Consider the following 72,018-nt stretch of genomic DNA (forward strand, 5'->3'; position numbering starts at 1 on the left):
AAACAGAGTGGTTCAGTCCAAATTCTCATCATTCCTTAGAGTCACAACAAATGGCCTCTGTCTTGACCCTTTGACACGAGACCTGTGCCAACATCAAACAGTATATTAAATAAAGCAAAACATAATGCATTACTTACTCTTAGATTTAGAACAAAACTTTAATGCAAGTCAATATTTTCTTCTTCCCCTCCATAAACAGTCTTACTCATTGGCCCTTTCTTAAAGATCAGAAACCTGGTGTACATGTAGACCATACTTAGAGCCACACCCAACATCAAATCACAGACAATCTTCTATTTTAAGCTGTACTCATTAGAACTCGCTGGAAGTTCTTTCTTATCTCTCCTCTGTCCTGTTTTCTCTGGTCAGCAGCAGTCACTAAGCGATATCATCTGCAGGTGCAGCCTGTTCCAGGTCTTCACTCTGTTCTGATGAGAATGACATGCATTAAGCCTTATTGTCATCTTTGGGAGGGTTCAGAATGTGATGCTTCTGCCTATGACCTGCTCTAAATTTTGATCATCTTGTGACATATCATTACAAGAAATGTGTATCTGCATAAAGAGTAACATAATTAAAATACTTTGTCAACACTTCCCTTAAACACCCACTCACTTAATCTTTCAATATATTTTCCCCAGCAAAGTTACCCACTTTTGTAGTGTGGAATCATATGCATATGATTCATACCTTTATATTTGTAAATTTAGTCATTCCACAGTAAGAGTTCATACCCCATCTTCCTTCCCCCACCACCAGAAGCACTACCATCCATGTTCCCTGCACTCTCTACAGAGCATTTTTGTAATGAGACATGATTATTGTATTGTCTGCATTGTCGCCAAGAGAACTCCTTAAAGATACACATTGAACTTCAGATTTTCACCAAGAAAAGAGAACTCAGAATTGGCTTTTAAAACATCTGGGACTTGTCACTTAAAGAAATGTACTAATTCTGTTTCATCTAAGAAAAACAAAACTAGAATTTATAAGAAAAGATTCTAGAGAAATAGAGTTCTGCTCCAAGCCTGGAAGAGCATTCTATGATTGGAGCTTCCTAACTGAATAGGCTGACTTGGGAAGCTGTGCAATCCCATGACCTAGAGTGCTTACTGAGAGGCTGAGTGATCACCACATAGGTGATGGGAGTTCCTAATGATGCAACCTAGAACAGTAACCAAACAAACTGACTGAGAATTTTACATCCATTACCTTAAACTGATTCTGCAGATTCATGCATAATTAAGATATAATGAAAATTCATAATACCAAGGACAAAGGAAAAATCTTAAGCACACACCAAGGAAAATGTTCATCAAAGAAGCAACAAGCACATTAACAATCTCTTATCTGAAAAACATATGAAAGAGTTAAATATCTTTACTAGGGGAAAATACCTTTAGAGTTTAAAAAAAAACTAGAGCAATTAGACAAAGAAAAAGTAATTTTCAGTGGTGGTGGCGTATGCCTTTAATCCCAGCACTCGGGAGGCAGAGGCAGGAGGATCTCTGTGAGTTCAAGGCCAGCCTGGTCTACCAAGTGAGTTCCAGGAAAGGTACAAAGCTACACAGAGAAACCCTGTCTCAAAAAACCAAAAAGAGAAAAAAAAGAAAAAGTAATTTTCATTGTGTGTTGTGGTTGTAGGTTTTTACAGAGATGGAATTTATGGTTTCCTGGTCCTAAGAGAAAGAAGTCTAAGGTACAGTCTTCAGAGTAAAAGTTTAGCAAAAACAGAAGCAAAAGGATATGAGATGCAACTGAAAACCAATAAGTTTAAAGAACAGTAGAAAATAAATAACTTTTAGTAGAGGAAAATAAAATACCAGAAAACAAAAAATTCCAACAAGTGAAAATTAAAAAGGTACTCCCCTCTACCTTTTTATGGGGAGAAACTAACAAAACTAAGGGGCATTCAAGCAGTCATATGGAAACTTAGTACTGTAGGAGATTCCTAAATTATATACATGTATGAAGGTGATTTAAATGGGATTGCCAAATAAGGAGAGATGGAGCCCCCCTGGACATCTCTCATCATCAAATGAAACTTCCAGTGCTGAAAATGTCTTACATCTAATCGAACTGTTGATCAAAGGGACTATGAGAATCCCTAAACAACCTAGGCTATTTCCAAAGCTATTGGTTGTTCTCCACAAATTGACAGTAAGGTCCTCTTACAGAAGACAATAAATACCTTCACAATTCACAGAACATGGAGAAGTTGAGCCTATGCCTACCTAGAGCCTTTGCCCCTATGGACTAGTGTTCATGGTAATAGAGGATGCTTTGCAAACTAGCAAAGGAGAAAGGTAAACACCAACCTGTTGTGGAATAGAACATTTGTTCAAATATGTAAGATGTATTCACATTTGTTTGTATTGCAGAATAATTGTTAACTATGTAAATATATGTTGCACTTGTTTTTGCTACATTTGTTTAACTGGGTGAAGATGTGTTGTTATTCCACCTTGCCTGCCTAAGGCAGCTGATCGGTCTAATAAAAGGTTTAATGGCCAATAGCTAGGCAGAGGAGGGATAAGTGGAGCTGGTGGGTAGAGAGAAAGGGGGAGCCAACCATCCCACTGGGGGCCAGCCAGCCAGGGTGGGGCAGCCAGACATAGAGGAAGCAGGAAAGCAGGATGGACAGTACACAGATGAGGTAAACGAGCCTCAGATGAATAGAAATGGGTTAATTTAAGTTAAAGGAAAAAAACTAGCTGGAAACAAGCCTAAGCTAAGGCTGAGCATTCATAATTAATAAGTTTCTGTGTCATGATTTGGGGGCTGCTACACTAACCCAGCTACAAACTCTTCCAGCTACAGTGATGACCTGCTTACAAGATGGGCTAGTGCAATAGTGGTACAGAGATTGTGGGAGTAAACAACCAATATCTGATTGGATTTAAGGCCCACTCCAAGAGGTAGAACTTAACCTTCACACTGCTTAGGCAGCAAGGGCTTGAGACCAGATAAGCCAGGAACCTAGGGGAAAATATTACTATTCCGCTAAAGGAATGTATTGATAAAATGACTACTAATGACTTTCTGCTATACTCATAGATCAGAGCCTTGCTCAACCATCATCAGAGAAGCTTCATCCTGCAGGAGATGGGAACAAATACAGAGCCCCACAGCCAGACAGTATACAGAGAGTGAAAGTCTTTGGAATACTCAGTCCTAAAAGGGATATCTCTATCAAATTCCTTCCCTCAGTGTTCAGGGAACCCTGTAGAAGAGGAGTCAAGAGGAGGTGGAAATATTTTTTCCCTCCCCTAACTCCTTAGAGATCCACCCCACTCCATTGGAGAGATCTAATTTTTCACTTGTGAGTGGTTATCAATTGGAGATAGCTTCTGGTTTAGGGATGGGCATGTGTCCACGTGTCCTCTCTGCACTGGGAGCCCAGCTTTCTCAGACCCATGTAGTTGGAATCTTCTTTCCTAGAAGACTTCATATAAGTGTCCTAAATAAACCCTAACACTTTTTTTGTTGGGGGGGGTTGTTGCCCCAGAGAGATCACCTATGCTTTCTTTCCCTGCTGCAGTGGGTAGATCCCTTTCCATTCTTCTATTTCCTGGATGCACTTGTTTAGGCTGTGTGCCCTGAGATGTGATTTCATGGTGTGCAATTACAAACATAACCATAGCCATCAGGGAGAGCAACCAGCTGCCTGCCAGCAGGACAGGGTCCCTGGATGGCTGCCTCAGTCATCGTGAAAATAACATTTTAGACCAACTGTGGACCTACCAGATACTTTATGTACCCTACTCAGAACATAACTATGGCTACACAGCTAGACCACAAGAGGATAGATGGAACTGAGGGTCATCCCTCACACTGGGAGGAAAGCTCACAGAACAATCCAGGGTAAATAGACCACTTGTGTACCAATCAAACCACCTCATCTTTTGATGGTTTGCAAAAGGACAAAACAACAGCACTGTCCTTGCATTAACTGTGGCTATGCAGGGTCTGCACCCACAGTCTGGATGTGGATGGTGTCAGTGGTAAGTGCACCCAGCCACTCATATATGACAATGATGTCAGCCAAACGATTATGTCATGATTTATCAAGGGTTTAGGCTCTTTCCTGGGTGGTGTGTCCTGGTCACTGTCCATCTGTCATGCATACACCTGTATCACACTTATCTCCTTTTGACAGTGGTGATTTCATTGGCTCTCTTTGTAGGACTGATGAGATCAGTAGATCACGTTTTGCTTGCCACAGTGACATCCACAGTATATGTGCTTAATGTGCTGTCCAATCTTAAGTTCAACTGGCTAGTGGCATGGACCTTATGACACTCATAGCCCACTGACTCTTCTGTTTGCTTTCCACTTCAGAACAGTGTAAGTGACAGATTATACTGCAGCAGTAGTCCAGACATGTACCCCAACCACAGTGGACCCATGTGTCTACCACACGTTTTCATGAATGGAGACTACCTTCTCTTGTAGTTGGAGGGTCAAAGACACTACACAGCATCAGGGCTTGTGGGGTAGTTTCATAGATAACCAGGAACCATCACAATAACGGGGAGGGGGGGGAAGAAAACTTAATGTAAACAGTCATTTGTAATAAGCTTTTCTGTTGTTATTTTATTTTCTCTGAGTTGCCATGGTTAGTCAAACGTTCACACTAAAGCTTAAGAGTGGGCTGGGGATGTAGCTCAGAATTCAGAAAGCCCATGTTTGTATCCACCATGATTAGGGGGCAGAGAGGCTAAAGGAAGGAATGAAATAGAAATGTGATTTCCCAGTGAGTAAAAGGGAAGATTTCCTTAAAGATTTAAAGAGGAAAATGTTGAGAAAAGAGGATATGTTCAGTACAAAACAAAATGAAGGATGAAAAATAAATCAGAATATGTTAGAAATTTTTTTTCTTTTCTTTTCCCCTTTTATTGAAACTAGGTTCTTTTCTCACAGGATATATTCTGATTACAGTTTCCACTTTCTCTGCTCCCCCCAGTCCCCTCCCAGCTCCCCTCCCCTCTGGACCCACTCCCTCTCTGAGTCTCCTTAGAAAAGAGCAGGCTTCTAAGAGACAACAGCTGAACATGACAAAATAAAGCACAGTAAGATAAAAGAAACCATCGTGTCAAAGCTGCACAAAGCAACCCAACAGACGGAAAAGAGCCTCGAGAGCAGGCACAAGAATCAGAGACTCACTCATTCACACACTCGAGAATCCCATAAAAATACAAAACTGAAAGCTTTATATATGTTTGTTTGTTTGTTTATGCAGAGAACCTGTTGCGGTCCCATGCAGGATCTGTGCTTGCTCCTTCAGTCTCTGTAGTTCATAGGAGCTTTGCTCAGTTGATTTAGTTGGACTTGTTCTCCTGGTGTCCTCTGTCCCTCCGGCTCTTACACTCTTTCTATTCTTCCATGGGGTTCCCTGAGTTCTGGGGGTGGGGTTGGATGGATGATTTGATGGAGACATCCCATTTAGAGCTGTACACTTTGTTCCTATCTATCTATCTATCTATCTATCTATCATCTATCTATCTATCTCTATCTCTGCATAATGTCTGGCTATGGGTCTCTGTATACAAATAAATCACACTTCAGTTTAAAAAAAAAAAGTTACCTAGCCAGGCAGCAGTGGCACACACCTTTAATCCCAGCACTCAGGAGGCAGAGGCAGGTGGATCTCTGAGAGTTCAAGACCAGTCTGGTCTCCAGAGCGAGATCCAGGACATGCACCAAAAACTACATGGAGAAACCCTGTCTCAACCTCCTTCCCCCCACCCCGAAAGTTACCTAACTAGAAACTAGCTTTTAAAAACTTACTACAAAGTATAGGTGAAATTAAGAAGTACTCCATAACTCAGGATGTGAAGTACACATATGTACCTGACTAATCACACCACTACACGTGATCAGGAAGGATGGAGACCACCTCTAGGAGAGTGGTGCTGGGGGAGCAGAAGGAGGGATGGGGGCGAGAACATCACAGAGCTCTGGCTGGTACTTTACCTGGCTAATGTGTCTACTAGCATCCCATACTACTGCTTCCAAACTAGTTTGACTCAGAGACACATTAACAAGTGAAACAATGTATCTCTGGCTCAGTGAGAGAGCATTGAGGAAACTTGTCAATTAGTGCAAACAGGGAGGCAGTGGCTCCAGGACTCTGTCCACCAGCAGCACAGACTTAACACATTAATAACATCCCAGCACACCCATACCCCATTGCCCTCTGCACACAGCTGAGAAGTGCTGCTCTGTACCGTTCTGTATACTTTCGTGTGCCTCTGCCTGGCTGAAAAGCTGGTCAGACGAGAATCATCCATACCCACCACAGTCCTCAGTAGAAAATTCTCAAAAGAAGTAGGTTAGATAGAAGCAGGATAGTAATAAGATGTCTTCCTAAGCATGATGAAGCTAGAAGTGTCCTTTGTACTTTAAGCCTTCCTCACAGAAGTGCCAGTTTTGCCTGAACTGATTGCGAAAAACCACCTTGCTGTGTTAACATGTCTTAGCACAAAAGGACACAGTGAAGCACTATTCTGAAAAGCCTGGAATGCAGAGACTTGGAGCTAGCTCTGCTACTTTAATACATGTTTAACTCATGTCTTAAGTTTCCATAAAGAAACCAAAAATGGTACATTATACTCATGATATGGGGAAATTTAATTAGAATGTATACTGACTTAATACTGGCTCAGTTCCTTTAGACTCTGGCTACCATACTATAATACTTTTGTTTACAATTCTTTTTCTTGATTTTCATTTCATCACCTATATCACCATAACATAGATGAATGGTATGCATTCTATACCTCAGAATATCTTCCAAGAAATGAAATAGAATGTGATAGCCACATATACAGATATATGTAGAACATTCACAGAGGTAGAAAGGGGATGGGACAAATGGAGACAGACAGAGGGACAGAGACACACAAAGTTTTACAAAATGCAGGAAATAAAACTGGAACACAACCTTACGGTTGTGTTCTATTCCTGTGTCACTTTGTGCTGTCACACGTTAACACAGTTAGGAAATAAAATGTACTGCAGAAACATACATAGCCCAGAGGAATGAGGAGCCATGAGCTCGGAGAATACTTTAGTTAAGTGTGGGAAGAAGCAAATAGGGGCTTGCTGTGAACCAGACCAGAGTAACTGAGGACAGTACCGAGGGTGTGGTGACAGTCCTCAGTTCCACACCATCAAATCACTGTTTGTTTCCATTTCTCCAGTGGTATTAAGCTTCTAAATCCAAGATTATTTTCTTTACTACAAACCCTTTGATCATTTCAGCCCTGACAAGTTACCCCTGCTGCTGGATTTGGAAAATGTTGAAATCATATTTTGTTCTACAACCATGCTGGGCTTCTGAAAACTAAGCTCAAGAGAAACATCAACAGGACTCTGCTTTGTGGTGAGCCATTCCAAAGGAGTGAGCTTAATCCAAGAGAGAACACAGAAGACAGCACATAGACTCCTCATGTTTCATACATAGAAGTTCAATTCTCTGCCAAACCAAGGGCACGAGTCAAATTTTATTTCTCTTCTAACTTAAAGTTGCTTCCTTGTACTTTTTATTTCAGGAGTTTTAGAAATGGTTTAGGGTGGAAATATTCCTCAGTTATAACTCTAGAATTATCTCTCTTTCCTCAATACCTACATCCAAGGAAGTAGTTTATACACAAGGGTAGGAAAAGCAGTTTCAGGAGATGGTGTTTTCTCTAAACAGGAGCAAGTGGGAGAAGACCACAGGACAAGAGCTTCTGTTCCTTCAAATACGGCCCCATGAAAGGCGAAAGGAGAAAGCCTGACCCGTGGGACTTTTGCAAAGAGAAAAAAATAACAAAGAAAATAAGGAGTAGGTACAACCTGGAATAAGAAACTCTGCTTTGCACGTTTCAGTGACTTGAGTAGGTCTGCGGCATCTCCACCTCCTATAACTTCTGATGCACTGAACAGAAAGAGACGACAGGAAAGCTCTATATTGGATCATTACATTGGGATGCTGAATTTTACATTACGTGGTAAAACTAAAATGTGATTGTTTAAAGAGCTGTGTGCTGGGGCTTTTCTGTTTTGTTGTTGTTGTTGTTGTTATTGTACTCTTAGTTTGTTTTGTTTTTTGCAATGTGTGTTATACTAGGAGTCTCTTCCTGTACAGAACTTTTATTCTGCTATTATATATCACAATTGTTCCCTGGCAAAAAGACATCTCAGTATATGACACTGTTCACATTCACACATTTGGGTTTCTTATTTTGATATAACTCTATTTTTTTTTTAACATGAGCTCTTAAGACTGCAGTGTCCAGAATGTTCTAGTGGGTCGTATTCTCATTTTCATTTGACTCTAGGAATTTTTGCATTTCCTCTCTGATTGTTCATTCAAAAGCATATTGTTCCCCCACACCTAAGGCTCAGGAAACATTGCAGAAGAGGGGACAGAATGTGTGTAAAATCGGAGTTCACTGTGAGACTGAGTCTCCTATTCATGTCTGAAGCTACACCCACAAAGTCTCACCAACATGAGTCTAAACATGAGCTGAACAATGATGACAACAACAGACAAGCTAAAGTAGACAGGAGAATGATCATGAAACCTCACTCTACACAAAGAAACTACAGGCAACGTAGGAACACTGTGAGTGGGAGAAAGTCTTCCCCTGGAAAGAGCAGACCAATTGATTGTCCATCAAATGGTCAGCCCGGAAAACATACATATAAGTAAAATTATACAAACTGAGTAGATTATATTTAGGAATATATACATATGCATGTATATATATACATATATATACATATACATATATGCATGTAACAACAGTTAATGAAAAAAGAGGCCATAAATTTGAACGAGAGCAAGGATTTATAATTGAAAGAGTTTGAAATGAAATAAGTAGGAAATGGTGCAATTGTACAATAATCTCAAAAAATGAGAAAAAAAATATTTTTTTAAGTTTATTGTTTGGTCTCCAAGTACTTTTGTAGTTTCTATAGTTTATCTTGTTGCTGATTTCTACTTCTCATATTTTATTATGTTATCTGAATACTTCTGTACTTGATACAGCTTGTTTTGTGGCCTATGATGTGATCAGCTTTGGAGAAGATTCCATATACCACTGACACCACATATTCCCTACCTGTTAAGTGAAATATTCTACACCCATCTGTTGGGTTAAGTTATCTACAGTGGTTTTTGCCCTGAGGTTTCTTTGTTTCTTTTTAGTTTGGAAGACCTATCAAAATATGGGTGTGGGGTTTTGATTGTGGTGTTGAGGGAGTTGAGTGTCTCTTTTGAGGAATTGAAGGTTTCATTAGTACATAGATATTCACAATTATTACATCTTCTCGATAAATTGTTTCCTTTATTCATATATCTCTTCTGATTAGTGCTGGTTTGGGCTATTCTTGTATGTTAATCCGGTTGGCTAGTCTGCGATTTCTTCTTGGTAAGTGGGAGCAGTTTACGTTTAATGTCATCATGGAAAGGGGTTTGCTCTTGCTAGGAATTGACTGCTTATGCTCCAGTGTGGTGGGTTGTTGGTGTTTCCTTCCTTCCTTCCCCTTATTTGCCATGTTGGAGTGTGTTTATTCTTTGCTGGCTCTTCTCAGTTCATCCGTTTCCATCATAGAGCGGACACTTCCATGTGTTCTTCTGGAGGAGACTGTCTTCTTCTTCCTTTCTATGTATATTCTTTTAAAATTTTCTGCAGTGATGGCTTGATTGTCATCATTGCTAGTTACTTTATTGAATTTGTTTGTCAAACCTGAGTCTTTTAGAGGAGTTTTTAAGGTTTTTGAAGTATGTTGTTAGGTTTTAATATGTCTAGCATAGACTTATGTTTTGAGGGTATAGAACCCAATTCTTGAAACTAATTTGAAAGATGCTAGAAACTTTAGGAGGTAGGACATTGTTGAAGGGATTTAGTCACTGAGGGCATATCCTTGAGGGCCATATCTTGCCCTAAATATAGCTCTCTCCCTCTCTCTCAAAAGAAGAAGAGGAGGAGAAGAAAGAGAAGGAAGAGGAAGAGGGGAAGGAGAAGGCAGAGGAGAAGAGAGAAGAATAACAGGAGGAGGAGAAAAGAGAGGAGGAGGAGAAAATTCCAAAACCACTATGCACTATGCCAGGAAGTACAGTCAGTTCAGTAGTACTATAGCTCCAACTTCAGAGCCCCACCCACTCCACTGACTAAGGACATTGCAACTCTGAGAGCCACAGAACTGCCCTTAACCAAGTGAAGCAAATATACCCCGGCAAAATTGGCTGCCACTGGCAGAAAAGCAGCTGAGCCCTGGTAAGGCGAGATCTAGTTTTGAAGTAGGTCCAAGCACATGAAGACATGTTAAGGAGGAGAGAGCAAACACAAGATGAGGTCAATGCCTCAGATATTAAAATCTACAAGTGAGAAAACACCATCACCCAGCACATATGGGAGATGGTGGCTAACAGAGTGGGCACCTTCCACTGTGGAAACCCTATGCTGAGAATGAGAAAGACCCCTATCCAACAGGGAAGACTATCTTGTTGCTTGTTCTGCTCAGGAATTCACAACAGCAAGGAAGAGAGAAGGCAGTCTGGCATAGCCCTATCTGCTCTAACCTGTTTGAACTTAGGAGATACGCATGACTGCTCCCCCACCAGCAGAGTTGGTTACAAACAATAACTCAGGGTAGGAGAGCTATCGCCCATCCCAACAGGGAAAGAATATTGACAGATGCTATAATAGTATTTCACTGTTTTAAAATCTTCACTTCTGTTTTTTAAAATCTTCATTTCACTTTCTTTAATTCATTCTTATGCATCTAATAATACAAGGTAGTGAGTCTGTAATAAAAGGTAGTGAGTTTCATGAGATTTTTCTCTCTTTTTTTTTTTCTTGGAGCTGAGGATCGAACCCAGGGACTTGCGCTTGCTAGACAAATGCTCTACCACTGAGCTAAACCCCCAACCCCGAGATTTTTCTCAAAGTATATAAAGTACACTGACCATGTTCATTCACCATTACCCTCTCCTGCCTGCCTCCTTTCCCTGTGCCACTGGAAAACATGGGCCTCCTTTTGCAGGTTCAGCCTCATATAGAAAATAATTTAAAAATGAACTCAGAAAGAAGGTCAAGGACAATTGCATTAGAGTTTAAGAGGAAAAAAAAAACAGCAAAACAGACAAACCATAAATCTTAGCAACTCCTCGAAAGAGGAAGAAAACCATGCTCTTTGAGCTAGAGACAAGTATAACAGGAGCAACATGGTGGGAGGTGTCTCTATACATTTGAGAATGCCCAGAGAGTCAAGACAAGCATGCTTAGGATTGGGCAGGTATCCAAAGAAGAGATGTATGAGAGTAAAGGGAAAGTCTACATTGTCTGAGTTAGAACTTAGGAAAGAGAAATACTTAGCAGTGAAGACTTGTTTAGCGCATCGAGAGAGGAGCCCCTGAGACGCCTGAGTATGTTATCTCACTAAGAGATAATTATTATTCCCACTTTCTTGACAAGTCTTCAGATGTATCAGCTTTCCTGAGCAGTGGTCTTCTGGCCATGGGATTAGCAGGCCCAAATGCATTCATTCTTAAGGGAAGGAACCTTATGTATTAGAAATCTTACGTTTTGGGCAATTAAGAATATGCTGTCTCCACTCAGTCTCAGAGAAACAACTCAGATCTCATTCTTTTATTGAGACCTCATGTAATAGAGCATCCTAGAGAGAATTTTTAAAAATCAAAACTATCTATAAAATAACCATATGTTACCAGGAGGCAATGGTTTTCCCCAAATGGGACTTAACAAAGCCCCATCTTCCTCCCCTTTATACCATGTGCTAAATCTCAGGGAAGGACATTTGTGTTTCTCTATCCCTCCTTTCAGAAAATTGCTGTACTATCAGGAAAATGGCACATGGGGTCCAAAGTTGCTTTGGCCAGAGGGGGGTCCATCTTCAGTGGCCCCCAAGCTTGCTAATGCCTGTCTACCTACCCAGCACTGGTAACTGGTACTCTTCTTTTTCTCAAGTAGTCTTCCTTATGTTTTCAGTGTGTGTGTGTGTGTGTGTGTAAAACCTGGATAACATGGATGAAGAAAAATATATGTTATGAGTCTTTCTGGATTTGCTTTAATTTGCTTGATATAATATCTTCTATCTACTTTCCTGCAAATGACATAATTTTGTCCTTTATGACTAAATAAAACTCCATTGTGTACACATACTACATTTTTCTCACCCATTCATGTTTTAATGCATACTTAATGCTGATTTTGTAACTTGGCTGTCCTGAACGTTGCTTCAACAAACATGAATAACCAGTTTTCTCTGTAGTTTGCTGACTTGGTTTTTTTTTTGTTTTTTTTTTTTGTTTGTTTGGTTTTTTTTGTATATTCCCAGAAGTGGTGTGGTTAATCATATAGTAGTTATATTTTTAACTTTTTGAAGAACCTCAATACTGATTTCCCTAGTGTCTGTACTACTTTACACTTGAATCAGTGATATATCTCAGACAGCCCCACCAGCTGCTGTTTGTTTTTAATGACTTCCATTCTGACAGAGATGAGATCACATCTCAATATGGCTTTTATTTGCACCTCACTTGTGTCTGATGCTGAGGGTTTTTATTTGTCTATTGGCCCTCTGTTCTTTTGAGAAGGGTCTGTAGTTTTATTTTCCCACATGTTAACTGGATTATTTGTTCTTATTTATATTACCTTTTTAATTATTTTCCATATTTAGATACCAGCCCCCCTCAGATGTAGAAAGGCAGGCTCTCATTCTGCAGGCCGACGCTTCATTCTGTTGCTTGCTTGCTTTGCTGCTGTACAGAAGCTTTCTCATTTCATGCAGTCCCACAGGTCATTTCTTGAGATTATTTCCTGAGATACTGGAGCTCTCAGAAAGCTCTTCTTGCCTATACATGCGTCTTAAAGTATTTTCTCTCTATTTTCCTCCAGCAGTTTTAGAGTTTAGTTGTCTTGTCTTAAGATCTGGAGTTGGGAGATGGGTAAGTCAGCAAAGTGCCAGAAAGACATTTTACACAGTTCTGATAGATCTTTGGAGCCCCTGTGGGGGAGACTGAAGTGTAGTTGGAGTTTTCCTGCCTGGCCCACAGTCAGGACAAATCTCTCTCACCCGCCAGTTCCACAGTGGCTCAGACCCAACCAAGAACTGAAGAGCAGACGGGGAGTGCCACAAAACACTGACCAGCACTACTGACATAGGAACACTGTTTGCCCAACATTTAAACCTCATCTTCGTGCCAAGATCCTGAGGATGGACTTGAAAGGTCAATGGGCCTCTTTATTTTTTCCCATTTCTAAAGTGCCTACATTGAATAAATCTCCCTTTTGCTTTTCACTTTTATTTGTCTCTTTCATTGGTCTACTGAGGATAATAAGTAGGTAAGAGAAGCCTATTAAGACCACCAGGGCCCAGGTTTTGGACCTAACAACTCCAATATCATCCCAGGTCCTGTTTTTCTGCAGTATCCACTTAGTAAATTCTTCATCCAAGACTCAGATCAATTTTCACTTCTTTCTTTAAGTACTGATGAGTGAATCTATACCTCTGGATTCTGGAATCTCTAAGAAGCTCCCTTTTCCACTCCCACTGTTGCTTAGCAGTTCATGTTTTCAACAAACAGGTACTTGTACCTAATCTGTACCAGTCTGCAGCAGGACTACATCAGAAATCGGAACAGACAGCATTGAGCTTACATTGTAACAGTGGGAGATCTACACTGACCAGATTGAAATGAGTAAGACATTAAACACAATGTATACACACACACACACACACACACACACACACACACACACACACACACACACACGGATCAGAAGAGAGAAGAGATAGAGCTGGGGGCAGACACAGAGGACTCTGCATGTTGCTTAGTGATATCAGGACCAGCCCCACTCCAGATTACCAACCTTCCCTTTTGATATTGTTTTAATGACTCTTCATTCATATTTTTCTCACATCCCAGTTGAATCCCCAACCTCAGCTCCCACAGAACACAGTTTTGTCTCCTGTATCATTCAGATAATCAAAGCAGTCAGATATAAACAGACTCAAACTCCTGGCTAATCTACCGTCACAATGTCCTTCCCTCCCATCTTCCCCCGGGGTCAAAAGCAGCACCTCTTTGGAAGCTATGGCATCCACCTCCTCCTGCTGCTTGACGTTCCACATCAGTTCTCCTCTGTAATAACTTCAACCTGTGTCACTCCATTAGGCATTCCCCCTGCTGTGACCAGAATCAAGGTGTCATAAAAAACACTCTCTCTTGACCTGTAAACACTTGTGGCTGTGTCTCCCTTGACTTTTCCTCCGAAATCAACCATTTACATTCTCAGAAGCAACCTTAGGTCTGAAGGCTTAAAGCCTCAAGGGTTGAAAGCGCAAGCTGTTCATGTGCACAGGGCCATTCACACCAAGGGATCTATCCTTGCCTGCCAGTGCCAGTGGGAGAGTTATAGCTAGCGGTGAGCTAGAAACGAGCCTGTGTAGTAGAACCTTATTTTAAGGTATGGTGCTTTTGTTCATGTTGTGTTTGTTTAACTCTGTGAAGCTGTGTTACCATGCCTGTCTCAAACACCTGATGCTCTAATAAAGAACTGACCGATAGCAAAGCAGGAGAAAGGAAAGGCGGGGCTGGCAGGCAGAGAGTATATGTAAAGAGAGATAGAGTGAGGAAGAAAGAAGGAGGAGGGAAGAGGAAGAAGGAGGAGGAGGGATGAGGAGGAGGGACGAGGAGGAGGAGGAGGAGGGATGAGGAGGAGGAGGGAGGAGGAAGGAGGAGGACTCCAGGGGCCAGCCACAGAGTATACAAAGAAAGGTATACCAGAATAGAAAAGGGAAAACCCAGAGGCAAAAGATAGATGGGATAATTCAAAGTTAAGAAAAGATGGCAAAAAAACTAAGCCAACTTAAGGCTGGGAATTCATAATTGAGAATAAGCCTCTGTGAGTGATTTATTTGGGAGCTGGATGGAGGGCCCCCCCCCCAAAAAAGAGCAAAATCAAACAACAACAATCCAGCCCGACTTTGCTTTCTGTTTCCATGATAAAACACTACCCAAAAACCAACTTGGAGGAGGAAAGGGTTTGGTTTTTTTTTTTTTTTCAGTTTAGAGGTCCATCATTGATGTGTGCCAGGCCAGGAACTCAAGGCAGGAACCAAAGCAGAAACCACAGGGGAAGGCTATTTACTGGCTTGCTCTCCGTGGATTGTTCTATATTATTTCTTATACCACCAGGATCACCTGCCCTTAGGTCTCACTGCTCACAGTGGGCTGGGTCCTCCCACATCAATGGGCAATCAAGAAAACGGCCACAGTCGTGGCCTACAATCCGAGGGAGGCACTTCCTCAACTGAGGTCTCCTCCTTCCCTCTAGTTTGTGTCAAGGTGGCAAAAATTAGCCAGCACGAACCCCTTTAGTAAAATACCTGTGGAAAATGTTTAGTCCACACTGAGAGAGTCACGGGAAAGGATCATTCATTAATCCAATAAGCTACAAAAGTCTCCAAATTTCTGTGTGACCACAGTTTTCAATAAGACAGAAGCAACGGTGTTACTTTCTTTGAGACGCCATTCCTGTCTGAAAAGAGTAATACATTGACTGAAAGGAAATAAAAAGAGGATCTCAGATGAGTGCGGCTCAGGTCTACTGAAGCTCGTCAGCATCTTGGACAACGTTCTTCATCCCATTCACCCTGCCTTTTGCGCACACATGGGAGAGGAACACCCGGCGTATTTCCCTTTAGAGCCTATTTCTACTCCCAGAATCAATAAAATAATTTAATCCATGGGGATTGTGAGAGTTTTCAATTTCATCCATTGGGTTACAGTGGTTAATTGGGGCTACAACTGGACTGTGATGTGGAATGGCATCTGGAACTATTGGTGAAGCGGAATTTCTCGGTGGGTCTGTGAAGATGTTTCCAAAGGAGACTGGTGTTAGTGGGCAGACTAAGTGGAGAAGATCCACACTCAGAAAGATAGGCATTCTCCAGTCAGCTTGCTACTTAAAACAGACAGAAGATCAATCATCTCCTGTAGTAGGAATCTTAACAGGTCTTATTAATAAAATCAAACCCAGGAGCCAGGTATTGGGGTGAATGCTGAAAGATCAGAGAAGTAGAACAAGCCACAGCCACCTCACCTCACCAGTTCCTCAGCTGATCCTGTTTCCTCAGACTGGAAGCCTCTGTGTCCTCATCCCAATGGCTCTCAGCTGAACTGCTGCTAGAAGCCTAAAAGCTTAACCAGCCAAATGCTTCTACTTTCTGGTCTTCACGCCTTATATACCTTTCTGCTTTCTGCCATCACTCCCTGGGATTAAAGGCTCTTGTCACCATGCCTGACTGTTTCCAATGTGGCCTTGAACTCACAGAGATCCAGATAGATTTCTGCCTCTGGAATGCTAGGATTAAAGGTGTGAGTGCCACCGTTTTCCAGTTTCTGTATCTAGTGGCTGTCCTGTTCTCTGACCCCAGATAAGTTTACTAGGGTGCATAATATTTTGGGGAACGCAATACCACCACAATCTCCTTTCTCCCCTCCCTTCCACTCTCCCCCTTCTTCTTTGTCATCCTCCCCTCCCCCTTCTGCCTCCTTTTTTTCCCTCTCCTCCTTCTCTCTCTAACTGTGCCCTTAGCTATTCTAACACTAAACTCTATATCTCTTGGACTCCAGATTTACACTAGTGGTCCCCCAGAACAGGTATTCTAATGAAAAGAAAGTATTCTGCAAGTATTAGGCATGGGAGAGGCCATTTATTCCCAAGTATTTCTAGGACCTGAAAAGGCTAGTTTCATGGTTGGCACAAAACAAGCAACATTTAAAAAAAAAAAAAAAAAGCTGTTATGAAACACCCCTGAAGAATAATATGACTTGTTCTCCCCCTCCTCGTTTAAAAGTTGGAGATGATGTTTATCATGTGGGTGAGGCTGTTGCACATTTGGGACAGGGAGTGTCTTGTCACAAAAACTGCCAAGAGAAAGAAACAAGTTTAAAATAGGAAACGAACAAAATTAGAAGCTGGTTAAAGAAAGAAGCAGGTGTGACATGGTCGTGCTGATCCTCTGAAGAAACGATAGATTAAAAGCCCTTGCAAGCTTGATAGACTTGTGGAAGGAACCTTGGCTTTAGCAGCAGCTCTAATCCTTCCCATCCATGGCTCTCAGAAGAAGAGCTTGGGAGCTGGCCTCCACAGCTGTGAGCAATACCTTCTTCCCACTCCTTCTACTTAAGGTGGCGCCAATGTCACATCAGAATGAGGGACACAGGGACTTAACAGAGGCCTCCCTTGAGAACCACTGCTACTGATCCTTCAGGAACAAAAAGTCCATCAGAGCAAAGACTGTAGTTTTCCAAGAACAGTGAGACCAATAAAGCAAAGCCAGAACTGCCCCCTCTGGAATTGGGAAAGAACTATAGCTTCCCCCTCCTTTCAAAGCTCGGGGATTATTTTGGAAGAGGAAGTGGAAAGATTGTAAGAGTCGGAGGATGTCAGGGACTAGAAAGAAACTGTTCTCTGGATACAACAAGGCAGTTGCACATAGGAATTTGTAGCAATTGAGACAGCATGCACAAGAGCTGAGCAGGCTCCAGGCAGACCAAAGGGAAGGTGGTCAGGAAGTCCCACCCCTAGCTAAGGAGCTGTTGACAATTGACAGCTTCTAGGAGAACAATAGTCACTTTACAGGTGTGGCCCCTGCTGAGTTGACCATGGTCTGGTGGAGAGCCACACATTGAAGAGCACATAGGCAGCACCAGCTGCACTTGGTGTGTTTAAAATGAAATTTAAAATGAGAGGACTGGAGAGATGGCTTGGCAGTTAAGAGCACAGGCTGCTCTTATAGAGGACCCAGGTTTAGTTCACACGGTGGCTCACAACCATCACTAACTCCAGGTGCAGGAGATTCGGCACCCTCTTCTGACCTCAGCAAGCACCATGCACATATATGGTACACCCACACTCATGCAAGCAAAACACTAACACATTTAAGATAGATAAATCTGAAAACATTTTTAATAAAACAAAAAAGAGGATATAAAGTTGGCTGGGTAGGGAAGGGGAACTAAATCCAGGAAGAGTTTGGGGAAAGGGGTGGATATGATCAAAACACATTGTATGAAATTACCAAAGAACCATTTAGAAAAGAGGGGGAAACAAAACCAAAGAGTATCTACTCAATATTTGGTGGTACTGATTTCCCAACCTTCTTTAAAACTTTCTGGGGAAGGATGTTGTACTCAGAAAGATACTACAGACTCCTGAGGAAAGATAGAGACTCAAAGTTTGAATACCAAACGTATAGTTAAAGGAGTGTATGGCACCCTGCTAGTCATCCTGGCCCTAAGTGGGTGAACCTCAGGCAATACAAGCTGCCAGGTGGTCATATTAAGACGTGAGATAGTATGTAGAAGAAGGAACAGTTTGTAATTCTACCTGTCTGTAACTCCTTGGCTAGCTTTGTTTGGCCAGATAAAAAACTGTTCACTTTTAACTACAAGTTGCCTAATTAGGATGGGTAGGAAGGTCTATCCATCCCACAGTGCCTAACATCACTTAGATATTTTTAAAGCCTCCCTTGGCTTTGTTTACTCTGGTCTAGATTCAGCGAGTGCCTCTTTAAGGACTCTTAGGCAGCCAAACTTACAAAACTAGTTTGCCTCTATTTGAGAGAAAAGACCATGGACATTCCAGGTACCCCTGTATGTCACATCATGGTTGCCCAGGTCCTCCTCTGTTCTTATTCTCTATTGATTTTCTAGTCCAGTTATCCAGATGATGTGCTCATTTGTGAAAACTAGACTCAGCCGACTGAGCAGAACAGAGAGAGCTCACTCACCTCTGCATGCAAGGATGGGCTTTCAATTCCAATGAGGTCCTAGGCTGTGGACTACATAAAAAGTGCCTAGAAGTATCTGCATGAATAAGACTTATTTGATTCCAGATGTAGGATTAGGTTAAAACAGCAACAACCACAAAACATGTCCATATTAATGTGATAAATAATGTACAGGCGTTTGTAGGGTCCCTATGTTATTGGCGGACATTTATTCCTTAGTCAGACCAATGTCAATGCCCAATAATACATTGGCAAACTAAAGACAGAGTTGCACAGGATTTTCCCTAGAAAGGATCACGCAAAAGATGGGGGTAGCTGGGGTATCAAGAATGCTGGGCAATCTAACGTCACTAGCATAACAGATGGCATGAGGTGGGCTCTCTGGCAAGAATAAGGACAAGAAGATAGCCACTAACATAGCTGTATAAAGAAACTGAAGTAGATGACTTCCCTAGAACACCAGCTTCTAGTGGTGTACAATGCCCTACCACAGTTGGAACCACTAGCCAGTTCTTACTGAGTGATACTGGGAACTAGCCATCTTGTAAAGGAGATGTGTGAATATCTTATCAATACAATTCACTATGATATACCTCCCTACTGTAATCAGTGGTGCAAGTTCTATAACCATGTAACATACTGGCTCCTGAGCTGTGGGTTGTGATGATTCCTGGTTATTTATGAAACTACCCCACAAGCCCTGATGCTGTGTAGTGTCTTTGACCCTCCAACTACAAGAGAAGGTGGTCTCCATACATGAAAATGTGTGATAGACACATGGGTCCACTGTGTGGGGGTACATGTCTGGACTACTGCTGCAGTATAATCTGTCACTTACACTGTTCTGAAGTGGAAAGCAAACAGAAGAGTCAGTGGGCTATGAGTGTCATAAGGTCCATGCCACTAGCCAGTTGAACTTAAGATTGGACAGCACATTAAGCACATACACTGTGGATGTCACTGTGGCAAGCAAAACGTGATCTACTGATCTCATCAGTCCTACAAAGAGAGCCGATGAAATCACCACTGTCAAAAGGAGATAAGTGTGATACAGGTGTATGCATGACAGATGGACAGTGACCAGGACACACCACCCAGGAAAGAGCCTAAATCCTTGATAAATCATGACATAATCGTGTGGCTGACATAATCGTCATATATGAGTGGCTGGGTGCACTTACCACTGACACCATCCACACCCAGACTGTGGGTGCAGACCCTGCATAGCCACAGTTAATGCAAGGACAGTGTTGTTGTTTTGTCCTTTTGCAAACCATCAAAAGATGAGGTGGTTTGATTGGTACACAAGTGGTCTATTTACCCTGGATTGTTCTGTGAGCTTTCCTCCCAGTGTGAGGGATGACCCTCAGTTCCATCTATCCTCTTGTGGTCTAGCTGTGTAGCCATAGTTATGTCCTGAGTAGGGTACATAAAGTATCTGGTAGGTCCACAGTTGGTCTAAAATGTTATTTTCACAATGACTGGGGCAGCCATCCAGGGACCCTGTCCTGCTGGCAGGCAGCTAGTTGCTCTCCCTGATGGCTATGGTTGTGTTTGTAATTGCACACCGTGAATTCACATCTCAGGACACACAGTCTAAACAAGTGCATCCAGGAAATAGAAGAATGGAAAGGGATCTACCCACTGCAGCAGGGAAGGAAAGCATAGGCGATCTCTCTGGGGCCATACCCCCTCCTCAAACAAAAAAAGTGTTAGGGTTTATTTAGAACATTTATATGAACTCTTGTAGGAAAGCACATTAAGAATGGGCACATTTGCGAGCATGTTCAGTTTCAGTCATAATTCAAGAAGGAAGATGGCAGACACCTTTTAGGGTCTGCTCTGCTCAAAATGATGGAGTACATGTTCAAGAGGTTACAATGATAGGCAGGAACACCTTAGGAAATAGTCATCTTGTTACATAAAATGATACACAGAAATGCCTCTGAGTGAACTCAGTTTCCCCTAAAAAAAAAATTCTAGCTAAAACAAGAGGAAAGGACATTTGAAAGTATATTTAAAATAGAGGTTTTCCCCTCAGGGAACCAGCTTCACTATGTGGCTAGTGTATTAACGATAGTATCTTGTGGGATGGTGTAGATCTACCTTTACAAATCCCTACCAAATATTTGTGGTGGGGGTTCAGGGGAGAGCATGAACGCAGACCCCACTACCACAAAGTATGCAGTCGAGTTTCCTGCATTTGGGGAAATCGCAGGGGTCAGCATATCCAGAGTGCAATGGATAAGCCTCGCCCTGAGAAAACCACCTTCTTGATCATGGTATCTCCCCTGCCAGGTAAGTATTTTGTTTTTACATGCATATATGGATTCTCAAACTGCTTTTTTCTAGAACCTGTTAAACTTGAATTAATTTCTTGTCTGATCTTGTTCCTTCTAAAGAAAGATGTTGATCATTGATTTGGTTACGTGTGGGAAAACAAAGGTTGATATTTTCTCTTGCATTAGTGTTCTTAGTCTGTCTTGGTGTGTGAGCCTCTACTGTTGACATGGACTCTGCTGACAAGCCAGATGAATGGTCTCACAAAACACTGCTACACAAACGTAAAACCCATTCCAGGCCCAGGGCGTATTGCAAAAGGTGTGTGTGGTGGGGGATGATGCTCTAAGATTTTAAGAGCTAGTTACAAGCATTGGCTAAGCTTAGCAGCCATCTTGATATATAGCCACAGTGATTGCCCCATCAGCCTTGACGAACCTAGTCAGTTGTCCCTGCACAGTTAACCAGCAGACTACAAGCTGTGGTGTGTGGAGTTTCATGAGTTGATTGTGGTGCTGGGAATGCACCTGACTCTTTGACATTAGCACGATATTAAAAGGATACATTCAAGCTTGGTCACTTTTGTCCTGAACACCCTATAAATAGCCAAAGTCGTAGGGACATACTTGGGCTTGCTTGCATGATGCTTCTGTCAGTCTCTCTAACAACTGAACTCCGTGAAACACGGGGTCAGTCTGCCAGTTCCCTTTGAATTAGCACCATCTGCAGTTGGTTCTTCCAAACGAGGAACAGTTATTTTATTGAGTAAAACAACTCAATCTTGGTTGCTTTGAATGATGGACACACTTTGCCCTTTCCTTTTTGGTGAGAGTGAAGTTTGAAGGAATACGAGAGGGTTGTGAATGTCTGGATACATCGGTACCAGCTTCACTTAGGATTGAGGGTTGTGTAAGTTATTTTTAAATACTTAGGATGTTTTCTCTAGCAAAGAAAAGACCCTGATAACAAAAGAGTAGTTTTAACTACCCACTTTACCCAGGCATGATGGCACATGCCTATCAGCCCAGCACTTAGGAGACAGATGCAAGAAGACTGATGTGAGGCCAAGTCCAGCCTGTCTCAATCCATCAGTCAATCAATGCCAGTTTTAACCACGTGATGAGTTACAGAAATTAATATCCTAATTGTCACAGATACTTCCTACTTATTTCATTGAGAATATGTCATGGTGGCTGGGGTGGAACTTTTTTCTCTGTAGTCTTCCTTGGTATGTACATATGTGTATAACACATTTGTTTCACACTTATTATTCTTTTGTCATATAAAGAAAGACTTAATTTATATTGTATTGTTAACTTTGCACCATAATGTTTGAGTTTTAGCATATCAAAAGATGGGAAGCATCACCTGGGCATTTTATTTCCTCTGTGGAGAAGGGACTAGGCCTTTCAGTTGTATGCCAGGTAATTGTGTCCAGATAGTGGATCTTATTGCATCATTTGGAGATCAAGTGTTGTTCAAGGAGATGTGCATGGGTGCCCTGGTAAAAAAGGGTAGACTTGCAATGCTTATTTGTAAAAGCTAACCTCACTGGATGAAGGATCCCAGAAAGCATTAATTATACTTAAATCTAGCATGCACTGAGCCCATTCCTCTTCTCTTAGATAGAAACCCAGGCACTTTGATGTTTAGTTAGAATAATTGTTCTAACCTAGGTGTGTAAGAATGTTTCCAAAGATCAAGCTGCAATTCAATAAGGTGAGCAAGGAGAAACCATGGTTAGTGCGAGCAGAAAACTTCTAATGGACTGGTGCATGAACAGAGCACAAAGGCATAGTAAATCTCTCTCTCTCTCTCTCTCTCTCTCTCTCTCTCTCTCTCTCTCTCTCTCTCTCTCTCTCTCTCTCTCTCTCTCTCTCTCTCTCTCTCTCTCTCTCTCTCTCTCTCTCTCTCTCTCTCTCTCTCTCTCTCTCTCTCTCTCTCGCTGAGGACTGAACCCTGGCCTTGTGCTTGCTAGGCAAGTGCTCTACCACTGAGCTAAATCCCCAGCCTCTTCTCTCTCTTACAGAGCTGAAATACTCTTATGCCTTTGTACATGAGAAGGCCAATGCCAGGCCCTCTGGTCTCTGGACTTCAGGACATAAACCAGCAACTCCCTCCATTCTTGTACCTTTGGCCTCATGAAGAGGCTTCCCATCAGCATCTCTCTTTCTGAAGCCACTAGACATTGGCTGCACTACCGTGTCTCAGGCTTACCGATGCCCTGAGGACTTCCTGGTTGTCATGATTATATCATTTGATATGTCTCTCTGGAGAACCCTAGATAAGATGTGAAGTATGGACACATGGCTTTGGAAAAGTGAGCACTGTATTGTCAGTGAAAAAAATCCTGATATTATCTGTAAAAGGGGATTTTCTGTACTTGAGAGCCCCAAGTGAAGACTTATATCCTCAGAAGTGATTCGGAACAGTTATGTGGAAACACTTTCCTTCTATCTGCAGTGGTCACACATTTCAAGAAATATGGGTAGTTCCTTCTAGCAACAGGTGTGAAGATCTGTCCTCCAGTGGGGCCAGGAGGAGACCAAATGCCTGTAAAAGAGGACCAAGGAGGATTAGCACTGTGGTTCCTCTGGAGGATGAGAGCGAAGGGGAAGGTCACAGAAAACTGTCAGATAAAAGAGTGGATGGGTCTCCTTTCTTGGTAAGAAGCAACTTAGCCCAAAGATTCAAAGCCAGAAAACCAACGGGACACAGCTGAATCCGGAATAGGACAACGCTTCCTTTCCAAAGACTGTGAGTTGGACTGCCCTTCCTCTGGCTTCTGTTGCCCACAGGGACATCAAAAGACTGTGGCTAGCAAAAGCAATTACTCCTTCTGTTTCCTTCTGTCTTCTGTCCTAAACTTCTGTTTCATTGGTTTCAACCACTGTTTTCTAGCTGTGGAAATACAGCCCCAAAGTGCCAGGATTTCTTCCTCCCTCCCTCCCTTACTCTCTCTTTTTCTTTCTCTCTCTCCCTGTCTTTTTTTTTTTTAATTTTCCAAGAGACCAAGCTTTAATAAAAGAGACAAAACACTGTGAAATGCGTAATATAGTGGATACTGAGGCAATTTACAATAGATTACCTAAGGTAAGACATTTCTTAGCATAATACATTGGAGAAATATATATCTCATGTTATTCCATAGGCTTCAAATTGTTACCACAAGCAGATTTGGAAATAATGATTATAAACAGTAAAGTAGATATGGAATAAAATTAATAGAAATCAGGGATGGAAATTAAATACATTGACTTTATTTTTATGGACCCATTTGGTCAGAGTTTTTTAAAAAAGAATATTTGTATCTGACCAAAGAAGCGTGTACAGTTACAGTCTAATTGGGTTTTGTTTTGTTTTGTTTTTTATTAGGGTTGAACAGGACTACTTAGCATACCAAGCAACTTGTCCAAAGCCATTTAGCTGTGAGCCACTAAAGATACTCAAGGCAAGGGGTAGCATCCTAGTCCTGAACCTGGCCTTCAATATTCATGGCATTGTGGCATTGACTGAGCTTGTTCTTGGATATTTTATTTTAAATAGTTTGTCATAGATTGAAACATAAATAGAAAAAATGCAAGTTTTATATTTAGAAAAATGCTAATTATATTCATAACACTCATGTAGTATCATGAGTCATATCTTCACTATACTGGTTTTGTCCTCTCGGTGTACACAAAATTCCTGGGAAGATTCAAATCTTATTTCTAATAATACACTGCTCCTCTGGATTCAAAATTCCACAGGGATGTGACATTGAATTATAGGGAAAGCCAGAAACTAGAGAAAATGAAATAACACTGCATAAAACTAGGTGGGGAACTACTGATAATTGAACAAGAATTTAATAGATACACCCTCTCTTCCCAATGATTACATTTTCATTGTATTTTTCTATATAATGGAAGTTTCCAAGTAATCATTAAAATGCTGACTCCCATGTACTGAGCAAGTGCTACCTTCCAGGTACTATCCAACAGAGACAATTATGTCTCATTACCTGGATAGTCAGCGGTTCTATTTTCATAGAAAGAAATTAAGTAACAGAACTTTTATATCCAGAAAAGAACTTTTGAAAAGTAAAATAACCTTTGTTTCTTTGCAGCAGTGACAAGCAAGAAGATTCTAAACTGCAACAGAATATTACATGACTGAACATCCTATACCTATTAAAATTCACCAATTCATTTACCAAACATTTCCTGAAAGCCTCCATATAAATAGAAATATATTTACAGTATTTTTCACTGAAAAGTCAAGTGGCATGCTGTGTAGCATATTAAAGTGTTGTGGGTATCAATGCATAGATATACACATAAGCATATCCATAAAATAACAGTCTAAACCGATGGTTAGTATACTGGATAACTTCTTGGTAGGACTTGTATTCCTGTTCCCTTTTTTGTTAGTTATCTGTTTCATGATTTTTGCAAAATTAGCAAGCAAGAGTTAATTGTAAGACAGAAAAAAGGAATAAACAAAACTCCTGAGTTTGTGTAAGAATTCATAACTATAATAGCTCTCTATGAACATTCCAGATGGTAAATGTATATGAAAGGTTAAATGGTATGAGTTTATTTATCATGAGATTAGATGAATTATAAATGCCATTTTGAAATAAGCATAGAATCTGTATTTTGAGAAATGGAAGAATGGACTGTATATAATTATTTTGAATATGGAGATACTTAAAATATAAACATATGTCTCATTACTGATTCTTACAAGTGAGGAAAGAACATTGGAAGAAACCAGGCATGGTTTAAAACCAGGTAGTCTTGTTGCCCAAAGTGCAAAGCTGTGGTAGAGAAGGTACCTTACTCAACAACCTGAATAGAATTCCTATTTCTTCTTCCTCAAGTCTAGACTGGAAGCTTCCTGGGAGAATGTATTTCTCAGAGACCACATCATGTTGTATTCATGGATGGCCACAGTTCACTTTATACCATTCCAGGACAGAGAAAAGAGCTTCAGAGAGAAGGCACAGTCCTAGGCTTGCAATAGCTCCTAACATAGGTACCAGAGTCTGCATGTCACCCTCCAGAGGGGTCATTTCCCCTTCCATGTGAACCATGATCATAGTGTAGAGAGCAGAAAAAACAAGAAGCAAATCCCTGCCCCCCCAATTTATCCCAGGTGGGAGTAGAGCTAGAACCCCACCCCCATTAAACCAAGATAGAGATAAGGTCATAGTCTGAAAAGAACTGAGCACATTTCTGTGTCATTGAGTTCCATGCTTTCCCTTGGCATTATAATGCAGACTTACAGAGAATGTGATGTCCCCATCATGCTTCACCATCTAATTGCAGAAGAATGTGATGTGTCCAATATAATGTAGTGCAAAAGAAAATGAGATAACTAAAGTGAATTTCTAAATGTGACAACCGATGGTAAACAAGAGAAGCACAAAGACACTTAAAATGGCCAGATTCATTCACAGTAGCCAAGTTGTGAAGTCAGCCCTCTTGCTGGTCAATAGATGAATGGATAAATAAAGGTGCTAGTCAGCTTTAGTCAGTCACAAAGAAGAGCAAAATCAGATCATTTGCCCAAAAATGGCTGGAAATTGAGATCATCAGCTTAAGCTAAGAAGCCAGACTCAAGTATTGCATGCTTTCTCTCCTATGTGAATCTAAAAGATTAAAAAGGGCATAGGGGCAATTGTTAGGAAAGAGGGGGATCCAGAAGAGACCAGAGAAATAGAGGAGGGTAATGGGGGCAAATATAAGCAAAGTACTCTTCACATATGCATAAAATGTCACAATCCCATTATTTTTACAGTTAGTATATGCTAACTAAAGAATGTCAAAGAAGAAGTATAAGGGGACCAGCAACAATATTTCTCTCAGAACTAAGTCTTGATGAGATACTTGGATACATAGGGAAAGAGAAGATATTATCTTGGAGTAAGTAAATGCCAGACTAAGGAGGTCACCAATATTCTGTGTAGTGAGGGATAGCATGCTAGAGGAAGAGGCAAACAGAGAGAAACATGATATGATAGAGCCTGGTTCCTGGAGGGCTCCAAAAGCGAGATGGACACATGGATTCTGTTTTAATTTTTTTAACCTATTATTATTAGGCATATGTCATAGCAACCTGGGGAGGACTCTACAGAGCCAGTTTTCTCATTCCACTTTCACACGGTTCCAAGGACATAATTCAGATAACTGGGCTTTTCTGGCAAGTTCCTTTACCCTTGGAGCCATCTCGCCAGCCCAGAGCTCTGATTAAATAAGGAATAAATATGGTTTTTCTACCATTGCTCCCCATATCATCAAAACTAAGACCACTCCCCAAAATATTCCATCTCAACTTACCAAGTGTTGAGTCACAATATATAGCTCATCTGAAGATGTATCTATATATCTTGTTTTCTGTTGACTTGAAGACTAACTACAGTATCCCCATGCAACTTTCTGCCAGCCTCGAGTAAGTAGGCCAATACCATAGTCACTTCCAATTATATACATAAAATCTTTTAAGACAAAATTTAATGCAATATGAAAAACCTTGGATATTTCTGTTATTAAAGGTATTTTTCATGATCTGTAACTACATGCAATTCTATTTTGTTTAAATTAGAAACATTTTATGATTAGGACAAAATTACCTTTTCGTCAACAACAGAAAGCCTACAAACTCATGGAGAATGAACAACTCTCTACTGAATTACCACCTGGTCAAGGAAGAAATAAGAAAGAAACTAAAGACTTCCTAGAATTCAATGAAAATGAATGCACACCATATCTGTACCTATGAGACACAATGAAAGCAGTGCTAAGAGGAAAATTCCTATCACTAAGTGCCTGAATAAGGAAATTAGAGAATTCTCATACCAGTGAATTAACAGCATACCGGAAAGATCTCGAACAAAAAGAAGCAGACACACCCAAGAGGAGTAGAAGGCAGGAAATAAACTGAGAGCTAAAATCAATGACATAGAAACAAAGAGAACAATACAAAGAATCAATGAAACAGAGAGTTGGTTCTTTGAGAAAATCAACAAGATAGACAAACCCTTATCCAAACTAGCTAAAAGGCAGAGAGAGAATACCTAAATTAACAAAATCAGAAATTAACAGACACCAAGGAAATCCAAAGAATAAAATGACCAAACAATCTGGTGTTGGAGGAGTGTTTGTGTGTGGGTAAGTGGTCGTGTGTATGCATAGTATGTGGACGTGTGTGTTTGCATATACACATGCATGTGTACTTGTGTGTTCCAAATCAAGATAATAGAAGCCATGGTAGAAAAAAAATCAAATTTCTATCAGAACAAATGGCAATGTTGCTAAAACTAATGGGAGAATCAATCTGGTGATGAACTTGATTTTGCTCCTCAGGCAAAACTGAAAGAACTCTTCTTTATTCAGAGACCATGAAAGTAAAACAGATTGCTGTCATTGGTGCTGGAGTCAGCGGACTGGGCGCCATCAAGAGCTGCTTGGAGGAAGGACTTGAGCCTACATGTTTTGAAAAGAGCAATGACATTGGAGGGCTGTGGAGATACGAGGTGATTTTATAAGTTATATTCTCATAAAGTATTATGATATCTGTGCATGAGAGAGAGAAAGAGAGATTTTCTAACATGAATTAGCTCACATAAATTTTAAATAAGGTAACTATTCTTTAAAAAGTAGCATTATCTTCTATTCCTATAAACTTGAAACTTCTCAAGTACATGAAGAATCTCTCTCCGTTTCCTGTTAGTTTTCTAGTCAGTGTGACAACATACCTAAGGAAAGCAACTTAAGAGTACAGGTTCATTTGGGCTCATGGTCTCCTATGCTTTGGTCCATCAGGGCAGGGGTGGCATGACTGAGCTGAGCAGCTCACATCAAAGCAGCCAGAAAGCAAAGAGAATGGCTGCACAGACGGGATTTCTGCTCTGGCCCTCTTCCTTCCAACCAGGCCACTGGCCTATTAAACTGTCCCACCCTTATCCACAGTAGGTCTTCCCCCTGGGTAAACGTCTCTGGGTATGCCTTCACAGACGAAACCAGAGGCATACTTTGTTAATCTCCTAGGTTCTTCCCAAGCTAATCAGACTGACAGTCTCATTTCATCCTTTGCAGGTTTCCCACCCCAAATCCCTTTCTGTTAGTTTTCATTTTATTTCTTGTGTTTCAAGAATTTATTATCTTACTTTTACAGTGACTGAATTACTGGTGTCATTTTGGGTCTATCACCCTAAAAATTCTAAGGGCTTCCTTCTAAAAGAGTCTAATGCTGTTGTACAATTGAGCATTATTACAGAATCCAACAGAGATATGAATTTTTAATAAAATATAAATCCAACATCACAGCTCTCACCATCCCTAAACTCAGTGTGCATTCTTTCCTAAATTTCTGGAAGCCAAGGGTTGGTTTGTTTCCTCAAGGAGACCCCAGAAAGTGGAAAGCCTGGGATATACAAATCTTTGACCTGCAATACGTCCAAGGAGATGACAGCCTTCAGTGACTACCCCATCCCTGACCATTACCCCAACTACATGCACAACACCAAAATGATGGAGTATCTCAGGATGTATGCCAGGCACTTCGGGCTGATGAAGCACATACAGTTCCAGGTAGGAAGTGAAAGCCCGCCCACCGCCTGCTCATTAGTCTAGGCAAAGTGTGCACTGTCAGATCCAGCTTGGGCACAATATCAGTCTGCATTTCCCATCCATGTCTCTGCTATTCTCATGAATAGTGAAGATATATCTCTGTATTAAGTTTTTCCTCAGCATAAAAGCCTTGTTGCAAGGGGTGTCCCTAAAGTCTAGTTTCCAATTAATTTTACTACAATTAAAATGTGAGATGAGTTGGGGAGGAGTTAGTGTATTATTTTCCCTACACACCACAATCCTTGAGAAGAACTACATTTATTGATTTTGTATTGAAATCCAAAAGAACCAGGAGCTCTGAGCAGAAGGAATAACTATGTTATTTATAGAAATACAAAATGTCCGGGTTAAGAAAAAAGAAACAGGAGAAGATATGGAGCCGAGGTCTAGGGTTAGCTCTTCCCGTTTGTTCCTTGTTTCCTAGACAAAGGTGTGCAGGGTGAGGAAGCGCCCTGATTTTTCATCCTCTGGCCAGTGGGACGTTGTGGTGGAGGTTGACGGAAAGCAGAAAACATATATCTTTGATGAGGTCATGGTGTGCAGTGGTCACTACACTGAGAAGTATCTGCCCTTGCAGGACTTTACAGGTATTGCATTGAATGGAGTTCAAGTCCTAATATTGCCAGAGCTGCATTGCTATACTGCCACAGACCTGGGCACATGTGTTTGTTTGACACAGAATGCTTACAGAGGAAGGCACTCCCTTACCAGTCAGGAAAGATCTGACAATAGATGCAACAATCAAACTGGAAACTAGAACCCCTCCCCCAAAGTCTGGAGAAGAAGGGCCTTTCTGGAAACGGAACCATGTGAGAAGCAGTGGGTGTTGAGACTGTGAACTTAGAGAATGACTCACATTTGATGTGGCTGCTAGAGAGGAGTACAGAGAGTCTGTGGAAAACCACTGAGGGAGAGGGAAAGTGATATGTCTCTGTCTGTCTGTCTGTCTGTCTGTCTGACTGACTGACTGACTGACTGACTGCTTGTGTGGAGAGATACCTGGTCATATTTTTATACCATTAGTATGTCAGTGGGGTGGAAGATGAATTAGAGGAGAATAAAGGCAGGGTCATCAGAAAGGAGAGGAGGAGGAGGCTGGTGACGACTGAAACAGGAAGACGAAACTGGAGACATTTCAGAGGCCACAGTACCGTGGAATTATAGACAATGCCCCTCTCAAAATTGGACTTTATGCCAATATTGCTTAATATTTTTGAGATATAACTAATGTTGTTTTAAAATCTATTTTCAGTCTTAAAAAAAAGAAATGAAAGAGAAAAATAACTTAACAGTGGATAGGGAACAGGGAATATGGAAGGAGTTGGGGAGGGAAAAAACATGACCAATAGATGTTTTGTGAAAACAATTTAATAAATAAATAAAAAGATTCTAATATTCAAAATTTGACATGATTTAATAAAATAGCTAATAGCCATGTATTATTACTGAGCTCTAGAAACACAACTCACACGAGGTCTGGAGAGAGGACTCAGGGGTTGAGAGCATTAGTTGCTCTTCCAGAGGACCTGGGTTCAGTTCTTACCACCCACATGGCAGCAGCTCCCAACTGTCTGTAATTCCAGTTCAAGGGGATACAACACTCTTTTCTGGCACCCACAGTAATGCGCACATGTGGTGCACAGACATACATGAAAGGCAAAATACCCATACACATAAAATAAAAACAAATAAACCATTTTCTAATTGATTTCCCTTTATTGAAAATAGAGGGGTTTTTTTTTTCCTCACATAGTGTGTCTGATTACGGTTTCCCCTGCCTTTACTCCTCACGTTTCCTCCCCAATGCCCCTCCCATCCGGATCCACTCCTTTTCTGTTAGAAAACCAACAGGCATCTAAAAGGTAATAAAAAATGAAATAAAGTATGAGATAAGACAAACACTATCACATCAGAATTGGATAAAGCAAGCAAGAGCCCAAGAGAAGGCACAAGAAACAAAGACCCACTCATTCGCACACACAGGAACCCCATAAAAACACTAAACTGGAAGCAGTAATACATACACAAAGGAAGGTTACCCTACACGCCACTTCTTAAGTTTTTGTGTAATTAACATTGTTTTCCATTTATCTTACATATTGAGCATACTTTCCCTTCCCTATTTCTTAAATTTTTAAAGAAATACATGTGACACAAACTGAGATATACATTCGTTGTAAAATAAACATCTGATTTTAGATACGGTACAGAAAAATGTGAAATATCTCATCAATGCTTTTGTGTGTTGATTATATATCAATATTTCGATTATGTTTGAATAAGAGATGTCATTGAAATTGGGGATGGAGAGATGGCTCAGCAGTTAGGACTACTTACTGCATTTCTAGAGGACTCGGGTTTGGTTCCCAGCACCCATGTCAGGTGGCTTGTAACTGTCTGTAACTCCAGCTCCTAGGGATCCCGACACAAGTTTCTGAACTCCCCAGGCAGCTGTATTCATGTGCACATATTCACATGCAGACACAAATAAAAACCTAAAAATAATAATAGAAAATATCATTTGTACTTATTTTTATGTGACTATTACAAAGTTATATATGTGGTTTGCATTCAGTTTCTTTTGAACAACACTCTTTGTTGTATATGGGAAGGTGCTCATTTATTTGTGAGATGCATAATCAGAGTTACAGAGAATGACCAAGAGTTGCACACAGAGAAACAGAGAGCAAAGAAAAGTCAATGGCCTTCTCTTGCTATGTGAGTGATCATATTGGGCAAATTAAAATTGGACATTTTAAAAGAAACATTCAAGCTGGGGCGGGGGGGGGGGGGGGGGCAGCAGCGGCGGTGGCGCACACCTTTAATCCCAGCACTCGGGAGGCAAAGGCAGGCAGATCTCTGTGAGTTTGAGGCCAGCCTGGGCTACAGAGTGAGTTCCAGGAAAGGCTCTAAAGCTACACAGAGAAACTGTCTCAAAAAAAAGAAAGAAAGGAAGGAAGGAAGGAAGGAAGGAAGGAAGGAAGGAAGGAAGGAAGGAAGGAAGGGAAAAGAAAGAGAGAAAGAAATATTCATGTGCTTAGATTTTGAACTTAAGCACTGAGTTGCTGCAGATGGATATTTAATTCCTTGGATAATCTTATTCTGTAACACTGGCAATAAATGGCCAAGATCAGAGCAGGGGGCTTACATAAAATATGAACTTAGAGCTCAGGAATGAAATTTGCCCCATGTGTATTTGCCACTTCTGCTTGTGACTTGGGGGATTTGACTCTTCCTTCACAGGAATCACCGAGTTCCGAGGCATCTATCTCCACAGCTGGGAGTACAAGCACCCAGACAACTTTGTGGGGAAGAGAGTGGTCGTGATTGGCATTGGGAATTCTGGAGCAGATGTGGCAGGCGAGATCAGCCGTGTTGCTGAACAGGTTTGGTGTCATACCCTGATTCTGCTCTTGGGGGTAACCTTGATACCTGCAGAGAACATGAGTCTAGGCTTTCTCTCTGGCTCTAGTGATAGTACTCCTATTTTGGCTGAAAGCTGAGAAAGGCAATTATGCATTATTTTCTTCTGGATATATCTGTAAAGGAAATAATAGAAAGATACCTAAATACTGATATTCTTCTATGCAATGAATGAGCTATGAAAGATAGTGAACTAGAGTCAATTACTGGAATTATCTGCACGTGGCTACACTGGGGAGATAAATATTTAAAACCCGAAATTAAATCTACAGAAAATCCCAAGTGCTCATAGTGGACATGATTTTACAGAGAGCAATATGCATGGACATGAATGAAAGTACTCTGCTAATTTATGAACTAATAGCTAAGCACAGAGCAGCAGGTCCATGGGATCTCACTAATTAAGAATACAAAGAGTGAGAAAAACAAGCAACCAACCCTCTCGGCTGCAAATGCTGCTGATTTCTACAGAGCATGGAAGGTCGCTCTCCGTCACTCACAATCAGTCTTTGATATTAATTCAAGATCGCCCACGCACACATGAGTTTTCAAACACTGGATGCTTTCTGCCCACATAGGATATAATCAGCCATTCTGTGGTCTACTAACTCACACCAAGCTTTGTGTATATCATACATGAATCATAAATCTCTGTGATTATGACCTTGCAAGACAGTGGTTATGTCTTCATTAAAAAGCTGCATCCTTCTTCAAAATCTCAGTTAAATGACTCACACTAGGGAGCAGAGCTAGTTCTCATAGGAATATTCTGGGTTTTGTGACTGTATACTATTCATATGGTACTGTCCGTCTGTAAATATGAGGACATTTGCAGAGTGAATTTTCCCCATTCACTTTGGTTGCTATTACATACTTTGTGTTCAGCTATTTTTCCATCACTGTGGACTCTAGAATGACATGGCTTTCAGGGAACATGTGGGTGAACTTGTAACTCCCAGTGTAGTCAGTTATTTGGGATAAAGTCTTCACATTCTGGAACCTAACACATTCAGACATCTGGCACAGGTAGGGGACCAAAGACCCATGATAAACAGTAAGTGAACTGAAAAGCTGCTAAGTTACTAGGCACATTCACAGCTTAAGAGGAGAGAAGCAGGCAGGTGATGTGAGCAGTTAATCCTACCTCCCTGGCAATTAAAAATCGAAACTAGCCGGGTGGTGGTGGCAGCACACGCCTTTAATCCAAGCACTTGGGAGGCAGAGCCAGGTGGATCTCTGTGAGCTCGAAGCCAGCCTGGGCTACCAAGTGAGTTCCAGGAAAAAGGTGCAAAGCTACACAGAGAAACCTTGTCTCGGGGGGGGGGGGGAGCGAAACTATCAGAATTTTAGGCCAATATGATTAGAAACAAAAGGTTTACTGGGTGACCACTCTTCTACACAGGTTTTCCTCAGCACAAGAAGAGGGGCATGGATATGGAACCGAGTTTGGGATAATGGGAATCCCTTGGACACCACACTCTTTACCCGTTATAACAGAACCATCCAAAGATTCTATCCCATATTCTTGATCAACAGATGGGCAGAGAATAAATTAAATGCAAGGTTTAATCATGCCAATTATGGACTGCAGGCAAAACACAGGTAAGATCTAAGCAGAATTTAAGACAAAAAAAAATATTTTTAAGCTGCTATGCCAGGGCTGAAGAGATGGCTCAGCAATTAGCACTTAACTGCTCTTGCAGAGGACCATAATTCAGTTCCAAGCACCCGCATCTAGAGGCTCACAACTGCCTGTAACTCCAGGTCCTAGGGATCTGATGCCCTCTTGTGGCCTCCAAGGACACTGCACACACACACACACACACACACACACACACACACACACACACACCACATACAATTTAAAACAAATAATTTAAAAAAAAACACACACACACAATGCCAGTCAGTGACTATATAAGGTAGGTGTGTGGAATAAAAACTAAAGGGTGGCATTCTGAGTCTTAATAGAATTTATCTTAACTGGAAATACCGAAGTCATTTCCTGCCAACTGGGTGTTCTGGCCATTCTACTGAGCTATAAAAGAATGCATGTGGAATACACATTGGTGAAGCAGTCTTACATTTGCCCACCAGTCTTATTCACTCTGTCTCACTGTGCCACTTTAAACTGCCACTTACCTCTTCCACTATCACCTGTCAACTGCTTTCTATTCATCTTCTAGATGTGTGGTTCCATAGTAACCTTCAAGCCTGCTGTCAGCTAGGACAATTTCATCATCCATAGTTCTGACCACCCCACACTCATGCAGTGCAGGCATATCTGAATTCGGCTGTTCTTCCATCATCCCATCATCTACTTATACCGACCACACTCACCACCACACGAAACCCTACTTCCCAGAGCTATTTTGGTGTCAGACGACATCTGTGGATCGATTCTCTCTCTTCCTCCTCACACCCACTCCACCCAATCCAGTTTTCTCATCTTATCTAGTTTTCTCATCCCCCTTGCTCTTCACTGATTCTTCCAACTCCATAGATATCCTCCTTCTATTTTTTTGTTCTTGTTGTTTTTTGGTGCTTTACCCCAACCTGACCCTTAGAATTTGGTGTCGTCGTATGGTCTCTCTTGGTCCTCTTCCCTCCCCACAAGACGTTGATTTCTGTGTTTAAGAAGGCTAAGTAAACCAGGCACAATGGATCATGCCCATGATCTCAGCACTCCGGAGGCTGTGCCAAAACTAAATACAAAGCAGTCTACACTACACAGTGCATTCCAGGCCAGCCTGAGCTAGAGTAAGAACCTGCCCAGTTGTATGATATTGGGTATGTACTCCTGGTAAAAAGAAGATAGAAGATAAATGTGTCAACTATGAAGCACACCCGAGAATGGGGCTCTCAGCAAGAAATTTGTAACTCAAACTTTATAATCACAGCCTTAGTGTGTCACTAAGCACAACTATTTCACAGTGAAGATTTGATATTAAAGTCATGCAGTTACACCTTTTAAGACCCTTAAAAGAGACTGGTCACCAATTCATGTCAATTTTTACATGACCCCAAACACAAATGCCTAAGTGAATATTGAAGAACTTTACTTCTAGTAAAAATCCCATTACCTAAACATACTGTTACCATGATTTGACTAGTGAGGTCTGATTTAACTGTTATGTTATTATTACCTTCTTACAGATTTGGAAGCTGAGAATAAACTGTTTCGTGACCTGTCCGAAAGTCACAGTGAGAAAAAGTAGAATAAGTATAAAGCCCATTCTGACTCCAAAACCTAGTTCTTCACCAGTAAACACTATCAGGTGCCCAGAGAGGGTAGCAAACAATGTTAAAATTATTGAAATACTACTGTGGTTCTCTAGTTGCTAACAGCCTCGGCTTTTTTAATGAGGATATTCATTCTCACTCCATATTATTATACTCCTTAATATGCAGATTTCTCAGCCATCAGTCTATCTTCAGTGATGACCTGCCAAATCGCGTCATTACTGGGAAAGTGCTGGTGAAGGCAAATGTGAAAGAATTCACCTCGACGTCTGCCATCTTTGAGGATGGCACTGAGGAGGCTGTAGATGTTCTTGGATGACAACTCTGAAATCCTGGACAGCAAACACACAATGTTTAAATTCGTCTTCCCTCCCGAGTTGGAGAAGCCAACCCTAGCTTTCATTGGCATCCTCCAGCCAGTGGGGGCCACCATTCCCACCTCAGAGCTTGCAGGTATGACTACGTGTGTTTGCAGGTATGACTACGGTCTCCATGGGAGACCTCCTAACCGCACACTCAGATGATAAGGACACCTAGTTTTCTCTTCTGTCTGTTGCCTATTCTGTCAAGGCCAGAGGTTGTAGCTCAGTGGTATGGCACTTGCCTGGGTTCTCCACAATTCTAGTTCTGGTTGAATCTTAACATTGAAAAATGAGATCCCTCAGCTAACTTGGGGGCTCTATTGTTAGAGTGGCTAATAACCCTGATCTATTGGAAAAGGGGAGCTTGGGGGGGTACAATCTATCTTTCATATCTGTCCCATTAAGGAACACCCTAGCTGTCCATCCTGTGAGCAATCTATCTTTCACAGGGGAAACTTATTCATAGTGGCAAACGACTTTGTGGCTTTTTTATTTTAATTTTGTTTTCTTTTACTATATGCATGTGTGTGTGCCTGAGTATATGTATGTGTACCAGGTGCATACGGGTGCTCATAGAACCCAGAGGAGTGATTTTAGAAACCCTGAAACTGGAATTATAGATGGCAGCAAGTGGCCTAATGTGAATGCTTAGAACTGAACCTGTATCTTCTGGAAGAGAAGCAAGTGTTCTTAACTGCTGAGCCTTACTCTTAGGGCTTTTACTTGCATGCTATCAGTTTATGCCTGCCCCACCATCACTATGGTACCATGAGCCCAACTTTATTTTATCTCTGTGGTTCTGCCATCAGGAAACCTACTACTCTGTAAGTTAATTAAAACCTTTTTAAAAGGAATGAAAAGGCTTCAGGTAATAGATATGTTAATTATTCTGAGCTCATTATTACCCCATATATACATGAATTAAAGCCAAATGTCATATTTCATAAATATATGCAAATATTATATATTGATCAAAAAACCATATTAACATGAATGCTTAATAGTCATAAGCTTTAAGCATAGATTTAAACTGAAAAAAAAAAAACTATTTTTCTTGAGAGAAAACTGACTCCCTTTGCTGATAGCCTAAAGCTGATTGGAAGAGAATGGCCTTCTGGGAACTTTTCTATGTATGACCTTGACTGTGTGTTCCATGGAGATTCGATGGCTATAACCATTCTCCTTCAGAGCCAGCTTTTTTTTTTTTTTTTTTGCTTCTCTTACCCAGCCTTCCTGGCAGTCCTCCAAAGCCTGTCTTGTTTTCTCAGGACTGAAAAAGTTACCCTCACAGCGTGACATGCTGGCAGCCATCAACAGAAGGAAACAGAAAATGGAGAAGGAGTCAGGAGCTTGATTGGGGGAGTTTGGTTGTTGTTGTTAAAGCCAATGACACTTGTCCAGAGGGAACTCCTTGTTTTTCTCTTCACATGCTCTGTGCCTCACTATGATCTGATATGATTGCTTCTGTTCAATGACACAAAGGGTGTGTATGACCCAGCAAATGGATCACGAGTCCCTACACTAACTGAACCGCCCCAGAATGCTCTAGTCTATGCAACCACAGTCTCCAAACAGACCACAAAAGAAAAAAAAAAAACCCACAGGAGGCAGTCAATAACTCCTTGTAAGAAGAATACTTAATAAATAGCCAAATTCAGAATCCAGGGGAAAGACAAACATTTTAATGCAGTAGCTGATAGCTAGATACACAGTTATTTTGATTGGTTTATCAGCTACTCTGGGCATTTTCCTCAAGAGCATCCCTAGGGAAACCAGAGACATGATAAAATATTCTTATCACAACTTCATAACTTTAAGAAATGTGCTTATTTTACTATCTGGTTTTCTTTTTCAAGAAACTACCTTTATTATACACCAATTCTCCTTTTCCAGATTTCATGAATTCAATTTTTGCCTTAATTAATGGGCTATTGCTGTTCTATTATGCCTTGGTTTGTGTTTCCAACTAACTTTTTCATTTAGTTAGATGTCTCATTCACATTTTATGATATTTTTAAAATACTCATTAGTGTCTTTTAAACATTTTGATTACTTTTGGTAGTTCATAAGTTGTCTATAATATTGGTTTTGTTTCTCTTTTACTCAAGAAAAATTTAGCCAAGGGCTTCTAAATTTCCAAGCCTGTGGACCAAGTTGCTATTGCCTAAGAGTATTCCAGAGATTAATATACAACAAGATGTTTTATGTAGCTAGGAACCCTGAAACAGACAGTGCCGTTTATCACAGCATTCTACTCACCTCATGGTTCTTGCCTATCACTTTTACATAATGGAACTGGACTTTCTGTCTGGAAAAAGGACACATATCTCTCCAAGAATTAATCTAATCATTCATTCAACAATTTCTATGTTTATGTCACTCTACTGGTTCCTTTGGGAAGCTTAAAGATGTCAGTAAAATATGACTTATCCTTAAAACCTGTAGTAAAGCAAGTGTACAAAATGAAGATAGATGACTTGTAAAGAGAAGAAAATAAACACGCTACAAAGCAGAAACAAAGCCCACTGGAAACTCAGGGGTGAAATCTAACACAGGCATTGAGTATTTTTCTTCTGGTTCCAGGTTTGTGAAAAGCCCCAGAGGCATACATCGAGCACAATACATCGACTACATGGATGAAATTGCTTCGGAGTTAGGTGTCAAACCCAGCCTGCTCTCTCTCTTCCTCTGGGACACAAAGCTGGCCAAGGAGATTTTCTGAGGACCCTGCACCCCATACCAGTACAGTCTACAGGGGCCAGGGAAGTGGGCTGGGGCTCAGGCAGCCATCCTCTTTCAGAGAGGCCGAATCCTCAAACCCCTGAGAACCCGTGTGCTCCAACACCCCGAGGCTTCACCCGCTAGTATCTGTGTTGTCATCTTTCTCATTGTTTCTGTGTTAGTTGTCATGCAAGTGGTATATTCCTAAGCTCACACCGACAGAGAGCGTAAGCACTAGAGAGAACTAGTCATTATTATTAGCCATGCACACTTCAGCACCAAGTGAGAATAAGGGAAGAGATGTTCATTAGACTGACTAGGGACCATTCAGAGATTTAAATGAAAACAGAGCTACTCTGTTATGACTCTCCCAAGAGCTTTACATGGAAGGGGTTTAAAAACAGCTTATTTTCTTAATTACATATATTCTTTATATATATGATATATATATATCATAGCTTGTTTCTACTTTATTCCAGAGGTGAAAGGACTGCCTTATAAGTTTACCCAAAACATGAAGGTATGGAAAATAATAAGTGGGGTTCAATAAATATACAATGGTACAGGAAAGATTAAGCCAGGCACAATGCTCAGAAGTACATTATATGGTCTCAGTATATCTCCCCCAGATGAGGAAAATGTGTCTTTTCAGCAGAAAATCTGAGAGTTATCACTTTAACTCTGCTGAAAACTCAGGCCTATCACTTTCCACATCGTCATCATACAGTAAGAGGTCCAACACTGCATGGTCTTACAAAAAGTGTTTAACTTGAACGTGATGGTGAAAACAATCAGAAAAATGAGGATAGCAAAACATTCTCAAGATATCTGATAGTCTAGAGAAGAGTCAGTGTTGTCAAATAAAAACATCAGTAAATCTTTCTATAGTAATGGAAATTAAGGAGGCATAGACCAAATGCAAGGTTTAAATGTGGGTGGACTGTTTTAGGACAACTGGACAAATCTTGATATGCACTGTTCTATGTGATCTTACTGGATTCATGATCATATCAATGAATGCTAAGATTATAAATAAAGACCCTCATAAGCAGAAGATGCCATATGCTGAACAAGTTGGCTATAATGGTTGATTAATTTTTTAAAAGTCTTTGTGAGGGTGTGGAAGGAAAGTAAAAATTAAAATATATGGAGATTCTAAGGCAAAGGTTATAAAAATATTCATTGTATTATCCCTTAAGCTCTTTTGTAAGTTTGAGAATTTCAAAATAAAAGACATTTCAAAATAAAAGGCATACCTGTGTGATGATTTTTATTTGTGCCACAGGTAGACCACAAATTCAGCGTTTGTTTTTATTAGCCAAACCATAAAAAGGAAACCTAGACCAAATAAGTGATGAGGTTCATGAGACATTATGTTTAACAAAAATGTCCTGAAGACATGTGTAGCCTAATGACAACACACATTCATTGTGACCTGATTTCCCATCTCATAGTGAACTTAATATTGATCAGTGTTTGGGGGATAGTGGGACAATATAAGCACACTTTACAAAATATTTTTACAACCAACATATATTTTAATGAACATAGAGAGCATAGTCTCAGAAAATCTCTGGAAAGAAAGGTATTTACAACTCAATGATTGCTATTGTAATTGTATGTCTATCTCAATATATAATAGAGTGGGGCTCCAGCTCTTTTGAGGAATTACGAACAAGAATGAGCAGCTTCTGTAAGTGAGGTCACCTTTTACCAAGATCTGGGCCTCAAAAAGACTCACTTTGGGGATCCGGACAGTTTTTGGTAAACCACATTAAGTCCAGTGCACACAGACAAACGTTTGACTGAAGGCCCAGAGCTGTGCACGCTTTAGCAAAGCCAGAAGAGTTTAACGTGAAAAACAATGTGGGACAAGCTTCCCACATCCTCATTCATCTCTGAACTTCCTGTTGAGTATTTTAACTGTGAAGTACACCCCCAACATGATGCAATTTATTGTAAAAATTGTAATTTACAAAAGTGAAAAGTTAAGAAATGTCCATCAAAAACTTTAAGTTTATGCATGGTTTAGAACAGAAAAACTTAACAAGGCTGGTTTTTTCCTTACTAGGTAAAATCCACTACCGAAAAAAATCCACTACCAAAGCTCTAAGTAGTTAAAACTATTTCAGAGTTAACTGAATGCATGCATAACAGACAGACTTTTTCAGTGTTCTCCTCATCTATGTGGAGGCCAACACTAACCCCAAAGTCACCTCCACCGTCTCAACCCAGTGACTGAAGTCCAAGAGACGCATTCTTTTTTTTATCAAGCAAAAGTCTCCTTGTGTATCTGAAATCTCTCCCTTTCTGTTTATGAGTGAAACAGGCACTGTGAGCAAATCTCAAACCTAAACTCACTTGAGGGTCACCCTAAAATCAACTCGGGGGCACTGTGAGGAAGCACATGGAAGCTACAGTCTTGCCTCAGAATACCCAGCAACCAAAGTCATATTTTCAATTCCATGTGCTTATTTCCTGTGTCTTCATCCCAATTTGTCTCTGGGTTCAGGAGAGACATTAGGACTCGTGTAACTGTGGTCCAAACACAAACAGAAAGGGGGGTAAGGACTCATTTAGGAGATGGGAGAACGAAAGGATGAGTACATAATGAGAGAGGACAGCCATGAAATCTGGGCGCCTTCTGCAATGCCGAACGAGGGAGGCTGAAGAGGTATGTGTAGAGCAGAGGGTCCTAGGTGAGGAGATATGGCAAGTAAGATGCTGCTATTTCACCCGACCCTCTACACCTCTGCCCCCCATCACAGAGAAGCAGTGGAAACTTGACTCTGATACATGAAAAGTTAGCGGATCACAAGGCAGACATATCTGACTCACTTCACTAGGAACTTCACGGCATCCCATTCTTGGGTGTAGAAGGCCAAGTTTATTAGACAGTGTAACACTCTGGCTAGTAATATTGTCTATTAGTGTGTAATACTCCACTCCCCCAGTGACTTATAAGTAAGATTAATTCATTCTTTCTAAATACTTCAAATATTAAAGCCAGCCATCCATGAAACTCTTGATTTCCTCTTTGCTTGGAAGTTTTCCTAAGGTATACATAAGTTTATTCCTAGCAGTGTGTGTGTGTGTGTGTGTGTGTGTGTATGTGTGTGTGCATGTATGTGTGTGCATGTGTGTGAGTGTGTGTGCATGTATGTGAGTGTGCGCATGTGTGTATGCATGTATGTGTGTGCATGTGTGTGTGGGTGTGCATGTGTGTGAGTGTGTGCATGTGTGTGTGTGTGCATGTATGTGTGTGCATGTGTGGGGGGGTGTGCATGTGTGTGTCTATTGTAAATGGGATCCTTTTTCTGATTTCTTTTCTAGTGTGTTTGCCATCGCCATAAGGAAGGCTGTGGTCCTGGCTGTAGCTCCTTCCTTGCCCTGTTCCCTGAGTCCTTTTATTTACATGCTCTTATTCTAGCTAACTCCTCTTTTGATTTTTAATCCACTTTTCCAGTAAAAGTTTCTGCCCCTTTTCATTCACTGCCATTAATTTCAAGTTACACAAACATCCAGTTGGTTTTCAAATGACTACTTTAACCAACCACCACAGGTATGAAATTCAATAAATTATGACTTATGAAATAGGCCTGATATTACTTCATAGTAACAAAATGGTGACCTTGATGTGGTTAACTTCATGAAAAAAAAACTCAGAAAACTTACTAACTTATGCCTAAGACCATTTCCATGTCACACACACATTCCTATGTATTATATTAATATAAGATTATCAAGTATATGTCAGTTTATTAATATTTATCAGAAGTAATACATCTGCACATTTTTCCAGAAATTCACATAATGCTAAATACCTTTTATCCACTCTATTCAGAAAATATGGGCAACATTTTAAGACTCCAAAATTACAACAGCTGGCTCAGTCAGGATTTATTCTGTTCTATAATAAAATAAGTGAGTCTCATAGTTTTAAAAATAATTCCTTATCAAAATGTATACTCCTAAGCTTCAGACTACTTGCATATGGCATTGCTGTAACTTTGTTAGAAGGGAAGAAATGAATAATATGTCACGGTATGCTATGGTGAGTATGGGTGTGAGGCAATGTGGATTGCCACAAGATGTCAGCTGACAGGTTTCCTCATAAGTCAATGAATACATAGACTGGAGCAGAGTCAGAATCCACCTCTTAAGGTCCTAAGAGACTCATGACTTGTAGAATTTGACATGTGTCTCATCCACATCTGTCTGTAGTGTGTGCTAATGATCCAGGTGACCTGGGGAGCTCATTGAACAAGAGGAGCATGGATGGGTCAGCATCTAAAAGCGTTTGCTTTGGAGTTAGACGGCTCTGAGTTCTGCAGGCTCCAAAAGTTTAGACAAGCAGATTTCTGTTCTCATTAATGTTCATCTCGTCATCTGTAAAATGGGAGTCATGATTTAAGATTCAAATAAGTCCAGGAGCTGTGGGGGCTTAAAATAGCATTTGTGAAATCATTCACACTCGAGAACTGGCCTGGTCACCAGATGTCAGCTTTACTTCCTACACTCACCTATAAGTGGCCCTTTTGTGATCCTGATGTGATAATCTCTGGTGTGGAACCCAGAGGACATCACATTCAAAGCACTCAGCAAGATCATTTCTGTGGTGATATTTTATTTGTGCTGAAATGTGATATTTTATTTGTATGTTAATAAATAAAGTTTGCCTGGAGATCAGAGGTCATAGCGAGCCATAAACAGAAGTCAGGCAGTGGTAGTACATGCCCTTAATCTGGTCACATGGCAGGCAGAGTCTCTGTGTGGTCGAGGACACAGCCAAGCGTGGTGACACACGCCTTTAATCCCAGTACCAACCATAAAGACTGAAGATCTGCATAGACAGGCAGTGATGAGGAAGTCATGTGGCTGGGCACATAGCCAGTGAGAAGGCAGAACAGCAAGGCAATAAAAGCACAGGTTAGACAGGAAGAAGCTCTCTCTTGGGAAGCTATAGCGTGGTGGTAAGTTAAGGCTAGTCATGGCTATTCGCTATTTCTCTGATCTCGTCGGCTATTACCACTGTATTTGGCTCTGTGTTTCTTATTTAATAAGACTGTTTAGAAATTCGTCTACACATTTCCATTTCCTGTTATTTCAGGTGCACTGAGATGTTTGTGCTGTTTCTTCTTCAAACACAATGTTCTCTGCCTGCTGCTGTGATGTGCTTGTGTATTCATTAAGAAAACCACCAACGCCGGGGCGGTGGTGGTGCACGCCTTTAATCCTAGCACTTGGGAGGCAGAGCCAGGCGGATCTCTGTGAGTTCAAGGCCAGCTTGGGCTACAGAGTGAGTCCTAGGAAAGGTACAAAGCTACACAGAGAAACCCTGTCTCGAAAAACCAAAAAAAAAAAAAAAGAAAAGAAAAGAAAACCACCAATACAGAAATGTTCAGTTCTTCAGAGACTCCTCCGCCTTTTATTGACTCAGTTTCTCCTATGCCTCTCTTCGTTGGCAGTAACAGTCTCTTGTGGACAGAAGCCAAAAGGAAGGATGGTTTACTCAGTTTCCTGCTAACGGCCCAGTTTCTGGCTATCCTCCTGTACTGCGGGTCGCTTTGACACGCTGCTTCCGCCCCTATCACTAGCACCTTGATGAGCTGAACCTCAGTGAGAAGTCTCCATACCAACATGTCCTGTTTTCCCATGCTGCAGAATTATGTGGACCCTCTACCATCCCCATGCCAGCCGATGCCCCACCTTCACACACCCCAGGGACCAGTTTCAAGGGTCACTGTTGATGTCTCAGTATAGAAAAAGGAGAGTGCAGACTCAAATACAAGGTCAGAACTGGCAGAGTGTCCAGGCCTCTGGGTCAGAGCATTAAATAAAGAGAATAAGTAAGTTCTGACTAAGTGCTGGAATTCAATTCTAGCATCAAATTCCAAGTGGCATTGGGCAAGTTATTAATTTCTCACCCCTAATAATATAATTCATTTAAATTAAATTCATATTATTCATTTTGATATTATTCATTTGATGTCTTTATTCATCCAAAAAGTTAATATTTTAATATTTAAATGTTATAGCAAAAATAAATGCAGTATGTGGCATATCTTGAAATGTTTTCGGCTAACTCTATTTCATACTTCATTGAACAAAGTTTTAATGACACCATCCTTAACTCTTTCTTTACACTAAATATCCAAAAATATAAACCATGAGAGGAGCCCAGAAATATACTGCTATAGCCCCTAGGCTCCAACGTAAGACCACAGTTCAAACCCTAGTCTCACCCCATACTGCTAGCGCTGGACAAACTGACTCACCTGACCAAGGCTCCGTGATCTTGTGTAAGGCAGAGTTCACCAAAGGAGCACAAGGAACAGAATATATATGGTTATGAAGGGAGTCCAGGAGAGAGGCTGTTGCAATTAGAGGCTGAATAGTCCCACAAGTGTCATCCATAGGCTACATAAACAAGGAAATCCACCAATGTCCACTCAAGGAAGCCGGAACACTAAAGATGCCCTGAGTTGGAGCTGAAGGCCTGAATCTGCTCTGGAGAGCCACCAGGGAAAAGGCTGAAGAACCTGGAATCTGATGCCTAAGGGTGACTGCAGTACCTTGCTGTGGGATGTTCTGTATGTCAGATGTGTTGCTCTGATTGGTTAATAAATAAAACACTGATTGGCCAATAGCCTGGCAGGAAGTATAGGTGGGACAAGGAGAGAAAAGAATTCTGGGAAGTGGGAGGCTGAGGCAGAGAGACTCTGCCAGCCGCCACCATGACAAGCAAGATGTAAGGTACCGGTAAGCCACGAGGCACGTGGCAAAGTATAGATGAATAGAAATGGGTTAATTTAAGATAGAAGAAGTAGATAACAAGAAGCCTGAGCCATTAGGCCAAACAGTTTAAATAATATAAGCGTCTGAGTGTTTTGTAAGTGGGCTGTCGGACTACAGGGCTTGGCTGGGGCTGGAGAGAAGCTCTCCAGCGACAGTACCTACATGAGACACCTTCACCCTTCTACTGTCCCGTTCCGTCTAGGCTCCCAGCCTGCTCGACTGTGACTCGGAGCAGCTGTCCCCAATCTCAGTTCGCTGACACACTACCACCGTTCCCTGGGGGCGTCCTCACAGATACCCCAAAGTATGTCCGCTTTACCAATCCTCTGCTCACCACCACCCCAATCTAGTTCGGGTGACAACCAGAATCATCTTTCACAGCTCTCATGTGATGAGTGAGTCGTAACATTCTGTACCCTACAGAACACTGTGACGAATACATAAATACAGCTCGAGTGAGGCTTCTCAGTCCTGAGCCTCTTAAGTGTTAAGGGACGCGATGGCTGCAATTCTCTGCTGCATCCCGGTCTCCTGAGGAAGTCAGAAATACAAATTAGGTCACGGTCTTTGACGAAGCAGCATGAATGGAGCTAGAAAACACCTTGATTGGCAGAGTCACCCCTGCAAAAAATAAAACTCAAGTAACTTGCCTGCTTGTTTGTCCAAACCACACAAGAAATTCCAATGACAGTACTATTAAATGCATTACCCTCTCTGTATACTATTTTGTTAGGGACATCATACATGGTGTCATCTGAATACAAGTACTTCCTAATTTGGTGTCATTCTTTTGCTTAGTAAATGTGTCCTGAATGTTAAAAGCAAAAGTAACCTAGGTAGTTTTATTAGAAAGGAGGCCCAACAGCTGTGGCAACCTGGAACTGGGAGGGGTATTCTATACACACGTCTGTTGGAAGACCCAGCCATAAATAATGGGCAGTTAATAAAGTTGCTGAGAATTAAATAGATCCTTCAAGATGTTTATAGTAAATAGGTACATTGAGTTTCCTTTCTGAAACAATATTGAGAACTTTATGTTCTTAGAGACTTTATGATATAGAGAGAGTGCAGAGAACCCTTGGTCTATTCACTTGTTCAGAGAATATGCCAAGTCCCCTCCTACTATATTTGCAACTTCTCTGATGTTTCCTGCTGCATCCCTGGCCAGTATTTCCATAGCAGCAGCTTCTTTCTTTGCTGGAACAGTCTGATGCTGCTGGGGCCTCCCCAGCATCTGTACCAGCCACCTCATGTTCTCCCAGACACCCTATGTTCCCCATATGACTGTATGTCTAAGTTTTCCATAACATCACATGAGTCAATCTCATGAACTCTCTTCTACCAGTTCTGTTCCTGTAAAGAACTATTAGTGATGCACCACCCTTAACTAAAGAACCTGTGTGTGTTATTAATTCTTCAGATGCATATAGATTTGGCTTAACTCAAACTGTTCTCAGGCTCCTTCCTAAGAGATCAGGAACACACACAACAGAGAACGTGGCATTGGCTCGCAACTGCTTTAATTTAGAAATAGGTGTGTCATGAATAAAAGAACTTGAAAAATGAGTAAAGGGACAACGTGATTTTTTATACAGACAGCAGTTTGGAGCACTAAATTAAATTCATATAGAATGTGACTCTCCAGAATAGTGTGATTAGGTTGCGGTGATCGGCCTCATGACACCTAGATGAACAACGCCCCCACATACACAGAACAGGTGCCCTTGCTTACCCGCACTGGTGCACATAGCATCTTTAGGAGTCTCCACAGCATCTTGCAGTGTCTTCCCCTCTCAGTATCCCTCTTTCCACATCTGTGATGCAGAAGAGTAAAAAAAAAAAAAAAAAACCTCCTACAAACACCTACATGGGTAAATACAAAGCAGAAGAATAAGAATTCCAGTCACAAAGATGAATAAGAAGGACTGTGATTATTAAGCAGATGAAAACAAGGTGACTGTCAGACACTATGGAAACTTCCATTTGAGGCACATTTTTGAAACTACACTCTCAATTTGTGAATGGTGTGAATACTAACAAATAAATAGGATTATGCAACTGTTTCAAAGCACTAGAGTAGCCTAGATGTTTTTCATAATGTGACGAGAATATTTCTTTTTAGTGCTGAGAGCAATTTACATTTTCCCACTGTGAAGCTAACCTAATCTTGCACCTGTCATTTTTTTCTCTTCTACAGAGGTAAATATATATAACTATAGTCTGTGCAAGGATAATTTGGCAGTTTTGACTGGGCCACGTACAACTGAGTAGCTCAAAAGGGCACCAACAAAGAAGCAATGAGGAAAAGGAAAATTTAGCAAGGCAGTGATGGCACATGCCTTTAATCCAAACACAGGTGGACCTCTGTGAGTTTGAGGCCAGCCTGGTCTACAGAGTGAGTTCCAGGACAGCCAAGGCTACACAGAGAAACTGTCTTGAAAAAAACAAAAGGAAAGGAAGGAAGGAAGGAAGGAAGGAAGGAAGGAAGGAAGGAAGGAAGGAAGGAAGGAAGGAAGGAAGGAAGAGAAAGAACAAAGGAGAGAGAGAGAAAGAAAGAAAATCAACAGGAAAGAAAAGAAAAGGAAAAATTTTACAAGCTGATGGAAATTCTTCCATAGTACAATTCACTAACTACAAAGCTGAGAAGGGCACAAACTAGATAAATGTCAGAGGATAACAGACCCTGGTCTTTCAAAAATAAGCTAAAGCAAATCTAAACTTAAATGTAATTAATGTCAGTCACAATGTCCATATTTCTAGATTTTCATAATTTTAGAAACATAGTATTAAAAAATTACCATATTACCAAAAAGTGCCAATGTCTGATTAATACACTTTAAGAAATATAGGAAAATACATGCTAAGGAGTATTTTAGAAACATTCTCAATGTGGCCATTAGTAAAAAGTCTTCTTCCCCAAACACGCGAGACACAGGAAGCAAAATTTAAAAAAAAAAAAAAAACCTACAAAAACACAAGACAAAAAGAAGCCCATGAGTGGCTGGAAAGTCCAGTGGTTAGGAGTGCCATGCTGTGACTTTGGAAAAAATAACACCTCCTTCACTTAATTGTCATGGTAAAGATACATCCGACCATCGACAGTGAAGAAGAAAAGGATGGGAAAGCGCATGGGCTCCTTGAAAAGGCAGAAGGTGAGGCCAAGGTGGCCTAGAGTAGTTCTGCCTCCTGGAGTCTGTCTACCAACAGGATGCCTTCTCATTTGCCACCACCATCCTCAGGGGTCTGTGTCCCAGAGGAGTATCTGGTCCACCGCACTGCTCAGCCACCATTGTTAGCCACAGACTTGTAGAAGACACCTGAGTCTGTTGCAAGATGAGCATCGGGGCCCTGGTGCACACTACCAGCTGGGCCAGTCAGGTGCACAAGGAATTTCCAAGACCTGCAGCCCAAGACTTGGGCCCAGAGGCAGGGCAATACCTCCAGAATTCAGATTCTCCCACTGAGCCAGCCCCGGGATGGGTATGTGCCTGTAATGATTGGAACTGTGTTTCAGGAATACTGTTAGCTCACCATGCCTATAGACAAGCCATTGCACCCTGAGGAAGGACTGGGCAGCTATTGTCTGGAGGGTCTTTATCTCTAGAGGCCTCAGCATTTCTGCCTCAAGTGGCAAACGCCAGAATCAGGAGGATCAAGACCTGCTTGCTGTCCTCAGTGATCTTTGTGGACCAGACTGTGAACACCTTATCAATTGGCACCTCAGGAGACACAGAACCCCCAGCAGGTCCCTCCAGCCACCACTGCTCCTTGCAATGTTGAATAGTCTAATACAGAGGGACTTCAGCAGGCTCTACTGCACAGACATCCACACGGCCGAGAGGATGTGCTGGTGTCTGAAGTTTGATCCCAGCACTGCTCCTGGGCTTGCAAGGCTATACGGTCCATTACAAAATAGTGGTCCCACAGTTGTGCCAAGCCTTACAGAGTATTACTGAGAGCCAATCACATACTCAGAGGCAGAGGGAAAGCCAGCAAGTGTCTCAGGTGGATCTTTCCTTATTCAATGTATTCTGACAACAGACATGTGTGCATGTGTAGTCCACATACATGGTAGTGTGGATGCATGTGCACACTGAATGTAGAGGTCAGAGGTCAAAGTCAGATATCTTCCTCAATACCTCTTTACCATCTTATCTCTTTTTTTTTCTTTTCTTCTTTTTTTGTTGTTGTTGTTGGTGGTGGTTTTTGTTTTTTTGTTTTTTGTTTGTTTGCTTGTTTGTTTTTTCGAGGCAAGGTTTCTCTGTAGCTTTTGGAGCCTGGAACTCACTTTGTAGACCAGGCTGGCCTCAAACTCACAGACATCCACCTGTCTCTACCTCCCGAGTGCTGGGATTAAAGGCGTGCACCTCCACCACCAGGCTTATCATCTTATCTCTTGATACAAAGTCTCTTGGTGAACCTATCAATGACCCACCAATTGGCTAGATTAGCCAGGCAGAGAGCTCCAGGGATCTGTCTTTGCCTCCTACTAAAATTACCGATGTCCAGGACCACACCTGGCTTCTTTTTTATTTAATGTGGATGCTGAGCTTCTGAACCCAGGTCCCGGTGCTTGTGTGGTGAGAGCTTCGCCCACCCAGCCACCTCTCTAGTCAGTCTTCCTCTGAGCCTGAGCTTTAGCTCACACAGCAGAATACTTCACACTCAAATTAAGACTCCAGGAAGTTTAGCTTTCATGGACAGCCAGGCGTGGAGGATTATACAACTACAGCTGATCTAACGGGGTGTTTGATCAGGGACTCTGAACATGGCGTGGTTTTTTATTCAAGGTCTCCACTAACTGGATCTGTAACCTGAACTGTCAAACAAACCAGCCAGTGTCACTGTCCATGCAAGCGTGTTGTCAGACATCAGTAACTAAATTAGAGTTAATTCAGAAATTGCCTTGGCCAGAGTGAAGGGCTATTTACAAGAGAAACACCACTGAAGAGTGAAATGAAAATATTATCAAGCAGCGACGGAGATTAAGCTTAGATTAAAAGCCAGCTGAGGTAAGAACCAAGAGAATTGAATATAATTCTACGTAAGATGGTAACAGGAGATACCTTACCTCAAACTCGAAAGCAGAGGCTAAAACAAGGGTTTGTGTGCAGGTGGTTAATTAGGGAGGAACAGGGGGGCTGGTGAGAAGGTTTATTTGGTAACGCCTGCCGTACAAGTGTGAGGACTTGAACTCAGATCTCCCACACACAGAAGAGCTGAGGACCGTGGCACGTGACTGCAAACCTAACCGTGGGCACACAGAACAGTCAGATCCGTGGAGCTCTCTGACCAGCGTGTCCAGCCATTCACCTAGCATGAACTTTGAGTTTAATGAGAGAGCCTGTCTCAAAAAAAAAAAAAAAAAAAACAGACAAAGAGCAGTAAAGGAAAACACCCTACATCAACCTCTGGCTCCTGCGTGCAATCGCATGCACATAGGTGCATGTTCACACACACACACACACACACACACACACACACACACACACACACACGTTAATTAATTTATAAGTAGGAAGAACAGAAGAAAGCAAAAAATGCCAATGTAAGTGTGCATTATTGCTGCCAGGGTACCAGGGCTTTCAGTTCCCTGTTTTGTATAATTATAATTACCTTCACAAAGCATAAGAAACTAGATTAATTACTGGGTATCATCTGTTACTAGATGAGAATCAGCCACGGGGGTGTCAACTCCCACGCACTTCCAAAGCGTGTCTGTGCATGTGCAAAGCTGAGTGTGCTTGTGTAAGAGTCCCAAGAACCCGGAGATGATGTGAGTCTTGGTGGGTGGGCTTAAGGCAGATGCTGTCAACCTGAGGCTAGATGAGTACATGCAGTACCATCACCAAAGTGGTTGGACTAAGAGATAAAGCATATATGATTTGAAATAAGAGCATCATCTAATAGAAAGCCATCCCTGTTAGGTGATATTTGAGTGAAGGCTTAAAATAAGGAGTGGACTTTGCATATACATGAGGTAATAACAAACAAAAGAGACAGAAGGAACAGGTAGGCATCTTTGAATTGTGATGGAAACTTTTGAAGAAGTTCATGCCATACTGTGATTCAGCTGTTACACAGAAAGTGGACAAAATAGAAGAAGCATGGAGGTGGAAAAGTGGAGGTGTTAAAATATACTTAAAATGGCTCAAAGATGTGGGAACGAAGGGGAAGAGAGTGGGCTTGAGACAACATCGCTTTCCTATCCTCCAGGAGCCTGAAGCACGGCATCGATATACCTGAAACGCACATGGTCTGGAGACGAGCGGTGGACAGTAAATAGAAACCAGGTCAACTTGAGCAGAGAAACTACAAGGACCAGTGGGGCACTGAGCAAACAATAAGGAAAGAGGAGAAGAACTCCCAGCAGGGCTACAAGCAAAAGGAAAAAGAAAGCCCCAAGGCACTAGGACCCACACTGAAAAAAATAAAGTTTAAAAAGGGAGACATGACATGGCCAGTCATGGTGGCACGTGCCTGTGGTCCTAACACCTGGGAAACGCAGGCAACCTCAGGTGTAGAAGGTCCTCCTTACTGACTATCTAGTTTGAAGTCAGCCTGGGATATTCAAGAACCAAGAAGTCCTCCCACACAGCAAGCAGAAACTGGAGAAGGATGCCCCTGTTCTTCCTAGCTTGCCCCCTGGTGCCCTAGACAGAAATCCTTTTAGGAGAGGTCTTACAATCAAAACTTTGGCCAAGGAAAGAAGGCCATGCATTTTTACATCTTTTAACCCCAAAGGCCTCATCTCCTATGCCGGACAGGGTGGGAGCCACCCTAGGGGTCAGTGTGGACTCAGAAGCCTGGAATCCACTTGACCTGGGATTCACAAACACAGATATGCTTGAACGGAGAAGTACAATCGAAGAGGAAGCCAACAAGGAACACTTCGAGGAAGTTGTGGGCAGAGCTGTGGTAAGAAGAAAAGACCAGCTGTGTATAAATGTGAGGATGGGGCAGAGGCATTAACAGAAATTCTGTGAGTCCTGGGTACAAAGGACCAACCCGTAGCCCATCATCACTGCCATCACAGACTGACTGGGCATACCTGCTTAATACACTAGAGAGTTGTGGCTGCATCTTCTAGCGCAGTGGTGTAGCTAATGCATTACTGGGATGTAGAAGATCCACGTGCATTGGGAGTGTAGGAAACAACTTCAGCATTAAGGCTGAGAAAGGCAAAGGGACTGTGTTCACACTTTCCAGATATCCTGGGGTTCAATCACCTTCCCCAAAGAAGGTAGTCGTGGACACCGAGTAAACCCTTGAAACTTGAATTCACAGCCTCTTCCACGGTGGGGGGTGGACAGAAAAGTGACTCCAGGAGTTGATCTGGTCTCTGGATTCAGGCTGAGAACTGTCAAACTCCAAGGCTGCCCTCAGCAGATAACATCTGCTCCTGATACTAACTCTCCCTGAGCACTTCAATGCCTCCCTACTTCAACGCAAGCTTCCTGGACCTGCACACGTACAAGCCACAAGTACCCTTCAGCTTGTCGGCATCCAACCCTCTTGATTTCCTCAACTGTCTCCCTGAGACTTTCTCATCCAGACGCTGTGGCAGGCCAGACTGAGACTCCTGGACTAAAGTTGTTCCCATGTCTCAGGCTCCCAGGGTAGTTCAGTTTCTAAGAATAATTTCTCTCTCATGATGGTACCTGGCCACTACCCTCTGAGTAAAAATGGTATTTTGTTCCGCTGAGGGTGTGTGTGTGTGTGTGTGTGTGTGTGTGTGTGTGTGTGTTTAGTTGACTGGAGTATAAGCAATAAAAATGACCTGCCTCTGAAGTTATAACTTGTACTCTTTCTAAATTTTTAATTACATGTGTATGTGTGTGTGTCTACTCAAATAACAATAATAATACTAGGATAAAAAGATCTAGAAATATTCAGTAATAACCTTACAACTCCATTTTAATAAATCATAGCAAGTTTGTTATAATGATGAACTTGACTTGGGTTTTATATTTTTTTAATTACCAATGTCTTAGCTTTAAATTTTTTTTTCTTGAGATGTATTTATTTTATTTATGTGTTAGTGTTTTGCCTACATGTATGTCTGTGTACCACATTTGTGCGGTGACTATGGAGGCCAGAGGAGAACATTGGAATCCCTGAAATTGGAGTTAGAGATGTTTGTGAGCCTCCATGTGGGTACTGGGAATTGAATCTCAGTCCTTGGGACAAACAGGAAGTGCTCTTAACTGCTGAGCCATCTCTCCAGCCCATCTTCTACTATTGTTGTTGTTGTTGTTGAAAATAGATTTTTTTTCATACATTATATTCTGTTTATAGTTTTCTCTCCCCCAACTCCTCCCAAATCATCCCACCTCCCCACCCACCCACCCAAGTCTACACTCTTCCTTCTCTTTCTCATTAGAAATCAAACAGCTATCTGAAGGGACTCTAGCCAGCCCGAGCATGGCAAGCATGACTCTGGCAGGCCATGCCCTTCTCTCCCATTCCCTCTCCTTGCTAAAAACCATTAGATTATTTTTCTAAAGCTGGCCACCATGGTCTAGTCCCTTATTTGGTGACTTCCTCCTCCTGAGGCTGACTACCGAGGTCCAGCTATCAAAGTATTGAAGCCCAGCAATCAAAAGCCCCCTTTGGCTCACCTAATGAACATGCCCAATTAAAATTAAACACCTCATCTTAACATGAGGTTTACCTTCTTACCTTTATAAACCGACATTTGCTTATGTGCCACGTCTGTCTCCTCTCTATCCTTTGTCCTCCCAGGACAAATAGCTCTTCTCTCTCTCCCTTTTCCCTTCCCCTCCTCCCTCATCCTCTCTCTTCTGTCTTTGTCTCTTAGTCCCTGCCCTTTGACCCTCTGGGGCAAATAAATCTCCTTTGTGCTGAGAACTTGGTCTTGGTGCTACTGAGCTGATACTTTTCCTTTCAGCATCTAAAACAATAATAAAAAGAAGATGGAATTGAGACAAACAAACCAGAGAACAAAAGAAACGGAAAAAGAGAGAAAAGGAAAAAGCACAAGAAACACATGAAGATGCAGACACATACATTCGCATTCCCATAAAAATGACAAAACTGTAATATATAATAAGCAAAAGACCCATAAGACTACAAAAATGCCCAAACTAAGCAGTTTTGAATTTGTTTTGTGTTGGCCTTCTACTGCTGAGCTTGGAACCTGCACTTCAGTGTGGTATGTATACACAGAAAGACGCCATTGGAAAGAACTAATTTTCCCTTGTGAGTGGTTATGAGTTAGAGATAACTTCCAGGTTAGGTTAGTGATGGGGGCTTGTGTCCACTTGCCCTCTTGGCAACCAGTCCCCATAGCTCAGTAGAAAACCCACATAAGTCCATTCAGAAGCTGGAAGCTGCTTCAGAACCAGGTTCCTCTTCAACTGTGACTGAAACACATTGGTTTTCTGCAGAATGTAAATTTCGATTAGCAGCCAGGTGGTGGTGGCGCATGCCTTTAATCCCAGCACTCCAGAGGCAGAGCCAGGCGGATCTCTGTGAGTTCCAGGCCAGCCTGGGCTACCAAGTGAGTTCCAGGAAAGGCGCAAAGCTACACAGAGAAACCTTATCTCAAAAAAAAAAAAAAAAAAAATAGATAGCTTTTTCCTGAAGTCAAAAGGCAATGGCAAATTCATCTCAAATCCATCAGTGATAATGATGATATGATATGGAGGCTATATGTTTTAGTATGTTATCTGCCCTGAAGTTTCTAGGACTTTAGAAAATACTCCGTAAGTGAGACCAAAGCATTTGACTTCTTCTCAACCAAAAGGATAGCTAACGTCACTCAATAGCTTTGTCAAAATATAAAACAAAAAGATACATATTTCAAAGAAACTACCTTTAATGTGGGAGTGTTTATTTGTGAAGGAAGCCTATTTGGGGATTTAACCAAAGCGACCCACACACTAAGTGAGTAAGAGGGACGAAGATGTATCTGTACTGACCATATTTTAATTAAAAGAGCACTTGATATGGTCTCCACCGGTTCGTGGAATGACTAAGATGGAAAGCAAATAGGAGTTGTGGCTTTTTAAGAACTGAAAGCATGTTTTATCTTGAAAAGATTCCTGAAGTAGCATCCTCGCACAGTGCTTGAGATCATTTGGCAAGAGAGCATCTCAAACTGGGCTCAGTCTTTTACCTACACATAACAAAGCCTCAAGAAATCCTCTTTACAGAAGGCCGTTGCATAATCTTCTCTCAGGTGCCTCCCAAGACAGCCCTGAGCAACTCGTGCCCGTTCTAAGGGTGTGGGTGCAGGCAGAACAGAAAAAGAGCCTAAGAGACTAGTCAGCACTATTGCACCCGTCATAATGGGGGATCTCTATCACAGTGATCAAGACAGGGTGGAGTGAGCAAAAGAAACAAATTTAAGTACTGCTTATGAGTTCCAAACACAAATATCCCTACACCCAGAGAATTTAAATGCAGAATCTGAGACAGGACACAAGGTGTTGGATGTTTTTTCCTTTTTATTTATTATTTGAGAATTTCATATATGCATATAATGTTAGGATCAAGTCCTCCCATACCTCCCACCACTTTCCCTCCCAACTTCTTGTACTCTTTTTAGCCCACGGAGTCCATTCAGTGCTGCCAGTGTGTGCATGATGCTATCCACAAGAGCATGGGCAATTTATCAGGAGTGGCATCCCTGAAGCAAGCTGAAACCCTCCTTCATGGGCTGCAATAAGTTGCCCATAGGTTCTTCAGCTAGAGATGGGCCTTCATAGCCTACAAGTCATCCATAGTAAGGTTATGGCTGGTTTAATCTTATGCAGGTCTTGTGCAAACAGTCCCTATCATGTGTGCAATAACCCTCGTGTGCCCAGAAAACAATGTTTTGCAGCAGCCCTCCCTGACCTCTGGTTCTTAAAAATCTTTTCATGCACCTATAGTGCTATAACCTCTGATCCTTTGGGGGAGGAGGTGTGAGAAAGATGTCCCATTTAAGGCTGAGCATTCTGTAGACGTTTGATCTTTTCACATTGACCAGTCAACAAGGTAGCGAATGCCTTAAGAATAAGATACCTTAGGGGCTGGAGAGATGGCTCAGAGGTTAAGAGCACTGTCTGCTCTTCCAGAGGTCCTGAGTTCAATTCCCAGCAACTACATAGTGGCTCACAACCACCTCACCTAATGAGATCTGGTGCCCTCTTCTGGTGTGCAGGCATACATGCAGATAGAATACTCTACATATAATAAATAAATAAATAAATAAATAAATAAATAAATAAATAAATAACTCTTCTTAAAAAAAAGAATAAGATACCTTTATACACACACAAAATTGAAAGAAAAGCATATTAGAATAAAAACAAAAAAGATTAAAAAGTTATACAACTACCATTATACACTAATACTACTAGTAAGTATACTTGAAATCTTAACCAATAGTTATAATCCAGGGAAAAATTATAAATGACCAAAAATGTTAGAATAAAAACCACCATGTATCAAAACTTACTTTGGAAATGTGTCAAATATTTTAAAGAATTAGCCCTCAGAATGTTCCAAACAAAGTAAAGAAATAAAGTAATAAGGCTATTCTAAGTTGAGAACTTACTTATTATAGATCTGAAAACCAAAGCTTATTCAACATACGGGAGACAAACAGTTGATTATTGATTATTCTTGTTAGTTGCATGTTGAGGCTGAGTGAGCACCTCCGGGTATTTTTAAGTCTTACATACACACAAGTGAAATATCAAGAACCACTGCTCCTTTAAGAGGGTCCCATGCAATTACACAGCAGCTGTGACACTGCACTGCCCCACACATGGCAATAGCCACAGTAAGATGATACCTGGGTTTTAATTTCCAGAGTTTCCATCAGTTTCATATGTAAATCCAATATGTCTGGTGGGAGGTTTTGATACTCATGGAGGTTAACCAAGTGTAGGGGCAAGAAATATGTGGAAATCTCTGTACCTGCTGTGAACCTCAAACAGCACAAAAATGAGTATTGTTTCAATTATATGCATTGTATGACAGCTTTTGAATGAGTCAATAACTATAGGATAAAATATCCATTCCTAAACTATAAAATCAGAACTGTCTTGGTCATCATTTGTTTCCACTTTTGAGGATCCAAGCCTTGTGGAAGAAGATTTATCCCTGAAATCCAAGTCACAAAACCATGACATCTCTTGTTCCAAATGGTGCAATGGTGCTTGTGCCTGTGGGGACTGCTGATTTTTTGGGGAATGGGGGTGGTTGTGTGTGTGGGGAATGATGAGTTCCATCAGTTTGGGTAGAAAAGATGGGTCCAATGGGCGGCGGCGGTGGTGTGGAGGCCTGCCGGCACTGAGAGGATAGCAAGATACAAGATTAACTCAAAAAAAAAATAATAGCCCTCCTATACACAAATGATAAATGGGCTGAGAAAGAAATCAAATAATAATAACTACAAATAATATAAAATATCTTGTGGTAACTCTAACCAAACAAATGAAAGACCTGTATGACAACTTTAAGTCTTTGAAGAAAGAGATTGAAGAAGATACCAGAAAATGGAAAGATCTTTCATGTTCATGGATAGGTAGAACCAATGTAATAAAAATGCCAATCTTACCAAAAGCAATCTACAGATTCAATACAATCCCCATCAAAATCCCAACACAATTCTTCATAGACTTCCAAAGAACAATACTCAAATTCATATGGAAAAACAAAAAAAAATCCAGGATAGCTAAAACAATCCTGCACAATAAAGAAACTTCCAGAGGTATCACCATCCCTGAATTCAAGCTCTATCTATACATCCATAGCAATAAAAACAGCTTGGTATTAGCATAAAAACAGACACGTGGATCAATGCAATTGAACCAAAGACTGATATAAATCTGCACACCTATGGACACCTGATTTTTGACAAAGAATCCAAAATTGTACAATGGAAAGAAGAAAGCTTCTTCAGCAAATGGTGTTGGCATAACTGGATCTGGACATGTAGAAGAATGCAAATAAATCCATATCTATCAGTCTGCACAAAACTCAAGTCCAAGTGGGTCAAAGACCTCAACATAAATCCAGTCACACTGAACCTGATAGAAGAGAAAGTGGGAAGTATCCTTGAGTGCATTGGCACAGGAGACTGCTTCCTGAATATAACACCAGTAACACAGACACTGAGATTGACAATTAATAAATAGGACCTCCTAAAGCTGAAAAGCTTCTGTAAAGCAAAGATACTGACAATAAGACAAAATGCCAGTCTACAGAATGGGAAAAGATCTTCACTAACCACACATCTGACAGAGGGCTGATTTCCAAAATATATAAAGAACTCAAGAAACTAGACATCAAAATACCAAATAATACCAAATAATTTAAAAATGGGGTATAGATCTAAATAGAGAATTCTCAACAGAAGAATCTTAAATGGCCAAAAGACATTAAAGGAATTACTCAACATCCTTAGTCATCAAAGAAATGCAAATCAAAATGATCCTGAGATACCATCTTACACCTGTCAGATGGCTAAGATCAAAAACACTGAAGACAGCTACATTGGAGAGGATGTGGAGCAAGGGGAACTCTCCTCCACTGCTGGTGAGAGTAAAAACTTGCGCAGCCACTATGGAAATCAGTGTGGCAGTTTCTCGGAAAACTTGGAATCAATCTCCCTCAAGACCCAGCAATACCACTCTTGGGCATATATCCAAAGGATGCTCAATCATACCACACGTACACTTGCTCAACAATGTTCATAGCAGCATTATTTGTAATAGCCAGAACCTGGAAACAACCTAGATATCCCTCAACCAAAGAATGGAAAAAGAAAATGTGGTACATATACACAATGGAGTATTACTCAGCAGTTTAAAAAAAAAAATGACATCATGAATTTGCAGGCAAATGCATGGAACTAGAAAAAATCATTCTGAGTGAGGTAACCCAGATTCAGAAAGACAAACATAGTGTGTACTCACTCATAAGTGGACACTAGATGTAAAGCAAAAGATAACCAGACTACAATCCACAGCCCTAGAGAAACTAGGTAACAAGGAGGACCCTAAGAAAGATGCATGGATCACCGTGGGAAAGGAAAATAGATGAGATCTAATGGGTAAACTGGGAGTCGGGGAGGAGGTAAAGGGGGAAGGTTGGGGAATGGGAACATGAGAGATCAGGATGGTCAAGTTGGGAGAGGGATGGGAGAGAAAGCAAAGAAAGAGATATCTTGATAGAGGGAGCTATTATGGGGTTAGGGAGAAACCTGGTGCCAGGGAAAACCCCAGGAATTCACAAGGGATGACCCCAGCTAAGACTCTTAGCAATAGTGGAGAGGGTGCCTGAACTGGCCTTCTCCTGTAATCAAATTGGTGACTACCCTAATTGTCATCAGAGAGCCTTCATCCAATAACTGATAGAAGTAGATGCAAAGATCCAAGCATTGGACTGAGCTCCAGGAGTCCTGCTAAAGAGAGGGAGGAAGGATTGTAGGAGCTTGGCTGGGCGCGCGCGGGAGGGGGGGGGGGGACCCCACAGAAACAGTTGACCAGAGCTCCTGGGAGCTCCTGGACTCTGGACTGACAGCTAGGGAGCCTGCATGGGACCAGCCTAGGCCCTCTGCATGTGGGAGACAGTTGTGTAGCTTGGTCTGTTTGTGGGGCCCCTAGCAGTGGGACCAGGATCTGTCCCTGGCACATGAGCAGGCTTTTGGAACCTGTTCTCTATGATGGGATACCTCACTCAGCCTTGATGCAGTGGCGGGGAGTTTAGTCCTGCCTCAACTTGATATGCATGAGTTGTTGACTCCACGGGAGGGCTTACCCTTTCTGAGGAGAGGATGGGGGAGGGGTAAAAAGGAGGTGAGGAGAGGGAACAGAATGAGAGAAGAGAGGGGAAACTGTGGTCAATATGTAAAATTAAATAATAATAATAATAATAATAATAATAATAATAATAAAACCTGTCCTCTCATTTGCATGAGTAACCCCTCTGGGCTTTTAGTTCAATTATATATTCAAGTGCCCTTACATGTACCAATTAAAATTTTTCTGTGTTGATGATGTTCTCTGCTTGGTGCCATTAATTATTCTTATATCCCAAGACACTGCTGATTATTTGAAACCCAGGAAATTTTGTAAGAATTATGGATACCAATATCCTTCTTCTCACACGAGTTTAAAAGTTTAAAAATTGGGAAAGTTGTTTGTTCATTTCCAACATTGGCAGTACTAGTGAGCTTCAGCCTAAAAACACAAGCAGCTTTGAGATTCCATGAAAACCACATCCTCATCCATGACACAAGCTTTAGAATATTCCCCGTGGGTATAGGACAATCTGGCCAACCCAGTCCTGAAACAGACACTGGGACCAGGGATGGAAGGATCCTGACACAAGGTTTTATCCACAATCAGACCCTGAGCTCCCGAGGCAGCATGCTGCTCCAATATTTTTTTTTCTACTTCAGAAGACCAGGCTAACAGGAGCTATTATCCACACCTGCTAGGGGAAATCCAAACTGGGAGAGTAGAGGGTAAGTGTTTCACTTTTTCAGTGTTTCCAGGAGGAAAATAGAACAAAAACCATCCTACTACTGGGAGTAAATATATTGCAAACACACATTAAACTTAAAGGAAATAAGGTGTTACAATACAGTGAAAGGAAGATTTCCTTGTCTTGGAATGCAGTGTAGTTACTGCAGAATTACTGAAGGAAACATGAATTCCATCCCCTACTGTGTCAATCACCCACAAAATCCTGTGACTTTAGACCTCATGAGGGCCTCTGTACACTAAATACCATCCATATTCCCCAGAGTGATAAGCTGTGACTCAAACTGATTCATTCAGTGAATCATATAGTGAAAGTGAAAATGGGGGGGGATGCCCAAATCGTGGCCCTCTGCCTCCATATTTATTGTTAAGTGCACCATGACACCTCACTTAACTCCCCCAAGTCACTACCTCCTGTCTCAAGAGTCAGTATAAAGGAGACATAACATTGTCAATCCCACTGTGGGGCCAGGGGTGTGGCTCAGTTGTTCAACTGCTTGCCTTGAAAGCATCAGAACCTGAGGCTCATGTCCATGCATGTGTGCACTTGTACTATTGATGTGAATGGATTTGTGTGCATATGGAGTCCAGAGGACTACTTTGGATGTCATTTCTCAGGCACTATCCATCTTTTAAAAATATTATTTTAGACAGGACCTCATTGTGTAGTCTAAGCTGGCCTGGAATTTGCTCTATAGACCAGGAATGGAGTACATTTTTGTAATCACAGTGCCGGGAAAACATAGGCAGGTAGATCCTTAGGGATAGCTATCCAGTCTACTTGTCAAGCTCCAGGTCAATGAAAGATCATGTTTCAAAAACAAAAGACAGATATTACAGGCCTGGTGTGTGTGTGCTTTTAATCCCAGCACTTGAGAAGCAGAGGCAGGTGGATCTCTGTGAGTTAAAGGCCAGCCTGGTCTACAGAGCAAGTTCCAGGCCAGCCTGGGCTTCATACTGAGGCCCTGTCTCAAAAAATATTATTTTTGCAAGATGGATAGTGCCTGAGAAATGGTGCCCAAAGTACTCTTCTTGCCTCCACATATACACATGTGAGTTCATATCAATACATACATGTGAACATAAACACACACGTATACACATACACTCCCACGAAAAGAATTAAACCAACTGGGCGGTGGTGGTGCACGCCTTTAATCCCAGAACTCGGGAGGCAGAGCCAGGCGGATCTTTGTGAGTTCGAGGCCAGCCTGGTCTACAGGAAAGGCGCAAAGCTACACGGAGAAACCCTGTCTTGAAAAACAAAAACAAAAACAAAAAAAGAAAAAGAATTAAACATATTGTAAGTTCTTAGTATGACAGGACAGTACTTCTTATAAAAGGCAAAAAGTCATATTTTTAAAAATCAATTCTCTATGAATCTGTACAATCTAGAAATTAGTTGTTTGTTCTTGTTTAATCTTAGGTACAAAACATATATATCTGAAATGCAAGTAGATTTGATAATAGGATTAAGTCAAGATGACATTCCCTATTCCTGGATCTGAAGACCTAAAAACTCTATGGTCAGTTTATCATAGCAATAGCCCTTACCCCCCCCCCCAACCAATTTTTTTCTGTAATAACTGTATTTCCAACTATTATAACAAAACAAAATTTCTGTCATAAAACCACATTAGAGACCAAGGATTTATTTTGCCGGATGATTTATGGGAACAGTCCATTGTGACAGAAAACACATGGCAAAGGGCTAATGATGTGTACCTGTGGTGATGAGGGCTTACTCACATCTACATAGATCCCAGAGCAAAGAAAGGAGAATGCCCCCGATCCGCTGACTTCTCCTCCTTTTCCCATTTTTATTCAGCCAGGACCCCAAACCATGGATAAGGTCACCCAAAATCAAGATGGATCTTCTCAGTTACACCTGTTAACACTCTTAATGGTGTGGAGAGATGGTCCAGAGGCTAAGAGCACCTCTCAGTCTTCCAGAGGACCCAGATTTGGTTCCCAGCAACCATGGTAGCTAAAAGCCATCTGTAATTTCACTTCCAAAGACTTCAAGAATGTCTTCTGGCCTCCTCAGGCACTGGGTACACATGGGACACAGGTGTACATTCAGGCAAAACACCAATACACTATAAATAAATAAATATTTTTAAAACACACATATACATACTCTCAATGAAATACTCACAGGTATGTTTTCTAGGTGGTTCAAAGTCTACTTGGCAAACTTAACCATCATACTTCTGTGAGAGTCAGTTTTCTTTAAGGGTATGGAGCCTCCTAGATTATCCACTCTCTAGGATGACTGTACAGCAGTGTACAGATGGATAGCTCTAACTAGAATCAATAGTTTACTTTTTTAAGAGGGTATGAAGTTGGGAGCAGAATATTGGGTGGTCTGAGAGAAGACAGCAGATGCCAGGATGTATGATTAAAAAATATATCATATTCATGTATGAAATTCTCAAAGAATAAATAAAATAATTTTATTACATTTGTTTAAATATTTTTTTTAAATCAACCATCCTAAGGGAGGAAAATACAACTACAAAAAGGCATGGTAGATAGAAAATACAAGAAAATACAATTTTAGCCCATCATAAGAAAGATCTGAAAAATACAATGTTTAAGTAAAATCTGGTATTAAAAGAAAAATGATTAATGTGAGCTTTCATAGGTAAGACTAACAAGTGTACAATAAACCAATTTCTAATGATGCACCTGTTGACAGCATCCCCCGTGCTCAGAGAGGACACTACTTCAGGAAGACAGCACTTGAAAAAGGCAGGGCTATTAGTCAGACCTGGTGTCACTAGGACAAAAGACCTAAAGATGTGTTTGCTCATAGTTTCAGATGTTTCAGCCCATGCTCCTCGGCTCCACTAACCCTGGTCCCATAGTGAGAGCATCACAGCAGCAGGGTTATAGGCAGAGGCTGACACAAGATAAGGGCGAGAAAGAAATGACACTCTACAACACGTCCCTCTCCTACCTCCAAGTCCTCTCCATCCTTGTCATTCTCCTGCTGTGGAACAGAACTCACCCAGTCAGAGACTATGAAGTCACAGACATATTCTTTGCCATGATTATTATTTCCTTAAAAGGGTGTTGAGGTTTCTTCTCCAATCTCACCACTCAGAACTACTAGTCCTTTGTTATGGACACAATCATAACACTGTATGCTCTCACCACGACATTGAGAGCCTAGAGGAGTCCTAGCTGGACTCGTGTGCCTAAAGGAACTAACCTTTAAACTGGATTTAACTTGAGTTTGTGGTTTTTCCCCCTCTGCCAAAGAGTCCATTCCAAGGTTCAAGTTTTAAAAGCACAAGGTAGTTATGTATGTCCCAGGGACTATCCTGTATCACAGCCCTCACATGCTGATAAGCTTTAATATCTGTTTATCATCTCAGAAGCAATAAAACTAATGTATTGGGTAGTATGGCCTCATGACTCACAAAGATTAAACCTGAATCTTCCAACCTTACATCACGTTCTCACCATAACAGAATCATCATGTCAGCCTTAAGTCAGGAACAGAAGCCAATTAGTCACTCTTTACATGTCAATGGCAGAGTCAATAAGCACAATTTATGTGGGGCCCTCAAATGTTCTCCCCTCTATATGGCACTCTCTCTTCAGGTACAATAAAAATAAATAAATAAAATGACAAGGAAAAGACATGGAAACAAAAATTATTCTCCTAGATGATTTTTAGTCCAGTGGATAAAACAAAAACAAATAATTCAAGATTTGAAAGATGAATAGTGCTTATTTGAGTTAGCTATTGTTACATAATAAATCATCCCAGGGCTTAGCACCTGAAAAAAAAAAATGTATTACCTCTCTTTATTTCAATAGAAGGTTCTGGCTAAAGTTTCTCATTAGAGTGCAGTCCGGAGGCGGCTAGAGCTGGAGGAATGGGGGTGTTCTCTGTTTTGTCTCTCTGGGCAGCCTCCAGTTTTTCCATGCGTTCTGTCTTGATAACGTGGGAGCCTGTCAGCAGTCAGGCTATCCTCCAGGCAGTTTAGGACACTCTAATGCCAGAGCTTCTCTCCAGCGAGACAGTTACTCTTTAGACCAGGTCTCTTGTGATGGTTCTTTTTAACAGTCACCTTGACACAATGTAAAAATCACCTGGTAAGAAAGTCTCAATGTGGGGTCGCCTAGATCAGGCTGGCCTGCGGGCATGTCTGTAGGGGATTGTCTTGATTATGTGAGTTAATGTGGGAAAAACTCAGACCACTATTCCCCTAGCCTGCGTAAGATCTGAGAAAGTGAGCTGATTAGGAAGCACGCATGCGCTCATTCTGGTCTTAACCACGCATGTGATGAGTCTAGCTGTTTCAAGTCCCTTCCATCTCAACTTCTTTGCTTTGATAGAACTGAGATGAAATGATCGCTTTCTCCGGGACCTATTTCTCTACTCCCTCTGGCAGCTATGAGACAGCCACGCAGCCGTGTCATTGCAAGCAGGAAAAGAATGAATCGCCATCTTCTTCGTGTTTCCAGCGCCTAGGCCAGTGCCTGGATGCTCATTTAGTTAAAGCTCATTCAGCGCGGTTAAGGGATTCAGGGGATGCTGGGAGACAAGAAGGAGCACACGACCCAATCCTAGAATATGCCCAAAGACTAGACAATAATTCAAAGCTGATGTTACTAACCATCCAAAACAAAACATGTCATTTTAAATAAAAATTTCAATTCTTTAAGATGAAAGAAATTACACTTCACCAGTAGCAAATGAGAAAATATGGCAAATCTAACCATTATTTGAATAATTTTCTGTTTAAATAGCCGGAGCATCGTCTACATGCTTATTTTAAAATAGCCCTCTCCTTGTTTTCTTGGTGTCCTCCATCTCCTGAAGCTCTTACACTTTCCCCATCTCCTCTTCTATGGGGTTCCCTGAGTTCTGAGGGCATGGATCCCATGGAGACCTCTCATTTAGGGCTGAGTGTTCCAAGGTCTCTCTCTCTGTGCAGTGTCTGGCTGTGGGTCTCTATTTGTTCCCATCTGTTGCGGGAGGAAGTGTCTCTGATGATGGCTGAACAAAGTCTGCGAGTATATTGAAATATCATTATATCATTAGGATTCATTTTAGTAATATGTTTTTTAGACCAGTATTTGGTTTTCCAAATAGATCCCTGGGCTATTGGTTGGGGGAGGGGAAGAATATGATCAAAATATATTTAAATTTAAAAAGTAAAAATATAATAAGATGGAAAATATCTGTGAAAAAATAGCGCTCTCGTTTGTGGGTTCCATTAGTCATTACAGAGAAAATGCTACACTGAATATGAAAACTACCTAACCACTTCTTGTCCCACGGGCTGAAGACCACATATCCATATTCTTTCTATCTTCCTGTTTTGTAGTTAATCCTTCAGAAGCTCACCATCACAGAGCTGTGTGAGTGAGTAATCTATCAATAACGATGTCACTAGGGAGGAGCTTTGGGATATAAGTTTCCAAAACCAACTCCATTTGAACCCTTCAGAGCAGATCCCTTGAATGAGCTATGCAAACCTACTAAGCCTCAACATCTCTAGCTATAAAAATGGAGGGGCAATACCTCACACATTTGATATAATTTATTTCAAGTTGTATAATATCCTTTCTACTTAATCTGTGATAAATGGTGTGTAAATTGTGGGGTAAGGAAAACTTCTTAAAAACATCATTGGCTACACTGTGTTACCTCCAGCACACTGTCCTCTGTGCATGGTAATTTACCAATGCCAGTTTAAAAAGTTTCAACACAGGCCACCATCCAATGGATGCACCTTGTTTCTCTGCCCTTGTTTCTGACTCCTACCCATGGAATACAATGGAATACAGCTCTCTCTTAGTCAAGCTTAGTTGCATGGTGCCCCCGGTGTAAAATGGGCTTTATTTAGACATTTTTCCAAAGGGTTTTGGAAATTTTAGATGAATTCACCAAGTCATCCCAAATCAGTTTTAGTACATTCAACACTGTAAGAGTAGAGCCAATAAGAGGATTCCGTGGTTAAAGCACCTGTGGTGGTATTGTGTTCCCTGAAATATTGTGCATGCTAATAAACTTATCTGGGTTCAGAGAACAGGAAGGCCACAATATTAAACATAGAGGATAGGCAGTGGTAGCACACGCCTTTAATCCTAGCATTTTAGAGACAGAAATCCCTCTGGATCTCTGTGAGTTCAAGGCCACATTGGAAACAGCCAGGCATGGTGACACAGGCCTTTAATCCCAAGAAGTGAGCCTTTAATCCCAGGAAGTGACAGCAGAAAGAGAAAGATACATAAGGCGTGAAGACCAGAAACTAGAAGCATTTGGCTGGTTAAGCATTCAGGCTTTTGAGCAGCAGTTCAGCTGAGACCCATTCGGATGAGGACACAGAGGCTTCCAGTCTGAGGAAACAGGGTCAGCTGAGGAACTGGCAGGGTGAGGTAACTGTGGCTTGTTCTGCTTCTCTGATCTTCGAGCATTCACCCCAATAAGTGGCCTCAGGTTTGATTTTATTAATAAGACCTTCTAAGAATTCATGTTACAAGCACCTGTTGCCAAACCTGACAACCCCAGTCTCATCCCAGGACCTACATTGTAGAAGAGCTGACACCCAAAAGTTTTCCTCTGGCCTCTACACTCACACTGTTACACACACACACACACACACACACACACAGAGAGAGAGAGAGAGAGAGAGAGAGAGAGAGAGAGAGAGAGAGAGAGAGCGAGAGAGAGAGCATTTTAAAAAATGTAAAAGTAGAGGCTAGCTAGACAGGTGTTGTTCAGCAATTAAGACATACTGCTCTTGCTCAGTTCCCAGCACTCACATCAACTGACTTACAGCTGCCTCTAACTCCAGCTCCAAGGTATCTAACGTCCTCTCCTGGCCCCCACAGGACCTGCACTCACAAGCCATGCCCACACACACACATAATTAAAATAAAAATAAAATCTTGTTAAAAATCTAAAAGTAGAGAAGAGTATCGTATCTCTTTAAATGTGGAACTCAGAATCTGCATCATAAATGTGTTGGTACTTTATGGCATCACAAGAAAGGAAGATTAAAACCTTCCCCCATCGCCTAGTTATTATTAACCAATGATTCACGGGGACAGAGACAACAGTGGTTAGACTCCTGGGATACAAGAGGGCCCACTGAGCTCCACTTTAAGGTGTTGCTCACATGAGCATTCTCTGACTGGAAACCAGCTTTACAGTTCAGATGAGAGCAGTTGGCATGTTTGAACAGCATGTAACACACTACAGCATGAATATTTATGATGAGACATTCTTAATTTCTGCCTCGTTTCTACCATTGCAGCAATTGCAATCAGTAAAACGGTTGTTGTTAATGACCCAGACTTCCATTCGATGAGCATAGAGGCTTACTTTATATAAAACACACACATATCCTGTCTTAGTATTTCCTGCTTTGCAGTCTCTAGATCCAAATGTCTGCCTTTGGGGATTTGGTAATGGATGTTGTGTGTCTATTTCGGTTTTTTGTTTTAAATGTAGAAGATTACTTTATTTCCTTCCCAGCCTTGATTTGCTTTGTTGTGTTGTGATTTGCTATTAATATTTAAACATATTCTTAAGAAGCTATCTCTAATGAGTAATATTTCTTACAAAACAAATTACATAGCAATTTATTGCATAAAGGAAATGCACATATATATGTGTGTATGTATGTACATATATAATCTACCTACATAAGTTGTCTAAATGACATAAAAACCATCTAAACTTTTAGCCATCTAGTAAACGACATCTCTCCACCTCCTTTATGCTCCTGAAGCTATCTAAGACCATAAAAGAACTATTCTTTATGTGACTTATGCCTATTGATAATTATTGTAATTGGAAATTAAGTGGACATTTTAAACATTTTTACAGTACTTGCTCATTTAAAAAAATAATAGTGCAATGTATGTGGGCATGAATAACACACTTTAAGAAAACACTTTTCTGTTCAGAACAAAGAAATTTTAATGAAAAGAATTAGCATTGATTTACATTTTTGCAAAACCCCTTCAGTGTCTGGCTTGATGAAAGAACAGCTGGATTCTGGTATTTGCTCTGCATTAATCACTTTAGTTATGCTATTCTGATTGAAGCCTGTGACGGTTTGAATGAGAAATATCTACCCCAGGCGGTGTATATAAACACTTGGTCCCCAGTAGGTGGCGCTGTCTGTGGAGGTTATGGACTAGAGACCGAGCCTTGCTAGACAAAGTTTGTTACTATGTTACTGGTGGGGGCCTTTGAGAATTGATAGCCTCGACCCACTTCCAGTTCTCTCCGTGCTCCGCCGTGTCAGCGATTGAAGATGTGCTCACTCCGCTCCCTGCTTCGGTCGCCACACCTGCCACTTGGTACCATCTCTCCTCACCATTATCCTCTGGAACCGTAAACCACAATGAACGCTTTCTTTCATAAGTTGCTTTGCTCATGGTGTTTCATCACAGCCTCAAAAAGAGAAGTAATTAATATATTGTGGAAAGCAGTTAGAATAACTATTTCTTGTGGCATTAATAAAATGGATAGAAGTGAAATATGAGAAAATAACACAAAATGTGGAAGGGAAAGAAGTAGATTAAACTACTATAGGATCATCACTTTGTTTGAAACGTATAAATGTCTAGTTTAAGGTAGAATGGAGCTGGGGAGATAGCTTATTGGATAAAATGATGTTATGCATGCATGTACACCAGGGGTTGGATCCTCAGGACCTATGTAAAAGCCAATCAGGCAGAGTAGCTAACAACCCCAGCACTCAGAGGTACAGACAGTATACCTGGGCAAGCTGGTTACCCAGAATAGACAGAATTAGTGAGCTCCCAGTGCAACGAGAGACTGCCTCAATAAACAAAATAGAAAGCAACATAGAAAGACATCCAACATCAAATTGGACCTCCACATGCATATATATACATGTACATACACACACACACACACACACACACACACACACATTAGAACATGCATGCATATACATGCACACAACATGCACACACAAATGATGAACTGTAAAACCCAAGGATATAAGTTGTGATCTCAACGGCAATTGCTAAAATGTAGACCTATTCGACCAAAATATGACAAAGAAGAGAAAATGGAATGCCAGAAAACTGCTTAATGGATAAAAGGCAGGAAAGGGCACAATAATTATAGAAAAGATGAATAGAAAATGCATCACCAAATTGTAAGGCACATTATCTGAAAGGAAAGACAAAGATATATTGATGTAATATTACTAATAATTACTATCAAAGGTGACAGACCCCGTGTCGAACATTTTGCATGGATATTTCATTTAGTCCTCACAACAGTGCAATAGATAGGGACTGCTAAATTCATTTTATTTCTAACAGGAAAACCAAGGCTTTTAGTGAGAGGCAGAGTCAACATGATGAACTGAGCTGTCTGACCACAAAGCCCTAAGCATTCTTCCAGAATCCCTCTGCATTTATGAGCAAAACTAAGACCACAGACAATGACATCTCCAAGTGGTGAGTTATGTGCACTGTGGGAAAGTGCCAGCAACTCACGCAGCTCACTGGCTATAGAACGTAATGACTAAAGACTATCATACACATATTGTCTTAGCCCATGCTCCTTGGACAGAATTACTCCAGGCTGAAATATTTGCAAACAATAGAGTTTTATTTCTCACAATTCCAAAGGCTGAGAAGTCCAAGGTAAGATGCTGACAGAAAAAGTTGTCTGGAGATGGCCACGCCCATGTCCAAGACGGTGCCTTGATGTTGTGCCTTCACCTTCTGGTGGTAGGCAGAAGGCCAACCAGACAAGTGCTAAAAGAAGTGTCTTTGTCATGGGCATCAGTCCCATTCACTAGAGAAAAGACGATATGGCTTCAATCAACTCTTAAAGTCTCAGTTCTGAACATTATCACCTAAGCAACACCTGAATTATTGAGAAGAAAATACATTCAAACCACAGTGTGTGTGTGTGTGTGTGTGTGTGTGTGTGTGTGTGTGTGTGTGTGTGTTAAAATAAACCACATACAAATATAATAAAAGCATTTTATGTTTTATATAGACATGTATATGCACATAAGAGAGAGACTGATCCACTTCTGCTGTTTTATCTATCCATCTATCTGTTATGCCAAGATATGACAGTTGAAGGAGATTTTATTTTGAAATAGTTACATAAATACAAGTGGTACTGATTTTATTTGAATGGCAATGCTTTATTTTTACCATTAGACCAAGTTTTGAAACCTAGTGACAGAAAGAAACAAAGGCTGTTCAACTTAAATCAGT

The 72,018-nt window shown here is 41.2% G+C and overlaps 1 protein-coding gene and 1 non-coding gene across 2 annotated transcripts; one reads left to right on the plus strand and one right to left on the minus strand.

The window, feature by feature from the left end:
* Positions 1–20,962: 20,962 nt before the first annotated feature.
* Positions 20,963–21,125, minus strand: LOC118593582. Its single transcript, XR_004946256.1, has one exon. It is a non-coding gene; the product is annotated as a U1 spliceosomal RNA (small nuclear RNA).
* A 7,358-nt stretch (positions 21,126–28,483) lies between these two features.
* On the plus strand, positions 28,484–39,671 carry LOC118593314 (flavin-containing monooxygenase 5-like). The gene is given in 9 exon segments (XM_036202684.1): positions 28,484–28,618; positions 29,487–29,675; positions 30,139–30,301; positions 32,958–33,100; positions 34,540–34,739; positions 36,549–36,686; positions 36,688–36,829; positions 37,983–38,083; positions 39,326–39,671. Coding segments are annotated over 9 exon segments (1,557 nt in total).
* Positions 39,672–72,018: the final 32,347 nt, after the last annotated feature.

The sequence above is a fragment of the Onychomys torridus genome, chromosome 11 (genome assembly GCF_903995425.1).
Source record: "Onychomys torridus chromosome 11, mOncTor1.1, whole genome shotgun sequence".
Lineage (NCBI taxonomy): Eukaryota > Metazoa > Chordata > Mammalia > Rodentia > Cricetidae > Onychomys > Onychomys torridus.